Source organism: Lissotriton vulgaris, chromosome 4_1, assembly GCF_964263255.1.
Source record: "Lissotriton vulgaris chromosome 4_1, aLisVul1.2, whole genome shotgun sequence".
NCBI lineage: Eukaryota > Metazoa > Chordata > Amphibia > Caudata > Salamandridae > Lissotriton > Lissotriton vulgaris.
In genome coordinates, this window is record NC_141691.1 from 377,775,528 (window position 1) to 377,847,616 (window position 72,089).

Consider the following 72,089-nt stretch of genomic DNA (forward strand, 5'->3'; position numbering starts at 1 on the left):
TCGTTCTAATTGCAGGTTTACATTGTGACTAGGTTGAGTGACTGAGAACACAGTGCGAAGGAGAACATTATCGATGAGTGGTGGGAACACAGTGAGTGAAACACTGTGGACAAGTGCTGTGGGGCGTACCAAGGGATCATGCCTCGGTGGGCTAAGGTGGGGGCAGTGTGCAATTGGAAGTGGGCCTGTAATACCTTGAAGGATCTCGCTAGTAGTTCTACGGTCCCGTAGACTTCTACTGGGGATGCTTGTTAGGGTTTCCAAGGTCCGGAAACCTTCCTAGGTGGGCGAAAGGGTGAAAGGAACCATGGCGGTCAATAATGAGTAGGAGGGGAGGGAGGGTGTGGAGGAGAACAACGAGTGGGCTTTTTACCTGGTGGAGGTTAATTTAACCTGTAGGAGGCGTGTAGTATCTTGTTATTCCCTATGCTTTCCCTCTCTACCCCTATTGGAATGTTGATGTGATGCATCTATCAGAATGTTGGTGATCTGCCTGACAGATTACAGTTGGCTGGGCTGAGCACCATGTTGGATGCTCCTGGTGGGGTCTCTCTATACATCTTGGAATAAAGCATCACTAAATACAACATCATGTGTGGACTGCACATCATTACATTCATGGCGATGATCCAAAGAAAGAACCTACACCTGTCAAGTCTGGAAGTACTTCATGCTATTTTAAATTAAGAAAAGAAACTACAAACCAGGAAAGGACCTCCTGGAACAAGAAAAGTTACCCCAACTGCCAGCATGACCCCACCAGTGACCTACAACCGGTCGCCCACAGCAGTCTGGCAGTCGTCCTGTGTAACAGTGAGTCTACTAATTTTAAATTGGAGCTGTGCCCTGACTTTGGGTAAGACTGTTTCTTTTGACTTTGGAACTCACGCTGTATCCTCACATGAGGGTAAGCATTTTATTGGGCAATTTTGTATTTTGTCCTATTTACAAGGAGAGCCACTGTCCTATTTACAAGGAGATCCAATGTCCTATTCACAAGGAGAGACACTGTCCTTTTTACAAGGAGTGTTTCCTTTTGTGCTGTTTTGGAGCTGTACCATCAAGCTTTCCTTTGCTTGTGTCCTATTTACAAGGAGAGTTTTTTTATGCTGTGTTGGTGCTGTTGGACCTGAGCCCTCAAGTGTTAACCCAAACAGCTTTTGGCTTTTCTTATGCTGTGCCTTCACGTGAGGGTAAGCATTTATCTATCTGGAAAGATTTGTGACTGTTCTTTGCCATGAGGAAGCATTTCAATTACTGAATTATTTTAGAGTAAACAATGGATTTTTGCCTTTTCACTCGTTTGCCACCATCATTTCCAAATGCTTATATTTGTGAGGAGTTTTAGTTTAAAAAAAAAAGTATTTCTTCTATTTTTGGGTGAAAATGTGAGTTACTGGAATTCCACTGTTCAACTGTCATTTTTGACATTTAAAAACGCAGCGCGAGTGTTCACGCTCCTACCTGTTTCCTTCTCGAGAGCTCCTGTGACGTGTCTTCTTCTCCGGATCCTCCGATGTTGTTGGTGCATGGACTCGCCGTGAGCCACTCGGTAGGACGTGAGAAAACGTGCCTCCATTTTGGGATGTTCTGCCAACCAAGGCGTTTTTTCTGTTCTGACATGCTGAGATCGAATCTGTTCATTGTTTTGCCCACCACGATCCTTGTGAGAAAGAAATTAAGCTTTATTGAGTCAGCAAAAGTTAAGCTACGACGTGTTGTCCTCCATCTATCCGGCTTCGTTTGACATCAGTGTTTCTCATTTTATTGCAGCATTTAACAAGCCTCTGTTTTTTCCGATGCTGCAGACAGAGCGCTGTACGAAATCCAAGGTACTGTGTTTTTATTTTTCTTGGTGTGAGAATTGGAGGTGTACCCACAGACTGTTTTCTTTTTCAACGAGGATATGTCTTGGGGGCATGGATCGAGCTCCGGTGTTTAAGAACATTATTGTTTGCACTCTTGTACTGCACTTGTTCATGCAATTTTTTGTGTTTGCGCATTTATTTATTAATGCAGTGTTTGTGCCTTATTATAGTTCTTTGTAGGCGCAGGTCGGCAGGAAGTGTCTTTCTTCCTGTTTCTTTACTATTTTAGTGTTGTGGTTGTTCTCCTCACTGGCCACATATTTATGCCTACTCTTCTGTGCATTGTGCGCTCCGCTACTTCCCAGAAAGTTTGGGGGGGATTCGTCAAGCGAGGGCCGAGATAAAAGGGGGTCCCAAAATGTGTTTTCCCCATTTCCATAGGGCGGTTGGACTCACTTTTAGCCCGAACGGCTGAATGGATTTTCACAAAACTTGGCAAAATTGTAGGGACTGGTAGCCCGATGTGCCTTTGCTAAGTCTCAAGATATGTGCTCCAGTGGATTTTGAGTAATTTAGGTTCAAAAAAATATATATATCTATAAGCGCGCCCCGGTACGCGCACTAGGCGCGCGCCAGCGCGCTACGCGAGTTCGCGAGCGGAAAGCAGATTGCCTCTCGGGTGTCTGTCAACATTCCAAACAGTCCGGAGCAGCCTCCATCTTGTGTCTCGGTAGGATCGAGACACAAGAGGTGGCAAAAACAAAGGGGGGAAATGACCAAAAGGGGGCACGGTAGACCCCCTCTGACCCCCTAGGTTTGATGTGGGGCCCATAAAAGGGCCCCACGTGGCAAATTTTATTATTTTTTTTTTCGATTTGCGCGGGGGGAGCGCCCGGTACGCGCACCGTGGAGCGTACCGGGGAGACTACCATGGGGAAAAAAGAATGACAGAGTTTTTAAAAAATGTAGCATTTTTTTATAAATTGGAGGTAGTTCTAAAAAGAACTGTTTTTTTCTTTTTCTTTTTGTTTTATATTTTTTTATTGTTTTTTGGAACATTTTTTACTTTTTTTGGCTTTTATGAACAATTTTATATTTTTTTTGTAATTTTTATGGGGACAAACAAAAAACAGGGAATTGTAAATGGCTCAACTGGTGCAAAAAAAAACAGGAAAAAATTAAGGTTTGTTTTTGCACTTGTGGTTGTCTCCAGCACGGTTAATCAGTTTAATACTTTGCTCTCCATAGCAAATTGTAGTCCCGCAAAATTTACAAACTATTTTAAAATCTCCAGACTGGGGTTGGATATTTGGGACCATCTCCCTTGTCTCTTGACCCGATGGAGTGGGTTGTTTACTTTGGGAGGTGATTGGGGAGGGTTTCTGGTCAGTTCTCTGACCTCTGCCGCAGAATAGTTGTTTGGGTGCCGGAGTTGCATGTGGCGAATCATAGTATTGTTGCCAAAAGAATACTTTTTGGCAGGGTTCTCCCTGGAAAGTACAGTGCCACAGATCAGATATGTAACTTTTGGAGCATTAACTTTCTTTAGGCCCCTTGGGATTTTAAAAAACTCCCAGACAATGCGCTCCTTTGGCTTATAGGGGGTATTATCTTCAGGCAGGAACCGCCTCTCCTCCTCCTCCTCCTCCTCCTCCTCCTCCTCCTCTTCTTCTTCTTCACCACTGTGGTGTTGTGGTGGTCCTTGTGGTGGTGGTGGTGGTGGTGGTTGAGATGCTCCTGCTGCTGCTGCTACTGTAGCCATTTCTCAGTACAAATAGGTCTGCAAACAGGTCTTCCTCAGTCAAAGTACAAAGTGAGAATGAGGAAAAAAGGTGGGGGCTTTCATCATTTGGAAAAAAAACTGTTCTGAACCAATGAAAAGTGTTATTTTCAGGTCACATGACCCAACGCGCTTACGCTACGTGACCCGGGGCGCTTATGTAGCGTGATCGTATGCGCTCGGGTGCGCTTACGCCGTGCGTATCACGCGGACGCGGCTACGCGATACGTCACGATGATGTTTTCGTTCGCGGCAATAGCGCAAACGGGACACTCACCGGTACGCGCACCGGGAGCGCTCCAGGGCAAAAAAATAAATTAATCAATTAATAAATGAAGAATATACATAAACAAAATAGTATTACATAAATATACAATATAGGATTCATTATAAAAAATATTATACTTGATAGCAATAGAAATTTGCTAATAAAAAACATTTGAAATTCACTGAAAAAAACATAGGTTTGAGGCCCTATATATAGTTAGGAATTAGCATTTACAAAACCTATGAAATTCACAGAAAAAAAACATAGGTTTCACACCAGTTATAGTTAGGAATTAGCATTTAAAAAAACTAATAAATTCACTGAAAAAAGCATAGGTTTGACACCAGCTATAGTTAGCTGGAAATTTTACTGACATAAAACCATTGAAATTCCCACGTTATAGTTAGTTGGACTCACTATAACTTGCGCGCTTGCAATGCACTGCTGATGACATCACATATTACATCACTCATGACATGGTCAGTGACATCACTCATGACATCACTGATGACACCATCCTTGTGACAGAGTGACAGACCTCCGTTCAGTGTAATATAACCCTTGAAACACATATTCAAAAATAGAAACTAACATTTTCAAAAAAATAGATACCCATACCAGTTACAACAACCACTTCAGTAAAACCACCATCTATATACACATCCACTCATTCACCAACAGTTCTATATAGTCACTCATACATATATTCACTCATCATATGTAGTGAAACACCTATACGTCCTGTTATACACTGACAGTCATCCAAAAGTTACTCACACACATAATCACACATGCAAATAAACTATTGAACATCCATTTATTTGCATATACAGCTATACACACACTACCACCTTACTTCTAAGGAAACTTACACATACTTACTCTCTTAAACAATCACTTATAGAAACACATACTTATTTAAACAAGAACTCTTTCAATCTCTAACTCTCACATATACTCACTTATATACATCAATACTCACATATACTAGATTAAAACATATGTAGTTACTGATAAAGACACTAGAGAGACAGTCATTCATTCACTAACACACACATATACACACTCATCCACCCATACAGTCCTGCACATATGTTGTCTTCAAAAAACATACAAACAGTGAGTCAGTCATTGATGCATCTATGTGCTAAGTAACACCCCCACCAAACCATACAGACACTCATACTGTTACTAAAAAAACATCTAATAACCCATATACACACACATGTAGCTACTCACCAACCCATGCAGCCACTTATACACAAAGTGAAACACTGATACAAACATTTAAATATTTAAACAATACTCGCTAATATATGTATTCACTAAGATACACTTAATAAGCCAGTTAACCAATCAATTTTTTTTTTCAAAAACATCCATTAAGACACTTATTTAAACATTTATTCTTCCATCGACCTTTACATATACATATATAAAACATATTTATTTTTCAGAAAGACACACATTCACTGGATGGTGTCATCAGTGATGTCATGAGTGATCTCACTGACCATGCCATGAGTGATGTAATATGTGACGTCATCAGCCATAGTGAGACCAACTAACTATAACGTGGGCATTTCAATGGTTTTATGTCAGTAAAATTTCCAGATAACTATAACTGGTGTCAAACCTATGGTTTTTCTGTGAATTTATATATATTTATAACCTACTGGCAGTAACCAGTTGGTAGTTATAGTTAGAACCTAGTTTTCATAGGGAAAGCATTTTTTGATTTGCTTATAACTTTGTGGTCGTTTGACGAATTTTCCTGGAATTCTCCCAAAAAAGTCTATCCAGGTCAGCTCCTATCCTGAAAGTTTGGGGGTGATATTTCAAGTGTGAGCTGAGAAAAAAGGGGGGTCCCAAAAGTCGTTTCTCCATTGGAAATTTTGCAACGAGCTACAGCTCGAACTGCTGAATGGAATTACCCAAAATTTGGCAGAAAGGTAGACTTGGTTCCCAAAGAGACCTTTTTTTAAAGGGTGTAAGGGGCATATTATCAAGAATAGCGATAAAATTATCACCGCTTTAGCGGCAGCAAACTGCCGCTAAAACTGCGATCATGGGCTTGATTATATGCCCTTGTGAATTCCCATAGCAGCCCAGGTTAACACCAGAACCTGGGATTCTATGGGAATTCACAAGGACATATTATCAAGCCCATTATTGCCATTTTAGCGGCAGTTTGCTGCGGCTAAATCAGCGATAATTTTATCGCCTTTCTTGATAATATGCCCCTAAATCCGTTCAGTAGTTTTTGAGAAATTCAAAAAATAAGAGTGAAAAAATCATTTTCCCATAGGAAACTTTGTCCAAGGCTACAGCCGAAACTACTGAACGGAATTTGGCAGAAAGGTGGAGATTGGGTCAGAGAGCAACCTTTTTAAAGATGGTGTAAATCCGTTCAGTAGTTGCTGGGAAATTAGAACAAAAAAAGTTTCAATATCTGGGCGGAGTCGTGTGCGTGAGCTTCACTGTGATTGGCTGCTAGCACTATAAACAAGGAAGTGTTGGCAGCCATCTTGTGGCTCGGTAGAAGCGGGTCACCCACAAACTGAGAAACAAGGGTATAAAATAAGAGAAGGGGCAGGGTAGAAAAACCCTGACCCACTAGGTCTGCTCAGGGTGTCCCAGAAGGACCCCCAGGGCCGCAATAATGATTTAAATAAAAAATAATCCGCGAAAATGTGCGTTTTATTTTAATGAGGTCCTTGGGTGGGCTAGGTTCTGGGGGTATTTCTTAAAAAATAATAGCAGGGGGTTGTGGGGGTCCGCTCAGCCCCCGGGCTTCACTCATGTTGGGAGGGGGGTTGCGCTGCCCCCTCCCGGAGTCTTCTATGTACTTGTAACTTTGGTGTCGTTTGACAAATCTTTATGAAATTATCTGAAAAGCTTCTCTTATTTTGATTAGCTCCTATATTAAAACTTTGGGGGTGAGTGGTGTAGGAGGGGCTCCATACAATTTCCATACAAAACTTTTCAGGAGACTACAGGTGAAACTACTGAACAGTATTACGCCAAATTGGGCAGGGAGAAAGGTGATGGTCCAGAAAGCAATTTAGGAAAAATGGGGCCCCTGCCTTATAGGATGAACCCTGGCAAGGAATAGCATGTGGGGTAAAAGAAGAGCGCGTGTGCACCGGGTTATGTGCCTGTTTAAGAGAGGGAGAGAAAACTAACGAACTAATGACTAGAGACACTTTTTAATTGTGCTATTCTGTTATGATATTTTATTTTTTTGACATCTTTTTATGAAAATTATTTTTCTGAATTCATTGTAATTGCAATTAACTATATATAAAAATGATAATACATGTACACACAGTGAGATAATAAACAGTGAAATAGATTGTTATAAAAAACACAGAAGTGCATTCCTTTTTCAACGCGTTTCGGCGTGAGCCTTCTTCAGGAAGTCTGTATTCATGCACCAATGTCTTAAACTTTGTGGCGGATAACGCACGATGGGACTCTGGGGTCTGATGAATAATCTATGTATCTGTCCTCCGGCTGGTTGATGGAAATATTCTGTTAGTGGTAGTTGGATTTCCACTCAATAAAATCTCCTAGGTTTGTTGAAAATGTGAGAAAATGATATGAAATCCCTCTATTCGAAAAATACTGGGTTGGAGGGTGTTGTCTCATCAATCAGGGGACGCCAATGTTACTAGGGAAGGATGTAAACCGTCATGATTCCGGTGGGGACACCATCGATGCTTCTGAATTCTGTTCGTGGCCCGTGTGACCGTCAGGAATTCCGCCCGTGATGGTCCAGAAAGCATGCTTTTGTTTAAATGGTCTGAATCCATTCAGTAGTTTTTGAAAAATATCACATTTTACAGGTATCGATATTTGAGAATTCTGACGTGTGATTGGCTGAGGGGTTACAAGCACCATTTTGTGGCTTATTGGCTGTGAATGGTTGAACCAGGCAGTGTTGGCAGCCATTTTGTGAATTTACTCGGTCACCTCGCATCTTTCCGTGTAGAAGCCATCGGGTCCACAGTTTTTCCTGTGCGAGGCAAAACACTGGCATCTGTGTCTGTGTGAGATATGACTTTCATGATGCCTCTCTTCATATCATCAGGTCGCGGGTATGCCTTTAGAAGCCCGTCTGTCGGCTCGGAGCTCTGTGAGTCATTCTGTCGGTACGATCCACTACACTACCCAAAAACGACCCAAACTCCATTGCATTGTCATAAACTCTAAAAGACTACCCTCAGCAGGACCCCCAACACTACACAAACAACACTGCACTAGCTAAACCCTACAATTCTACCACCAGCACAACCTCCAATGCTACCCAAATACCATTGCATTGTCGTAAACCCTAAAACAGTACCCCTTGCAGGACCCTCTACACTAACCAAACACCACTGTAGTACCCTAAATCTTAAAGCACTACTCTCAGCACAACCCCCTACACTACACAAACACCACTGCACTGCTGTAAACCCTTAAACACTACTCCCAGCATGACTCCCTACACTAAATAAACACCACTGCACTACCCTGAACCCCAAAACAGTACTCCCAGCATGACCCCTTATACTACCCAAGCATTAGTGCATTGTTTTAAACTCTAAAACACTACCTCCAGCATGATTCTTGTAAGACGAAGTCTTCCTCGGAATCTGATGCGATGATATAAGGGCCCACCTCTCGATACCTCCAATTCTGATTGTAATTATTACACAGAATATTGAAGTGATCAAGCGGGGGGAAAAGGGGATTCGGGAAGGGAACAGCTTGGAGGGAGATCTGAAAAGGAAAAAGTTAGACACACACTAATACCTATTTACTTATATTTCAGTAAATTTTCCTTAATGCAAGCAGCAATCTAAGGATGGAGTTTTCATGTAAAACTAGATTCACTTCACAAAATTCTGTGGAATAATATCGCAATTAAACCTCTTGCAATTTGACCTTTTATACTAATTATTCTCCAAATGCTTGATATTTCTTTGCACATAAAACATCTGTACTTTTCTGATAAAACTCTCTCAGAAAAAATAGCACGATTTACATTATCTTCTGTAAATTGTTCACTGTTAGATGGTATCAAAACCTTTAAACTTGTTCACATAGCACGAAACTGTGTATTGCAAAACACTCTAATTTTGTCTTGTTATAGCTTCATAATCAAGTTACATGTAGAAAACATAAGCAAGAGATTTATCTTGTTTCTGTGCTAAAACAATAACTTTCTATTCGAAATATTATGTTGGGTTTACTTCATACCAAAAACATTGAAGATTTCTAATTCCTTAAATAACATGATATAAAAAACTGAAACAGCGTTTAAATCTTTCTTGCTCTTTAGATTCTGTAAATACAAAAAATAAAAACCTTTTTGTGCATTAAATCGCCTTCATACCTAAAGAGTACGACCTACTCTTAATTATAGGTTCATCTGCAAACTCTGGACCCCAAAGGAAGAAATTCCTCGAAGAAATCCGGTCCAAAACCACCTTCTCAAAGACTGCCGGAGAAGTTACCAACTCAAGAAGCTCCTCCGGAAAGGTCTGCTCCAGCGCGGCACACACAAATCTGCATCAAAGGGTTAAACAGCATACCAAAGCACAGAGCCTGCCTGGAATCAACCTCCTTCTCAGAAATCTCCAGAATAGTGAGCACAGATCCTTGGGTGTGGTCACGTACATCAACGTAACCACACCCGCGTAATTTCCCCTGCTTGCGGCGTTGAAATGCGACTGCATGCCAAATTGAACGCAACTCGCGGTACGCGGTTGCCAAAGTGCACGCATCTCGCGTACCCTGGCAAACCTCACTCATCTCGCGTACCCTGCCAAACCTCACTCATCTCGCAGACCATAGGGAATCAATGAAATTTTTAGGGCAAAATAAATTTCCAAAGCTTAGCCTGCCCTAGCCCTATAACAAAGCAACCACCAATGTCCAGCAGGGGAAGACCCATGAGTCTTTCCACATAAACGTTTGGGACATGGCCGAAGGCCAAATGGGGCGGGCCCTAGACCGCAAGCGCCCCTGGGCCTGACAGTATTCCCCCCTGCCTGGAGCGGTCTAGGGCCCGGCTTCGAGGGATGAAGGAGGTGGAAACGTCGCACCAAGCGAGAGGCATGAATGTTCTCTGCCGGTTCCCAAGAATCGTTCTCAGCTCCGTAACCTTTCCAGGAGACAAGATACCACAATCTGCTTCTCCTTAGTTTAGAATCCAGTATGTCCTTTACCTCGTATTCCCAGTTACCCTGAACCAAAACTGGCGTTGGCCTAGGTGCAACATATTGTCTAGCTGGTTTCAAAAGGGATGTATGGAACACTGGATGGATTCTCAAAGTTTTTGGAAGTAACAATTTGTACGTTACTGGATTGACTTGACGAAGTATTGAATATGGTCCAATAAACTTAGGATGAAACATACATTTACTTTTGAAGTTTAAGTTCTTGGTAGACAACCAAACTTTATCCCCAGCAACATATCTTGGACCAGGTCTATGATGTTTATCATACTGCTGTTTGTACTTTTCCTTACTTTGTAGTAAACGTTGGTGAGTTTGTTGGTGAACAGTTTGCATATGTTGTATAGCATCCTGTACTGCAGGTGTATCACTTACATGTTTGGGCAATACTAAAGGAATTGTGTTTGGTAAATAGCCATAGAGAGCCTCAAATGGAGATGACCCAGTTGAAGAATGCGGTGATGTGTTATAAGCCATTTCTGCAACCCAAAGCAAATCATACCAAGATCTCTTGGAGTCTTCTACGTAACATCTTAAGTATTGCTTTAATGTCTGATTTAATCGTTCAGTTTGACCATCAGTTTGGGGATGGTAACTAGTAGACATATTAGATGTGATTTGTAGACTTTGACACCATTGCTGCCAGAATTTAGATGAAAACTGAGACCCTCGATCAGACAGTAACACTGAAGGCAAACCATGTAATCGCACAATGTTTGTTAGTAGTATTTGCGCTAATTGTCCTGCTGTTGGCAATTTTTTACAAGCAATGAAATGGGCATATTTTGTTAAACTGTCCACTACTACCAAAATTACTGAATGAAGATTCACTAGTGGTAAATTTGTGATGAAATCTAAAGAAATATGTTCCCATGGTTTGATTGGTGTTGGTAAGAGTTGTAACAAACCTTTTGGTTTGCTATGATCAGTTTTAAATCTAGCGCATGTTTCACAGTTTTGAGCCATCAAAGAAACATCCTTTTTGAGAGTTGGCCACCAAAACAAGTTTTGAACCTTTTCTACAGTCTTTTTTGGACCTGGATGTCCTGCCATAGGATGGGAATGTAGCCAATTAAAGACCGTCTCTTGTAATTCCTTGGTTGGAAGGTAGACTCGTTTTCCATGAAATGGTATTCCTTCTTTGATTGTTTGGTTTTTCTTCTTGTTATTCCATTTCTCCCATTGTGATGGAGGAAAATTCTCATGTATACTGTCTAAGAATTGATCAGCGTTCAACAAACAGATCACTTTGTCAGGTTCTATTATTGCTTGTGGAGTTCCTTCACACTTATGTAATGTTGAGTCTTTCCTGGATAAAGCATCCGCCTTTTTGTTGTCTTGTCCAGGTCGATAGGTTACTATGAAATCATATTCTGCAAAGAACATCATCCATCTCATTTGTCGTGGAGTTAACATTCTGGCTGAACTCATGAATTGTAAGTTTCTGTGATCTGTATACACTGTTACTGTGAATTTTGCTCCCATAATATAATGTGTCCATTCCTTGAATGCTTCACGTATTGCAAGCAACTCTTTCTCTGCAATTATGTAATTCTGTTCAGCTGCATTCAATTTACGAGACATATAAGCGACAGGATGCATTTGACCAGTTTTGTGATGTCTCTGAGATAAAATGGCTGCAATTGCAACATCTGGGGCATCCGCTTCGATTATAAAAGGTTCATTTACATCAGGATGCATCAAAATTGGGGCTTCAGTAAAAGCTTTTTTCAAACTTTGGAATGCTTCATTTGCTTCTGTAGTCCATTCGAACTTCACCTTTTTTTCGTAACAGACGAGTTATGGGAGCTACGACTGCTGAAAAGTGATCGATAAATCGTCGATAGAAGTTTGCGAAGCCCAAAAAACATTGCACATCTCGAACAGATTTTGGGATTGGCCATTCTGCTACTGCCTTTATTTTTCTATCAGTCATTTTCATGCCTGTTGGTGTGAGCAGTACTCCAAGAAATTCGACCTCAAAGACATGAAAATCGCATTTGGATAACTTGCAATACAGATTGTGTGATTGTAATGCCTTTAAAACTTGTTTGACATGACCTTCGTGCTTTTCTTCTGAATCGGAATAAATTAAGATATCATCTATATAGACAATAACAAATAAATCTAGAAATTCCCGTAGAACATCATTGAGGAAAAACTGGAAGGCTGCTGGCGCATTACAAAGACCAAACGGCATTACCAAATATTCGAACAGTCCATATCTAGTTTTAAATGCAGTTTTCCATTCGTCTCCTTGTCTGATCCTCACCAGATGGTATGCTCCTCTTAGATCAAGCTTGGTGTAAATTACTGCTGTTTTTACTTGATCTAAAAGAACTGGGATTAATGGTAAGGGATATTTGTTTTTGATGGTGATTTTGTTTAAAGCCCTATAGTCAATGCACGTTCTTAATTCACCATTTGCTTTTGGAATAAAAAACACAGGGGAGGCAGCTGGTGACTTTGAAGGACGAATGAACCCATTTTCAAGATATTGATCCAAGTATTCTCTCAAGTGTTGATTTTCTGTTTCAGAGAGTGCATAAATCCTACAGTTCGGTACACATGAACCCGGCATGAGATCGATTTGGCAATCATAGCTGCGATGAGGAGGAAGGACTGCTGCTTTCTCTTCACTGAATACCTCCTGAAACATTTTGTAACATTTGGGTAGAATTGTCTCTTTTTCTTCTGCAGTAGCAATTTAACTGATTGTTTTTGTGAGAGTTCCCATACAAGATGATTGACAATAATCAGATTGGAATACAAGTTCTCTCTTTTGCCAGTCAATAATTGGATTATGTAGACAGAGCCATGGCATTCCTAAAATAAAGCCGTATTGAGGTGCTTGGGTTACATCAAATTGAACCTCCTCTCTATGATATCTCTTTTTTGAGTCTTCACAGCACATTATTACCTTTGAGGTTTGCATAGTGACTGGACCTCCGGACAAAACTTTTCCATCTACGGCTTGGACTATTTCAGGAGTGTCTTTTTTCTCACAGATGATACTCAATCGCTGGGCGGTTTTTAAATCGACAAAGTTTCCTGTGGCCCCAGAGTCAATTAAAACTTCCATTTGCCAGATTTTGTGAATCAGTTGTATTTGAACTGCTAATCGAAAATGTGCTTTGTAATTACTTACACAAGAGTTTATTGAAGGGTAAGCAATGGTTCCCAAGATATCCCCTTCAACCAATCCTGGGCATGTTAGTTTCCCGACTCAAAGTCTTTTGTTTCCAAAACTGACACTTTACCTGTGGTTGGAGTTTTATTCTTAGGTTTCAACATACAATCTTTCACAAAGTGTCCTTTGCGTCCACAATAGAGACACTGTCCATTTTTGCGTCTATTCTCTTTCTCGTCTTTTGACAATGGTTGTCTAAGGGTTCCAATTTCCATTGGTTCAGAGCTAGATTCAGAATGTGTGAACTGAGTTCTGGGTTTAGTTTCACTTTTCCAATTAGGTTTCTCTCCTCTTTTTTTATCACCCCTTCGTTCTGATAGTCTGTGATCCAATCTCAAAGTTAGATTAATTAAATCTGAACAAGTTGTTGGTTGTGGGTCAATTTGAGCTAACACATCTTTCAGATCGTCCTTCAACCCTTGATAGAAAAGTGCTGCTCTTTTTTCTTCAGGCCAAGAGGTTTCTGCGACCAATCTATTAAAATGTGACAAGTAGGCAATGAGATCTCGACTTCCTTGTCTTAATTGTAACAGTTCTCGATCTGCAGACAAAGTTACTGTTTGTCTGTCGAATACTTTCTCAAATTCTTCTACAAAGCGCCGCCAGTTATACAATAGAGCGCTATCTTGACGTACTAGCGGAACTGCCCAATTTGCAGCATCTCCAGACAGATAAGAAATTAGAAAAGCTATTCTGGATTGAGGGGTGGGAAATGCTGCAGGTCTACAAGAGAAATGCAATTCTATTTGTGTTAAAAATATTTGAACCTTAGAAAGGTCTCCTGAAAAACGTTCTGGCGCAGCCAGAGGAATTTGTGGTGGAACAGTTACTGATATATTTGTGGAAGCTCTAGTGTCTTGCGCCTCCTCAGGAAGGGGAGTGTTCAAAATCTGAATATTATCTACTTTATCAGACAACAATGCTGTAGCAGCCATAGTTTCATTTAAATCTCCCTGCATTTTAACTATTGCCGTAAGTATATCATCCATGGTGGCCATCATGTCAACACAGTCAGATCATGAGGAAAACAATTTGTGGGCTCACTATTCTGTCAGACGAAGTCTTCCTCGGAATCTGATGCTATGATATAAGGGCCCACCTCTCGATACCTCCAATTCTGATTGTAATTATTACACAGAATATTGAAGTGATCAAGTGGGGGGAAAAGGGGAGTTGGGAAGGGAACAGCTGGGAGGGAGATCAGAAAAGGAAAAAGTTAGACACACACTAATACCTATTTACTTATATTTCAGTAAATTTTCCTTAATGCAAGCAGCAATCTAAGCATGGAGTTTTCATGTAAAACTAGATTCAATTCTGTGGACTAATATCGCAATTAAACCTCTTGCAATTTGACCTTTTATACTAATTATTCTCCAAATGCTTGATATTTCTTTGCACATAAAACATCTGTACTTTTCTGATAAAACTCTCTCAGAAAAAATAGCACGATTTACATTATCTTCTTTAAATTGTTCACTGTTAGATAGCATCAAAACCTTTAAACTTGTTCACATAGCACGAAACTGTGTATTGCAAAACACTCTAATTTTGTCTTGTTATAGCTTCATAATCAAGTTACATGTAGAAAACATAAGCAAGAGATTTATCTTGTTTCTGTGCTAAAACAATAACTTTCTATTCGAAATATTATGTTGGGTTTACTTCATACCAAAAACATTGAAGATTTCTAATTCCTTAAATAACATGATATAAAAAACTGAAACAGCGTTTAAATCTTTCTTGCTCTTTAGATTCTGTAAATACAAAAAATAAAAACCTTTTTGTGCATTAAATCGCCTTCATACCGTAAGAGTACGACCTACTCTTAATTATAGGTTCATCTGCAAACTCTGGACCCCAAAGGAAGAAATTCCTCGAAGAAATCCGGTCCAAAACCACCTTCTCAAAGACTGCCGGAGAAGTTACCAACTCAAGAAGCTCCTCCGGAAAGGTCTGCTCCAGCGCGGCACACACGGATCTGCATCAAAGGGTTAAACAGCATACCAAAACACAGAGCCTGCCTGGAATCAACCTCCTTCTCAGAAATCTCCAGAATAGTGAGCACAGATCCTTGGGTGTGGTCACGTACATCAACGTAACCACACCCGCGTAATTTCCCCTGCTTGCGGCGTTGAAATGCGACTGCATGCCAAATTGCACGCATCTCGCGGTACGCGGTTGCCAAAGTGCACGCATCTCGCGTACCCTGGCAAACCTCACTCATCTCGCGTACCCTGCCAAACCTCACTCATCTCGCGGACCATTGGGAATCAATGGAATTTTTAGGGCAAAATACATTTCCAAAGCTTAGCCTGCCCTAGCCCTATAACAAAGCAACCACCAATGTCCAGCAGGGGAAGACCCATGAGTCTTTCCACATAAACGTTTGGGACATGGCCGAAGGCCAAATGGGGCGGGCCCTAGACCGCAGGCGCCCCTGGGCCTGACAATTCTACACTACCCAAACACCACAGCAGTACCTTAAATGCTAAAACACAACATCTAGCATGAACCCCCTACAGTACACAAACACTACTGTACTACCCTAAAGCATAAAACAGTACCAGTCCATCGGCTTGCAGATGTGCGTCTGCGAGCCATGGTGTCCCTAGCTGTACATATGCGAGCCAGTTTGTTACGTGATAGGTGTGTCTCTGCTAGCAGGGCCGTTGGCCTATTGGTGTTCCTTTGGGAGTTAGACCCAAGTTCTCCCTCTGCGACCCAGCTCGCTGGTGTGCGTTTGCGAGCTGATCGCCCGTAGCTCAAACTGTGCGAGCTGAGCCGATGGGCCACAGCTCTCCCTTCCCGAGCCTGCTCGACGGCCTGCAGGTCTCCCTGTTCTAGCCAGACCGTAGCTGTCACTCTGCTAACCGATATTGGGAATATAAGGCAGTTCTAAAAAGACCCCTTGTGTTTATTAATTGGAGCTACATATAAGTGCAGATGCACATCTTCAGATTATTCAGAAAAACTTGATTTCCCTGATCTGTGAAGTGGACTCCATCACTTCTGTAGATATCAGCCATATCAAAACGTATGTTGGTGTTTTAGATTGAACCCATTCTATGGTCTCTGAGGTATGCAGACGCAGCTTTGTTGACATTCTTCCTAGATTTCTCAATCTGAGGACAAAATTGGTTTGACCTTTCCACTTCTGTGTTTGGCATATATTGGAATATACAAAGACAACTTAAACAATCATGAACTTTTAACCTGCACATGCCGTTAAATGTTTAAGAAAATGTTTCGAAAAAATATTGTTAGGTTTACAAAAATGTATGAACTTTTAATCTGCACGTGTTGTAGAATGTTCTTCAAAGTGTTATGATAGACTAAGTTGCACTTCTGACTGCTATGTGTCCTTGAATATTAAAAACAGTGTTTATATGGAAAATAAAAATAAAAAATGGAGATAAGTTTTGCAATCTGAAAGAATCAAGGAACTATACTAATGTGTATTTTACATGTATTTATGTGTGGAGGAACAAAATTACAGACACAACATCACCAAGAAGAGGAACAAGCAGGGAATAGGGTGGTGGGGGAGATGGGCACAGTGGCACACATGCACAATTTAGTACAGCACAACTACAGACAAACCATGGCCAAAATGAAACACACCAACAAGGAGCACAAGCCACATAACATGCCAACATCACACCACTGAACAAGCATAGAAGTGCAAACCACACTGCCTGAAAGGGAGAAAGGGGAGCAAAACCTCACATGAAGGGACATCTCACACACAATGCAGCACACACACATAGGAAGCAGAATACACCAACACCCAACAGAATGTTGTCCAAACACAAACATTCGGACAATTGAACACAGGACACAAATGCTCGGAAGAAAGCTCAGACAAGGAACCTTTCATCACTACAGTAACTTCTGTAGATGCATTCATACAGGATGTGTACAAAGTCCGGTCGTGGGTGTTGTGGGATGTCTGCGACCCTGATCATCATGGATGAGATGCCCAGCATGTGGCACATGGGCGTGTTCACTGTGTGTTAGGTTGCCAAATAGCTGCTTCTCCCTCCCACGAGCCACCACACTTTTGTGCGGTGCGCTGTTGTATCCTGTGTACTCCTACGGCACACCATTGTAATGCCTATTTATTAGCGCATATCCTGCGGCATTCCAAGCACCCTGTGACACTACAGTTTCAAGGTGGTACATGCCACTTTACAACATCAACTGCTGCAGCACTTATAGCGGCTACACCAGAACACAGAGACACACTTACTGCATTTCCTGCACATGGACATGTCCGAGACACCCAGTTCCCCTTGCCGGATAGGCACACCATGCGCTAAACTGTGTACGCCGGACCAGCACACTCTGCTTGTGCATGCAGGAGGATGCGTTCGTAGCTACATGTTCAGTCTAACTACCAATGCTGAGGTGACATGGTAACGTCTGCTGAAGACAGCACACTGTGATGTTGCAGGGCCTGTGGCCATCGTGCTAACACAATTCCACACAGGCACAGTTGCTGAGATGCGGATTCCGGGGACATTGGCAGTCCTGGGGTTGTTGCGATAAGTGTTGTGACCTTCATGGGTATACATGTATCATGCTCATTGACTCTATGGCACCTGTGGGTGTTCCGGTGTGGCTCTTGCTGTGTTCCGTTTCATGTTGGAGGTAGTCATCCTGCTTAATACCAGCAGAAAGCCAGTGTAAAATCCCTTGTGCTAAAGCGGCTCATCACCGGTATTTGTTTCGCATCACAGTTTTTGCCTTTCGTTGTGAAAGTTGTGATGTGGATTTTTCGTGTACAGAAAAATAGAGAAACTGGGCAGTGTATCCCATCAAGATCCAGCACCCGAGTCACTATTCCTAATCAGTATAAATACAATGAGATTTCTTCATTGATTTTGTGTGTACACTGTAAATGCACCCACTACCACAGTACAATTCAATGCATGATTTGAGTATTTAGAATAAATTGTAAAGGTGCACGTTGTGTCTTTTTGCACGGAACGCCTACTCTGCATCTCATTATCAGCACTTCAATGCAACTAAAATTGAGATAAATCGAACTTACTATTCAGAAGCTGGTGCAAATTGCAGACATCACCAGTATTCCCATGATAACTGCCCCAAACTTTAACACCATGATGTCCCTGTGCGGTTGGACAAACAAGTATCTTAGTCATGTATAGATTTACATATAAAACATTTTATTTAAAGAAAGCAACTACAAATAAAAGTGAAGGGAGTCTGGTGCTGTGGTCGCTGCCATGGACTTGGGGTCACTGCCATTCGAGACTTAGGACTCAGTTACACATGTGGTATTGGCTTGTGTCTAACAGGGTTAGTGACATCACGTGTCGCCAGTCTTGCATATGGAAATATGCCTCCCTGATCGAAGGAAGTCTGGTGCTGTGGTCATTGCCACGGACTTGGGGTCACTCCTATTCAGGACTCAGGACACAGTAACACATGTGGGATTGGCTTGTGTTGTACAGGGTTAGTGGCATCACGTGTTGCCGTCTTACATATGGAAATATGCCTCACTGATCAAAGGGAGTCTGGTGCTGTGGTTGCTGTCATGGACTTGGGGTCACGGCCATTCAGGACTCAGAACACAGTTACACATATGGGATCAGCTTGTTTTGAACAGTGTTAGTGGCAGCACATATCCAAAATTTGAATTGCGAGCTCTGCTGCCCACAGTGTAGACTTGAATTTAGTGTTCGTTTGCACTTGAAGATGAATTTGGTGATTGTACTAAAGCTGTAACTGATATAAAAAAAGTTCTTGAAGCAAGGATACTAAAAGGATATTATATAGGTTTTCGGCCTGTGATAGTTACTTGTCTACTGGACTCTGTAATTAAAGAATCAAGACTTAAATTTAATTGTGAGCCCTGATGACTGCGGTGTAGGCCAGAGGTAGCGGTCAGCAAGGGCCCATAGCCATATGGCGTTGAGTTGAAGTGCACAGCTAGTAGCACCAGAAGCATTGGGACTGTATGAGGCTGTGATGATGCTTGGTGTGGACGGGGCCTACTGGACTGCATCATCTGTAATCGGGAGTCTATCTGAACTGTGAGCCCTGCTGACCGCAATGTAGGCCAGAGGTAGCGTTGAGCAAGGGCATTGAAAGAATCTTCATAGCAGTCACAATCTCCAAGTAATTTCATTTCAGTCTGCCAAGGTTTGCAGGGGCAATAGCGTTTACAATGCAACTTTTACCACACAGTACCTTTACCACGCAACTTTTACAACGCAAGTTGTTACAGCGACTTGCGCTTGGGGGCGCTGTAGGATAGGGAATAGTTTAATTTACTATCCAAAACCTTCCCTACTATTCACGGGGACTGGAGTTAGAATAGTAAATTAAACTATTCACTATCCAGCGCCGTCCAACGCAAGTCGTTGTAACGACTTGCGTTGTAAAACCTGCGTGGTAAAGGCATGTGTTGTAAAAGCATGCGTAGTAACAACATACATCCGTTTGAAGAGTTGCAGAAGAGGTAAATAGAAAAATGCTCTTTCATCTGGAGTATCACAACTTAGTTTCCTGTGATTAATCAGATTTCCTTTGGCATGCTTTACCAAATATCCTTCAGATCCAATTACAGCGTATTTTACTTCATTTATATTTTCCGTAAAAAAATTTTTTAAAGTATAATGTTGCAGTATTTCATATAGCCATATATTTTCCAGGTATGGACTGCTATTTTGATTGTACGTATGCAACATATTTGTTTTCAGAATATCTGTACTTTCCGGTTCATTCAGTGTCAAGTATTCAATTTCTTGTACAGATTTCAAAACTCGATTTCATGCTGCAGGAAGACCAAGAGTTATCCAGATGACCCCTCTTTACTTTGAATATAAACTTGCAGATGTCTATCGACGCGAACATTCATAGGATCTAATTTCTCAATGTGAAAGCATCTTTAAGCTGAAGCTGTACAATTTTTGATAAGTGTCTTGTTCTGTGAAATTTTTGCCCACATTTCTTTCAATTTTGTCTTCTCAGACTTGGTAATATATGACAAGACATAGCGAGAAACAGTAGTTCAGTTATGTGCAACAAATTGTATGTCCATATTTGCATTACACATCTTGTAAATCACTGCATTGTAATCATCAATGTACTTCGAGTGTTCTGTCTTTTTATATTGTAAGTATTTTGGGGTGATTTTAGAGTGATAGTATGCCTCACTGCTGACATAAAACTGTTCAGTCTTCCTTGCGATGACTATGGTGCACTCAGTTAGTGGTACCTTTGGCGCTCAGTGTACACGCTCCATGTGATGATGCGTTGTTCGGGGTGGGCACACTGGAACCAATGTCTTTTGCCTATCAAATTCTTCCTGGCTTCTGTTGAACAGGGTAAGTGGTACTATGTGTTGCGGCTTGTGTTGAACAGAGTTAATGGTAGCACGTGTCGCGCCTTGTGGTGTACAGGGTTAGTGGCATCACGTGTCGCCGGTCTTGCATATGGAAATATGCCTCACTGATCGAAGGGAGTCTATTGCTGTGGTCGCTGCTACGTACTTGGGGTCACTGCCATTCAGGACTCAGGACACACTTGCAAGTGTGGGATCTACTGTGCCGATGATGCGTCATCTGGGCAGGCCGTACTGGTAACAATGTCTGCTGCCTACTGGCCTGCGTCATCTGCAATCGTAACACGATCTGAATTGTGAGCCCTACTCACCGCAGTGGAGGCAGGAGGTCACGGTGAGAAAGGGCCGACAGGCACGTGGCGTTGACTTGAGCAATGCCTGTTGCTTACTGGACTGCATCATTTGCAATTGCGACTTGATCTGTGTTGTGACCCCTACTCACCACACTGTAGGATAGAGGCAGTGTTCAGGAAGAGCACACTGGCATGTCGTGTTGACTTAAGCAATGTTTGTTGCCTACTGGACTGTGTCATCTTGAATTGAGGCTCGATCTGAATTGTGAGCCCTACTCGCCGCAGTGTAGGCCAGAGGCAGCGGTGAGGAAGGGCACTCAGCCACGTGGCATTGACTTAAGCAATGTCTGTTGCCTACTGGACTGCGTCATCCGCAATCTGAATTGTGAGTCTTGCTGTCCGCAGTGTATATCAAAGGCAGTAGTTTTTACAGACATAAGTCAGCAGTGCTGTGCCACTAGGGGCGTATGTGGTGGAAGCCAGCGATCGGCAGAGGAGGCCGGTGATCATGACAGCAGCCTCATGGCAGGGTGAGGGGCGCCGCCCTGGCAGACGCTTTGGCTTTCCCACAAGTGAGCCACGCTTATAGTGGGAGACGACACAGCAACATGACTGAGATCTTCCCTAATGTTTGATGTAACATGGTTGGTCCACTGTCTACAACACTACAAGCACCAGTAGTATTTGTGCAAATGGAGACGTGTGTTTTGTGCATACTGAGATGTGTCTAGCACATCACCGCTACACTTTGCATTGCGCGCAATGTTGTTCGTGGGTGAATTGCTTCGTTCACTTGTAGTTTGTTCACACCTGTCCCATTATTCATCTATTGTGTGGCTGAGGGGTCATGTTCTTTAGGGAAAGTTTGCTGTCTTGTTCTGCGCTGCCTCTGTGGTAGAGAGAGGCCCTGGAGGGGGGAGGTCCTGAGGGTTGTGGCAGTGGGTGATGTGTCCTTCTTGAGTGTCGGAAAAAACTATAGGTTAAATTAACATTACAATTAGAGGTTAGCATTAAAAAAACATTCAAACTCACCGTAAAAAGCATAGGTTTCAGGCACGTTATAGATAGAAATTAGCATTTAAAAAACCTTTGAAATTCACTGAAAAAAACATAGGTTTCAGACATGTTATAGTTAGATGGACATTTCACTCGTACAAAACCATAGAAATTCCCCTGTTAAAGTTAGTTCAGCTAACTATAACTCACGCCCCTGCAATGCACTGCTGATGACGTCACATATTACATCATTCATGACATGGTCAGTGACATCACTGATGACATCATTCATGACATCTCAAATGACCTCACTGATGACTTCACCGATGACATTATCCACGTCAAAATATGATGCACCCCCAATGCCAGTTACTATATACGCACTCACTGATTTCTAGGTCTACACACATATCCGCCCATTCACCCATACAATCACTCATCGCTCCTGTGCTGAGAGGTCGCTCCACAGCCTTTTTGCCGAGACCTGGTATCGTTTTCAATCTGCATTCCACCCTAAAGTTTATTTGTTGTGTACTGCGCTGGGCGCTGCTTCGCTTTGCTTCCGCTGCAATCACTGTAACTCTAAAACACGATTACCCCCGGCGCTGTGCTCTGCCCTCCCCCCCGCTGCCATTTTGTTTATATTGTTGTTGTCCTCGTCCTCGTGAGCCCGCCCCGCCTCCCAGCTGAGCCGCCCTCCCACTGTCTGTATACAGCGCTCCCATACCTGGAAGCGCTGTGATCCCCTCATCGCTCCTGTGCTGAGAGGTCGCTCCACAGCCTTTTTGCCGAGACCTGGTATCGTTTTCAATCTGCATTCCACCCTAAAGTTTATTTGTTGTGTACTGCGCTGGGCGCTGCTTCACTTTGCTTCCGCTGCAATCACTGTAACTTTAAAACGCGATTACCCCCGGCGCTGTGCTCTGCCCTCCCCCCCACTGCCATTTTGTTTATATTGTTGTTGTCCTCGTTCTCGTGAGCCCGCCCCGCCTCCCAGCTGAGCCGCCCTCCCACTGTCTATATACAGCGCTCCCATACCTGGAAGCGCTGTGATCTCCTCATCGCTCCTGTGCTGAGAGGTCGCTCCACAGCCTTTTTGCCGAGACCTGGTATCGTTTTCAATCTGCATTGCACCCTAAAGTTTATTTGTTGTGTACTGCGCTGGGCGCTGCTTCGCTTTGCTTCCGCTGCAATCTCTGTAACTTTAAAACGCGATTACCCCCCGCGCTGTGCTCTGCCCTCCCCCCGCTGCCATTTTGTTTATATTGTTGTTGTCCTCGTGAGCCCGCCCCACCTCCCAGCTGAGCCGCCCTCGCCCCTCCCCCTTTCCACTATCCATATATGACAGATGAGCTTCCGCGCAGCGCTCACGCGCAGCGGTCGCGCCCCATGCGCGCCGAAGGTGCGCCAAAGGTGCGCCAAAGGTAAGCCTGTCTACGCCCGTCCGCGCCGGGACCGCGCCCAGCGCAGACCCCCTGATTCCCGTAATGCCCAGCCCTCTCGCATCACTTACGATGCCGCCACCCTCCTAGCCCTTAACCCCGGCCGACTCTCCAACTGCGCCCAAGCCGCCCCTGGCCACACCCATGGACCCTTCTCCTGCTCTACCTGCAAGTTCGACGGCACCAAGACCAACTCCTCATCCACGAACACAGCGCCTCAGTAACATCGGAATCCAAGGAAAAGCATTGGAATGGATCACCTCGTTCCTCTCCGGAAGAACCCAGAGAGTCCGCCTCCCACCATTCAACTCAGAGGCCACTGAAGTCATCTGCGGCGTACCCCAAGGGTCCTCACTCAGTCCTACCCTCTTCAACGTATACATGAGCCCCCTCACGGCCATCGCTCGCCAACACAACCTCAACATCATCTCCTACGCCGATGACACTCAACTGATCCTCTCACTCACCAAAGACCCTAACTCCGCCAAAACCAACCTACATGAAGGAATGAAAGAAGTTGCCGAGTGGATGAAGCACAGCCGTCTGAAACTGAACTCAGACAAAACAGAAGTCCTTATCTTAGGTACCTCCCCCTCCGCCTGGGATGACTCTTGGTGGCCAGAGGCCCTTGGAAAGGCACCCATCCCGACGGACCACGCACGGAACCTGGGCGTCATTCTGGACTCCTCACTCTCTATGAACAGACAAGTCAACGCCGTTTCATCATCTTGCTTCAACATTCTTCGCATGCTGAAAAAAACATTTCGCTGGATCCCCACCGACACCAGAAAAACGGTCACCCATGCTCTGGTTACAAGCCGCCTGGACTACGGAAACACCCTATACGCCGATATCACCGCAAAACTCCAGAAAAAACTCCAACGCATCCAGAATGCATCAGCTAGACTCATACTAGACATCCCGCGTAAAGACCACATCTCTAGCCACCTGAAAAACCTCCACTGGCTCCCCGTCAATAAGAGGATTACTTTTCGCCTCCTAACCCACGCACACAAAGCACTCTACGAACTTGGACCCGAATGCCTCAACACACGAATTTCCTTCTACACCCCCTCCCGCCAGCTACGATCCTCCAACCAAGCCTTTGCTACCATACCCCGCATCAATAAAACCACCATGGCAGGTAGATCCTTCTCCTACCTCGCAGCTAAAACCTGGAACTCACTCCCCACTCACCTTCGTCTCACTCAGAACCACCTAGCATTCAGAAAGCAACTTAAAACTTGGATATTCGACAAGTAACTCCCCACCCTTCCTCAAGCGCCTTGAGACCCTCCGGGTATGTAGTGCGCTATATAAATACTTGACTTGACTTGACTTGACTTGACTGTAGTCATTCATCAATACAAAAGTATCATAAGCACTCATACACCTATACAGACACTCACACACCACCACTCATCCATGGAGTTACTAACACACCTAGTCAGTCATGCAAAAAATCAAACACACTTCCATTTTCTCACCTATACAGTTAAACACACACCACTTCACGTATTCAAACATATAGTGACACATATTTACTCTCTTATACAATCACTGGTACAAGTACACACTCATCCATACATCCACTCTCACAATCACTGACTCTCACGGATAGTCATTAATATACTCCAACTCTTACATGGAGAATTGGAGAAGTGTGGCTCACTGGTTAGAGCAGGCAGACCCTGAAGCAGAGGTCAGACCCGGGACCAGGGTTCAATTCCCGACACGGCAGGATCTTGAGCTCAAATGTCCACGGACTCGATAATTCTCGCTTCGGTGCCTGACCTAATCATGGGGTTCACACTCTGCAACTCTGGGCATTAAGCTTGCTTAATCTCCACAATGGCCCCCCGCAGCGGGATGCCTGGCTTTCACCTAGGGGGTGCCCTGTAGGGGCTATCTCACAGGGAAAAAGCCAGGACGGGTTCCCAAGGCAAGCGCTTAGAGACCCCTGGGTTATAAGCGCTATATAAATCCAAACATACAATACAATACATACACTGCCTTTTATATATGTAGTTACTTGGACATGTACCACTGAGACATCCGTTCACTCACCCATACACACACTCAACTACCCATACAGCTGTTTCCACATGCACTCTTGATCCCATACACCTAATGAATAAACCACTTAGACATCTATGCACACAGTCACATACCTCCCACCCACCTCCACACACACTAAGTCTCCATACAAATACTCAGGCAACCAATCAATAACCCATATAGACACTCATGTAGCTACTAACCAACCCATGCAGCAGCTTACACAACAACAGACAGACTGATACAGTCATTGACACAGTTTTGTAACTAACCCATGCATTAACTAACTTATACAGTCAGTCACGCACCTACTAAATCCTTCATCCAGACAATTATACACCCACTCATTCTTCAATACACCTCGGTATATATATAAAACATATTTAAACTTTACAGAAACACACAGTCACTGGATGATGTAATCAGTGAAGTCATTTGAGATGTCAGCAGTAATGTCATCAGTGATGTCACTGACCATGTCATGAATGATGTAATATGTGACGTCATCAGCAGTAACAGGGGAATTTACATGGTTTTGTTGGTTTTGTATGAGTCAAATATCCAACTAACTATAACATGTCTGAAACCTATGGTTTTTTCAGTGAATATGTATATTCTTAAGCAGGTGAAGAATTGCGAGCTGCTGCTCCCAATAACTTTGGCGCCAGTTGATGAATCTTCGCGAAATGTTCAAACCTAGTGCGGCGTTCCGGTCAGCTGCTATCCTGGTAGTTTTGGGGTGATTTGATAAGCGTGGGCCGAGAAAAAAGGAGGGTCCCAAAACGTGTTTCCTCCATGTTATTTTCCATAGGAAACTTTAGATACGGAATTACAGCAAAGTTGGCAAAAGGTAGCCCTTGTTTCAGAAATAACTCTTTTAGTTAAATGGTGTAAATTCGTTCAGTAGTTCCTGGGAAATTTAAAAAAAAGAGGTCGGAAAATGAATTTCCCATAGGAAGATTTAGACACGGCTACAGCTCGAACTGCTGAACGGAATTACACCAAATTTGGCAAAAAGATAGTCCTTGGTTCAAAAAGTTCCCTTTTTTTTAAAAGGTTAATCCATTCAGTAGTTGCTGAGAAAATCAAAAAATAAAAATATCGATATATAGAGGCGCAGTGGATCCGCGCACCCTGTCAATCACGAGCTGCATACTAATTGGCTGTCAACACTCCAAAGCAGGAGGAGTTGGCAGCCATCTAGTACCTCGAGGCACAGAAACAGAAAAAGAAAGGCGCAAAACAAGAAAAGGGGACAGCGTAGAAACACCCTGACCCCCTAGGCCTGCTCATGGGGTCACAAAAGGACCTCCAGGGCCTAAAAAACCATTTTTTTAAAAAAAATTGGCCAAATTCACACTGGGTGCACGAATCTGGCTGAGAAAATAAATAGAAAAATATTTAAATGTAGTACCCGGGTGGGCCAGGTCCCGGGGGAAGTAAGAAAATATATGGGGAGGCCCAATGTCCCCCCACACTGCCCCAGGGACTGCCATCCCCGGGGTTTTGCAACAATATTTGTGGGGGGCACACGGCCACCCCACAGCCCCGGGGTCCACCACCCCCAGGGCTTTTATTTATTATTAGCGGGGGCACACGGCCCCCGCAGCCCCGGGGACCGCCACCCCTGGGGCTTTTTAAAAGAAATAAAAACACCTGGTGGGGGGGTTTGCTGCCCCCCACACTCCAGGGGACTGCCACCTCCCTGGGGCACTAATATTTAAATGTGGGGGTCTGTAACGGACCACTGAGCCCTTGGGAAAAACCACCCCGGGGCTTTGTCAATGTTGGGAGGGGGCCGCGTGTCCCCCCTCCTGGAGCCAGTGATGGCCCTGGGGACCGCCACCCCCCTGGGCCAGCTCCTGCAGTGTCCCGGAGTGCCCACCCCAGGACACTGCAGTTTGCTACGGCAGGACGGGAGCCGCGCGGCCCCCACCCTGTCATAGCAAACTCTGGTTTGGTTTTTGGAAGAGAGAGCAGGGAAACCTTCTCTCTATTCCAGATTGCTTTTCCACATGGGGATGGGATCCCCCTCCAAACAATAAAAAAAAGAAACACTGGCCATGCTCCAGGGGATGGGGTCCCCATGGCCAAATATGGCCTCGGGAGGGAGCCATGCGGCCCCCTTCAAATTCTTTTTCAAAATTACAAAATAGGGGTCAGGCACTTGTGGATGGGGTCCCCAGGGCCCATAAAATAGAAAAGGAAGGGCCGCACAGACCCCCTTCTTAAAATAGAAAAAAAGAATTACATGTGATTGTGCCAAAGTCCCCGCCCCCTCCAGCAACACTCTGCAAATGCACCCTGCGGCTCATTTTAAGTTGGGGAATTAATAACCATTCAATACTGGGGGGCATGGGGGCCAATTAGCTCACAAGGTACCTCCAGTAAGTGCCACAGGGCTGCGTTGCAGAGAGGTGGTCCAGGCCATGCCCCTTTTTACATCTCTCTGCAGCACAGCTCTGTGGCACTTACTGGAGGTACCTGGTGGGCTAGTTGGACCCCAGGGACCCTCAGGATTCAAGGGGACTGGAGGCCTGGATTGGCACAGTTTGAATGGATGAAATTTGAAAATTGGCATTTGATCCGGTTTGTGGATTTGGATAATAATGAGAATAAAATGTTTCAAGAAAAGTTAAAATATTGGATAAAAGTTGGGATAATCTAAAAAGGAAAGAAAAAAAGTTTTGGTGAAAACATGCACGCCAGGGGCGGCATGAAGCTGTGCGACTGGTTCTTTGGGGCTAGATGTAGTCCCATTTCATACAAGTTCATGGACTACAGCAATGCCATCTACCTGGGAGCCCCTGAAGCCACCTTCAATAAATGACAAAGGATTCAGAACGCCGCAGCCCGGCTCCTCACCAACACTCCGGCTAGATCCTCGGCCAAACCAGCTCTGAAGCACTTTCACTGGCTCCCAGTAAGAGAAAGAGTTAAATTCAAGGCTCTCTGTCTGGCCCATAAAATCCTGCAGGATAAAGGCCCCCCCATCCTTAAAAACTTTATCAGGCCTTACAAGGCTGCAAGAACCCTCCACTCTGACCACAAACACCTCATCACAGTTCACAGAGTGAAAAAGGCGCGCACAGGCGGACGACGATTCTCCGTGAACGTAGCCTGCCTTTGGAACACCCTCCCCCGTAAACTAAGGATGGAATCAGATCACCTCCGGTTCAGGAAACTACTGAAAACGCACCTCTTCCCCTGATCCCCCTTCCCCTTTTCTCCCTGACAATCCACCCTCTTGACTGTCCTGGTCTCAGCGCTGGGATGCTTCCGGGTTACTATGCGCTCTACAAAACTCTAATAATAATAATAAAATCTCCGCTTTGTTGAAATGCCAATTTTGTAATTCGAGCCCAAACACTGTGCCTATGCCCTCACCTCCTGCTGGATATTGTTTGCACACAGGATCTCCGCAGATGTCTGTCAAATTACTGGGCCCCTGGATTTTCATAATCAACGGCCTTCCTTGGCTGACAGAGTCTGGCATCGGCAGTTCAGGTTGTCCAAAATAGATTCATTCACACAATCCCACCCGGACTGCCATACTCACAGCGGGTGCATAAGAATGACAAGAACGGCAATTCAACAAAGCGGAAATTTTCACTGACCTTGTCATGAGTGATGTTATAAGTGAGGTAAAGAGCAGTGCATTGCAGGTAAGTAAGTCATAGTTAGCTCAGGTAATTATAACTGCCGAATTTCACTGGTTTTGTATGAGTGAAATCTGACCCTAACTATAATGTTTCTAAACCCTTTAGTTTTTTCAGTGAATATATGTATATTTGTAACACAGTAATGTCTATTGTGAGGAGCATCAAGCCCAAGAGGCAACAGATACTCATACCACCATACCACATCTGGCCTGAGGCAAGAGCTTGAGAAACATCAGATAGAATTCAAAGCAATATTAGAAGAAAAGATGCAACTGGAAAGTTAGTAGGATGCAACATTTTGAATACAGAGAGAACAGATGGGTAATCCTTGTATAGGAAAAAAACAGTAACCTAATGCATAAATTAATGGCTGGGGAGACAAAAAATATAATTATTCAAATAGAGGAGTTAGAAGTACAAGTACTCAAACATTTAAGCACCCTAAATAATGAAGATACATTTCCAGATTCAGATAGTATAAATGTATGGTTACCAAAGAGAAACATCCAGAAACTCTCTAAGGAGCAGTCTTTAATCATAGCTAAATAGATCACCGTAGAAGAAATCATAATACAAATAAGGGGGACTATATAAAATAATTGCACAAAAAGATAGTTTTGATTTGGAAGATACTATTCAAACTATATACTGCAACAAATCAGATAAAGGGCCCTTCAAAAAGTTAACTATATTGGCCAACTTCCTTGTAGAATTGTGATAATATGGTTTGTACTGTGAAAATGGACAAGAGGCTTGCAGACATGACCCCACAATTATTCATTCATACCGAAAAGGCATTATGATAGGAAGCCATATTCTATCTTTTGATAGGAACAATAGATTTGGTAGAGACACATAATAACCAGAAATCATTATTGTGGATACTTCAAAGCTTTCAATTGGGTGAATGGGTCTCTAGAAAGTCCTGATAGAATTTGAGCTCACTACAACTATATTAATACCTTGAAGGCCTTACTTAGAGTACACACATATTCTTGCAAATGGTACCCACACAGATAAATGTATTTTCATGAGTGCATAGTTGGTGGTAAATAACACATCCTTAAAGCTCTGTAGCACTGTTTACAGTGCTACCTACATTACAAAATACAGATTCTGTAACTTTACCAAATCAGTAATTTTATTGAATCGGTACCGATTCGGTAAAATTACCGATTTGGTAAAATTACCGAATCTGTATTTTCTGTATTTCTGTATTTTGAGATGCCCTACATCTCAGTATCCAAATACCGGTCGGTAACGGCCGAAAATCAGTATTTTCGGCCGTTACAGACCGGTATTTGATACCTGCATCTAGCCCCTGATTACCACGCATTTTAATTTAAAAATAGTCATACGTGAATCACTCATCCTCAATTAGATGAAAGATATTCACTACCATGCTGAGAAACATAGGCCAAGAGACCTTTTGTACCAATTTGAACATTTAAAATTCTATATAAAAGTCATCCTGAAGGTCTTGAGAGCTAACTTAATTACGTGGGTAAATGTAAGAAAAATACTAGGTATACATTAATATTCAAAGCTGGCTCTAATACGGAACTCGCTGAGAGCGCTAACTTGCTTGACCACTAAGGTTAGCTCTCCATTGAGAAAGGAAAGCATTAATGCATGGACAGATCAAAAAGAAGGGATTTACTTGTTTAAATGAGACACAGTTCTAGAAACAACAGCAGGAAACATCTCCGCTTCAAATACTTTTAGCTTCATTCATTATGGACATCACAAAAATGGACTGGATCAAATAATTGGGAATATGAAGAATTAATTAACGATGAGCTGATTCTGGAAATGGAGATCTCAATTTGGTACTGAGAGCTGAATAACCCCTTGAGTGCTAAGGATGAGATGGTCTAATTCCCATACCTGCCCTCATTGCAGCAAGCTCCAATTGGAGCTAGGTGCGCTGAGGATGAGACCTCTCATCCTTAGCTCTTAAGGGGCTGCAGCAGAGGATGTCAAGGTGATGGAGCCCTATCGCATATGGAAAGAGTCTTACTGCAAGTATCTTTAAGTCTGCTCTGTACCAATGTTAAGTGTGCTGCCTTAAGGAAAAATCAATTGTTCACCCTTTGAATAATCTAATGGACACTATAAAGACTGGCAACATTTCCAGGAGAAATCCCAAAATGTAAAAGATGTAATCAACCCAGTTCCGATGACAAACACATGCTTTGAAACTGCTCTGAGTTTAGGCAATTCAGGGAACAAGTAAGGAATCCTTTATCTGCCATCTTTATCCAGAAAATTAAACAAACAAAAATAATTTTTCTATGGTAAATTGTTTATCAGGCGTGAAAAGTTTTACCTATTTTTGAATTTTTGGAGAATAACAGGCAGAGTTTGCAGCTTAAAACCCAAAAATCCACATGGTACGGTAAATACTGTACACTTTTACCCTGGTAAATTTTAACAGACGTGACCTTGCAAAATGTAATTAAGAGTTAGGTATTTCATGCGCCCATTGTTTACTGTGTGTGTTAAATAACACCCAACTGGGAATTCTATCCCCTGCACAAACAGGGGTTTGCAAACACTGATAATTGGGTCCATCTGGTCTGTGATTTAGAGCTTGGCGGGCAGGGTACTCGTTCACAAATACATTGGAGTACCAAGACCCTGGCCACCAAACTCTTGGGCTGCCCACCGCATTTAGTTAACTGAAAGCTTCCTCCACCGATAAGACAGATTAGAGGCTGCTAGAGGAATATCCTTTTTTTTCTGTTACCTCTAGGTAAAAGCGAGCAGTGTGGTACAGAAAATATAATGACCCCCACACCCAGGGAGAAAACTCCCTGGGTGTGTGGGTCATTAGCTTTTATTTTTTCAGGAACAAACTCACGCTTTGGTAGTTTGTTTTTGAAAAACCAAAATAAGTTTAAAGGTTTAGTGGACTGCCATCAAAACTGACATGCAAACGGCCCCTTTCAATGTACACAGATGATACCTGGGCCATCAGTCATCTCTAAATTTGTCAGATGGTAGCCCATCAGGTGGCAGAGGTAATGTTTTCTACCACTGTGATGAACAGATGCCAAAGCTAAATCAGGCCCAATGACTTTTAGAGGGTATCATGCATCCCTTGCCAACCACTTCTAACGCCTATTAATGGAAATAATCAAAATCTTAACTTGAGCAGTTCGCATTTCTGTGCATGAGACATTGGAATGCTCAGATAATGTTCCCTGTCTTTTAAAGCATAGAATGTAATAGTCATTTAACGTGCCTCTTTTTATCTATCTGTGCCAGGTGTTCCATGAATGATATTTCATTTGTTTTGGTTTGAGACTGTGGTAATTGCTTCTACCAAATATAGCCTGTCTGCAAATTCCAGCACCAGTTTCGGCTTGCACAGTGCTGGCTAAAAGCACAAACATGGTTCGATAAACACAACATTACATTGAGTCGGACAGGACCATCTCTAATATTTTCCTGCAAAAACTGCTTGTGTGCAATTTAAAGTGGGAAAAAGCTTAACAATGTTTGCTGTCCTGTGTTTAAGAGTTCTGCTGTCTGCAGCCATGCAGTCGGAGATGTTTAGAGTTAATATATGTGCAGTAGTCAGGAAAAAGAAATGCAGTACGCTGTTGCTCAGAGGCGCAGCGCTACAAACGAGATCATGATAAGGCCCCTGACAACTTATTACCAAAAAAGGAAGGGTGTAAAGCTACAGCCTTGAATGTATGCGTTGCTCATTGTAACTGTACTCTCCAATACTTCCTAAGTCCTAACCCTGGGTATTTATCAGCAGATCTCCCTTCCAAAGGTCAAAGGTCTCTCCATCCCAGAACTGTCACAGATGCTAACTTGGTATAGGCACAACAGCAAAGGATCATGCAGTACCATGTGCAATGTTGCTGAGTGATGTAAAAGGACCAGAACTGTGCACCCACTCTCATACACCACAAGCCTAATTTCCTTAATGATGGCCTTTAAGACCGACTTGGTGCTGCCATGGTAAAGGGAGTAGATTCTACTTCGCAAGACATCAAGATAATTTTTATTATTAAGAAAGGACAGCAATATGGTGGTTCCCCCTAAACATTTTGCTTTCACTCCCATCGTTTTTGCTGATCTCATTTGTGCTGGTCTGCTAACCAGTGTTGATGTACATGTGCTCACTCCCTAAAACATGGTAGATTTGCCTTATACCCAATTGGCATATTTAATTTACTTGTAAGTCCCTGGGAAAAGTTCCCCTACCTGTGCCCAGGCCTTGTAAATTACATTCTACTAGTGGTCCTGCAACACTGATTGTGCCACTGACTTAAGTAGCACTTTAAACATATTTCAGGCATGCTGTTACAGCCTGTGAGTGCAGTTGTACAGTGGCATTTCAACCTGGCAAGAAAAAGGATGGCATGACACTTGTGCACTTCAATGTTATGCCTCTAGTAGCTTCCTCACACTTCAAAGGCACAACTGGGTATAAATACTTGACCTCAGACACCAACCCTTCAGTACACTCATAGGCCTGTGGATTCTTTGCCAGGAAGATGGACTGCTGTGCTTCTGAAAGGACTGTGACTCTGCTGCACTGCTGGTCTTAAGGAACTGCTGCCCTGCTGTGCTGACCTGCGGCCTGCTGCCCTCTTGCCTGGATCAGAAGGACTGGACCTGCATTTCTTGAACCCAGAAACCCAGAGTGACTCTGAGGGCTAGTTGACTAGCCACTTTATCTGAAGCATCAGGGACATAACAAGCTTCCAGTAACCCTGCACCTGCACCTGGACTCTGCATCTGTGAGTCTATCCTGCTAAGTAGTGCCCCCCCCCCCCCCAGTCCTCGACCCTTGGAAGTGGGCCTCATGTACTTTGGCAGCCTCTGTGGACCCAGTAGAACTAACACAGCTCCTCTATTGAGCATCACAACTCAGAGCAGAACTAATGCATCACCACTGTTGAGTGGATTGGACCCTTTGAAATGACCCGCATCGCCTCCGCAGCCTCTTTGGAACCGCCGCTTTGTGAGGCATACTTGGTGCAGGCCCTCGTACCCCTTGTCCATGGCCGTCTTGACAATGACGCTGGACTTTGCATTGCTCCCTCGTAGCTGATGCACCAGCCTTGTGACTTCGTTCTGGTCCAGTGTGACCGGATACCCCCGGTTGGTGCTTTGTGCTTCTTGGTGCTATTTTTACTACAATCTTTAAAATGTGTGAAACTTTTGTGGTGTATTTTTACTGTGTTACTTTTTTAGGTGTTGCACAAATGCTTTACACATTATTTCTAAGTTAAACCTGACTGCTCTGTGCGAACCTACCAGACGATTGAGCACAATTTAATTTCGGGTGAGGTTGTACCTCACTCTGACATGGATTGTAGTTGCTGCTTGACCAGGGCTCACACCCCAGTCAACTAACAACCCAATGCCTTTTACAAAGATAGTTTAAGTGTTGGAGCCACCAATCTATTTAGAAAAACAAATAAGAAAACAGGCCAATATAAATATTTTTTTAAGATGTACGGCCTTACTGCTTGTGCATATATTGGTTGTGTAGCAAATGTAAATACCACATAAGTGAAAAGGTACTAATTATCACTAAATTGCATTAAGACCATCAGTAAAGCATTGAAATCATGCACAGTTAAATATGCAGCAGTAAAATTAGACTTGGAAGGTCTAAACTAAACACTGTAGGAGTCCCTTAGAAAAAAAGAGTTTTTTTATTAAATTAGTCTGTAATGTAAGTGGTAAAGGGACTGATGGGAAAAAAATTCTGTGTTGGATATCTTTAGCTGATAAATCAGATCAGAATATCACAGAGGCCATTTTTTTTTTAAAAAAAAGCTCTCCAGTTATACCTAAACAATGGAAGCCTGTTCGGGAACTGAAGATGAAATAATGGTAAGTGGATATGGTAAGGCTGGTAGTGAAAGCAATTGTAACAGAAAAATTAAGGGACAAAATAGACACAATCTGGAGGAATTTTCTGAAAGGAAATGTTTGCATTCTCACATTCATGTTTGCATATTGAGAGTATCCGATTTTTTTACATCTGTCAAGACAGGCGATATGTGCTATTTCATCTGTTTGGTGGTAAGTTAAGACAATGCATGTTGCAAACATCTTATTTTCTATTATATTATGAAATCAGGTTTATGGAGGTTGAACTTACATATTTGTTATGTGGAATGTTGTCCTGGTATTGTTGCTCTGTTTTTGTGTTGCATCATTACAATATGATGCTTTAATATGGTTCTGTGATTATTCTGTTTTGTTGGTCCGAACCCAGGGTTGTTCGGTTGCTTTGTGTATAATAATGTGTTATTCTCTGTTGTTTATTTTAGATGTTATTACTAGCAAAGGGGACCCCATCTAAGGAACACTAAGGTCAGGTAGAAGAGGGTAACACAACAACGAAATTATATGAGACACACTCCCTCACGACCTATATTTCTTTAACTATTTAGAAAACATCTAGTATGTGCTAAACATTATAGTGTACTTAATTTTACACTTCAACAGAATAATTTGTTTATCATAGTTTTGTTATTCAAAAATAGTTATATCAAAATACATTTAGTTTTTTTTCATCATTTTTAGGTCTCGTTGGTGCACGCGCTTTTCCTCAGCGATTTCACCTCGCAGCCCAGCCCGGCGCCGTGCAAATCTCCTGTTCAACATTCAGCAGCCTCTCGCCACTCTCATTTGTGCACACACACACACAGCCACACTCACACATGCGCACACACACAAACACGCACACACACTGCATACACACACTGCATACACACACGCAGGCATACACACACTACATACACACAGGCGCACACACACACGCACACACACACACTGCATACACACACTGCCTACACACACCTGCTCACACACACACGCACACATGCACACAGCCACCCTCCCTCCCCCCCGACCCACTCACCTGGCTCTTTTGTCGCGACTCTCCGCCGCATCACCTGGTCTTCAAAATGTAGTGATACTATTAGTCGCACGCTCCAGTTCGTGCCCTCAGTTTAATGTCCTGTAGCCATCTTTTCGTAGAACAAATCAACGCTCTTGTTTAAACAACACATGCGCACTGAGCGTGAAAGAGCTTTGCCGCACATGTGCAGTGTGTTTGGCAGCACGCGCAGTTTACCTGTATTCCGGGTTGGTGGGGAGTGACTGACGTTTCCATTTCCAACAGCCCTTTCCCAAGTAGCGTCTAGCATCATCCGAGCTCCCGAGCTCCTTTTGTGCTCGGGTCTTTCTCTTTCTCTCGACCCCTCGTTCGCACCACAAGCACCTCGGTGAAATGCCAGGCGTCTGTCAGTGGCCCCCAAAGTGACTGCCCTCTCTGCGCCAGGAACTGTCCGTGATTTCCTTTCCTGCATAAGCTACATGCTGCCTTCTCCCGCAGTCACACCCCGCAACAAATGCATGCTTCCTCGTTAGCCCCTCTCTTTTTAATTTTGAAGAAGAGACTTGTACCTCGGTAGCCCATCTGACCGCGACCTAGTTTCTCATTTGACTTCCAGGTTTGCGTTCACTAGACATAAACTAAGCATACTTTATAAACTACAGTATTAATTGTTGTACATATTGTACCTAGGTTGTTTCTGAACGCGAACGTGTTAGAGCTTTAAGAATGAGAATACCTGTAGCGGGTAAGCTCGCAAAACCTTAATACCTAATTGCGCGCTCATGATTTTATTTTGCAATGCCTTTAACTTATATACGTTTTGTGTAGCTTCTGATTTTTTTTCGAGACCGTGCATGGTAAGACACAAACGAGTCCTAGAACCACCTTAAATTCTATTTGAAGGTTTAAAGTTAGTACGGAATATGGAACGGTATTTACGAGACGAGGAAAATACAATTATCACATAACTCTTAAATCCAATCCTCCGGAAAAACCTTTATTTGACCATAGATCGGAATTTAATTTGACACTTTTAAGAATAGCAACAGTGTAAGAATTGATAGCGATCAACTTGTATTGGGCGTCTGGAAATGTATCTCTGTTCAGCTTGGCACAGGTTCTTATATCGCATAGTTACTTTAACAGCCATACTTTGTCTCCCATCAATATGAGTATTTTTCACTCGGGAATATAAATAACGCCCTTGCTGCAAAGTTGTTTGCTCAGAAAAAAATAGTAAACATGCTCTCCATTCTGCCCCTAATATTGTTCTACATCTTGAGTAAGACGATTTATTTTTGTTGTGTATTGTACACGAAAAAATAACGATTGAGTTGGCTTGGAATCCAGTATACGTCAATGTCTATTTGTCTGGTTTACCGACCACATCTGAGTTTCTGTGTTACACCCCTGTTGCTTTGTCACAGCTTGGCTGGTATCAGAAGGCAGAGAACTCCTTTGTTTCAAATTGGTTTGTTTTAGGTCTCGCTCAACCACAACGTTAGCATCTTGCAAGCCTCATGTAATATATATAAAAAATACATAATATATGTTAAGCCCCTGTGCCTGCTCTAATAATCCCAGTTTTTCAACTGACATTCAGTTTTTGCTTCCTCCAATCAAAGCATATAGCATGGGGTAGTGTAAACCCGTTTTACCTGGCCATGTACACATCAGCCTAAAAAGAAGTGCAATCAAATGCAAAAGCCTATAAGCCAACACTTGCTTGTTTTTTTTCACTTTTCCTTTCCATTATTTCTTTGTTTTCTTTAGCCACCCATTTGTGTTTAAACTGTGTCTTCAGTTTGTATTAACTTTTTTTACATTTAAGCATTGTAAGTCACATATTTAATATGTGGATATTGTCGACGTTTGGAACTGTTGTGATTATGTTGTACAGCGTATTAGACCAGAGAAACATTATAGCCCAACTACAACAATGAAATAAACAGATAATCCCCATAAAAAACATTGCTGGTGTGGTGTAGGGCAGTGTAGTGTAGTCCAGTCCATGGAGAACCGTATAATCGTATTGGCAACATCATTGTCATAGCATGGGTGTGGTGGTATAACTTGGAAGGCCTCACTGCAGTGAGCGTTCCTTTTGTGTGTGGGCCTGTACGAGAAATTATGTATGATTTTTCTGGTGCCCGTTTTCCTTTGAGCCAGCATAATAACCCCTTCATTTCAGACTATACATTGTCTGTTCTTACACTGAACTGCGCATTCAGGGGTTATTGATGCTGTTGTTCCTAGAGAGAACTATTATCAATACTTTTCATTGTTTAGCTATTGGACACCTTAATTCTCCGAAATCGAAAGGCACAGTACACAGTACACAGTACACAGTTACATGATAACGGGTGGCTATCCTTATTGTGTCAACTATCCTTTGAGTGCAAATTTGAACTCCTGTAACAACCCAGTCTCATGAATGACAGACAGTGGGGAGTTCCAGTGAAGTGAGCCTAGCAGGTAAGAGGCTGCGAAATTGATATTGTGATTGGTGATCCAAGATTGCGGGTTTTGATGTAGCTAGAGGCAGTTTATTGATTTAGAGTACTGATATTAGTAATTAGGTTTGTGGTTAATCAATGTGCCTGGTGTTCCTAATCGGAGGTGGGGGAGTGCATGTGTTTAGAAGATTGCAAAGGAACAAAGTTTATAACCATTTCTGATTGAAATAGTCTTAGAGGCCTACCAAATTAATATTGCAGTACTAAAGACTATCTATCTATCGCACTCTATCTATCTATCGCACTCACCCTATCTATCTATCGCATCACCACAGCATTACTCAGCACCACCACAGCATCACTCAGGGGAACCACAACATCACTATGCGCTACCACAGCATCACTGAATGCCACAGTATCACTCGTCGCCACCACAACATCACTCAGGGCCACAACAACATCAATCTTTGCAACCATTCAACAACAACTGGTTCAAATATGTTATCTCAATGTTTCAAGCTTTATTACAAATGTCACAAAAAGATGTTAATATTTCACTTCTGTTCTTTGATTTTTGTCACAATAAAATACACTAAACATAATATTCACAAAAGTTATTTACAAATGTTTAAGCTATTGCCATTATAAATTACAATAACTTTTATTTAAGTGTTAATTATTAAAAATTAAAAGCCGTACAGCCCGATTCATCATCGGCATGTTTTGCAAATCTGTAATAGCGAATAATAAGGAATCGCTATTACAGACTCGCAAAACGGGATTCATGTAGGAATCGCAAAATAAATTGCGATTCCTACACATTCCTTATTTGCGATTAGCAAATTGCTAATCGCAAATAAGGAATAACTCCCCATTCATTCCGATGGGCCTAAAGGCCCATAGGAATGAATGGGGAGTATTCCTTATTGCTTATCGCAAATAAGATAGCGATTTCAAGGGTGCCAGGGGTGTCCAAAGGACACCCTGTATCACCCCTGAAATGCAAATTTAGACAGGTGTTGCGCACACACATGTCCAAAGGACATGTGTGTGTGTAACATGCAACAGAGAAAAATGCACTAAAGTGCTTTTTTCTATTTTTTCGCTATTTATCACGAAGTCAGACTTCGTGGTAAATAGCGACCAAATATTGCGAATTCGCAATTTCAAATTGGTTAATGAATTGCATTTAAGGAATCTCTAATAGAGATTCCTTAAATCCAATTCCTCGCAAATATGCGATTTCGCAAATAGCGTTTTTTGCATTTGGGATGATGAATCCCAAATGCAAAAATTGCACTTGCAAAGGGCCAGATTCTCAGAATCTGGCCCTTTGCGAGCGCAATTTAGCTTGATGAATCTGGCTGATTGTTATTTGTAATATCAACACATCTAAGTCACATAAATACAACACATATTGCATTACAAATGCTATAGGTGTCACATTTGCGAAAGTTATTGTCATTTACAATACCAATAGCTCAAACTTTCCTAATGCGAGACCTATTACATTGCAAATGCTTGTTTTATAAGACAATAAAGAAATACATTTTCATTTACATTTAGTTTATTTTTAAAACATAGTTACACACTGCCAACACATGGTAGACTGAATATACCATGTTGGTTCGGACCCCTAAATAAAGATGGTATAATACAGTTTTCTTTGTATCAATTCCCAAACTCACTCAATCACAACCATACGCATTCATACATCACCCAAAAACCAATATTCATATCTGGATCATGGGGAGAGACTTAGGACTGATTAGTCTCTGCAGCCCTGTCGGGTAAGCTGGTACAACATGGTTTGGCCAAAAGGTCAACCTCATGGTCACAGGTTCGAATCCCGGCGGGTCCACTCAGCCTTTCATCCATCTGAGGTTGATAGAACTAGAACCATTGAGTTGGGTAACAATAAACATCTGCTATTCAGTGCCAAGAGACCTCGTTGGGGTGAATGTGGGCTTTACAAAATACAAATACACATTTATGTTATGTAAATGCGTTGTATTTGTATAGCACGAACAGTAACCCGTAAGCATCCCGGCGCTTGTACTCCTACCACAAGGGAACCCCTCCTGGCTTTTCCTTGTGAGGTGTCCACTCCTGGGCATCCCATGGTGAAACCAGGCATCCCTTGTGTATCGGGGGCATTTGTGGAGACTAAGCAAGCTATTGCCCAGAGTTGCAGCGTGGGGCCCATGCTTAGATTCGGCACTGAGGCGAGAATATCCGGTCAGAGGAATTTAAGCCCAATCCCGCCAAGGCAGATATCGAACCCTGGTCCCTGGCCAGTGCTCTGCATCAAGGTCTGCCTCTCTAACCATTGAGCCACACTTCTCCTGTGACAAGCAATCATTTACTACAGTCCCAGGTGGTAAAATAGCCTTGTTCAAGTATTTTAAGACACCAGTCAGCACAAAAGTGTGAGCATTGGAAGTGCTCAGTTTATGTGCTACGTTCCACGAGTGTCTGTTTGGAGGAAACGGCTCTCCTGTCATACTATTTTGTATTAACATGGAGTGAATTGAATTGACATTTGAATTATTTTTGTAGCTATCGTTTTAATCTTGAATATATATATTACCACTGAGAATTGACCAAAAAATCTCTTTGTAGGAAACACTAGGACAACAAATTTTTTAAAAAAATTGATACTGTCATAGATTTGCCTCCAATAGATGCCTGTCAAACATTTAGTCCGAATAGTCTTAAAATGGAAGCAAAGACATGGAATGGGAACTGCAAATAATAACAATATTACCAGGAAAAACAGTCCCTGAAATCTGTCACATATAATCTATCTGATAGCCTATCAGGGCACTCCATGATGTCTTCATTTCTTTTCAGAGTCACAGATAACGAGGCGGCTGCTGCTATACTGAAAAGTACAGTGTTCTCAATTCCGGTCTGAGAATCTTTCTTTTGATAATGTGCAATATGATGTAAATTAATGTGCAAATTCAATAAAGCCCAGGTAATCAGAATTCACCTCAAACCGCTGGAAAGGTCAGATACCAGCAGGACTCCTAATGCACATCGTTTACTTCGGATAACACAATGGTTACTCCTCCGCAAATCCTTTGCAAATCCATCATTATTACTTCGCCATTTGAAATTTTTTGCAGAATGCACATTACGGCTATTTGCGCGGCCCAGTTTCTCAAATAAAGCATCGGCTTGTTTATCCACTGTGACAGAGCGCCCTGCCTCTCCATTTAGAAGTCCTCTGTGGTAATTATGGCATTGTACTTCAGAGTTCACGGATAGTATGCCATGCATTATCCCTTAAACCTTGCTGTGAAATAGACTCTGGCTGTTCACGCAGAGAGAACCCTCTGGGGAAGTTATCAGCCTCACTTAGCTCGCAGGTTTCGGTAAAGGACTCGGCCGTGAGGCAGAACTGACCCCAGTGGTTGGTTACCATTTGGTCCAAGTGGAACAAGGGACGCATGACCTATGACGCCACTGGTCATAACATTGGGAATGGCAATCTAAATTGTCCTGTGACAATTGCCTGTATGATAAGCTGAAAAAAACCAGGGCCCCGTGCTGAGAAGGAGTAAAATCAGCCATTTGCTCTAAAGACAAGTAAAAGTCTGTTCTGGTTAGAAAAATTATTTGCACAAATTTCCTTAAAAATTGACTTACGTGTCCTTTAAGCTGTAATACATTCTAAGTACCAAAGGAAGTAACAAGGACGGCGTGCTAGCCTAATAGGTGTGTTTGCGTGGCAGTTGGAGAGAGTCTGGAGAGCACGTTTTCACGACCCATGCTGCTGGTGGAGTGTTTTACCTTTAGAATATTTGAGGCATTAAGGGGCCTATTTATGGGCCCTTGCCTCACTTTTGCACCGCCGGAGCGTCACTTTTGGTGACGCACCAGCGGTGTAAAAAATGTGCCATGTTACGTCAAATTTACAAAGTGAAGCATCTACGTAGATGCGTCACTTTGTAAACCCCTGCGCCACATTATACCTGCGCCAGGTATAATGTATGCAAGGTGGGCATCAAAATGCATGAAAGGTTTGTAGAAGTGGCACAGTGAAATCTATGAGATCTCACTGCGCCACTTCCAGGACGCAAATGCGTCAATATTTTATGCCTACCTCAAGGCAGGCGTAAGACTGACGCAGGCACATTTATCTTGGGACTTGCCCATGTGCAATGACCCATTGCTGGAGCTCCAGCAATATGTAATTTTTGCGCCTACATATACGTCAGAAATACTGACGTATCTGTAACTCCTTTCGAAAAGATGCGTCATACTGTAAATATGGCGCATCATTGGTGTCGCAAGGAGGGCGCAATGAAAAGTGACGCATCGCAGTTTTCTCGCAGCGATGCGTCAATTTTCATAAATGAGGGCCTAAACTTTTATCAAAATGTGCATAGCTTTAAGCAAAATGCAAGTCTGCAACTGCTTAACAGGGGTAACGTTGTTTTTTGCATTCAGCTTTCAGCTGAGGCGAAGCGAGGGAGGGCAGGGCTGAGCTCTCCTCACGTCACAGCGGAAGGAGTTCTGGCTGCACCTAAAGTGCTAATGACGCTTTTACAGGCCCTCTAGCTCCGGCCGATGAGTCATGCGCACTTTGCATGTTCTCTACCCAGGCTACGTTACTCCTGGGTGGAGAACATGCAGAGCCTGCCATTCCCTGTCTGAGCACTGAACCATGGCTCTCATACCGATCACAACAATGTTAAGGCAGCGTTGTGATTGGTTAGGGGATTCTGGCAGGCCCAGTGTTTTTTGCCGAGTCGAGAGAAGGACGGAGAGTAAAGAGGCATCGGCCGCGATTAGCGGAGAAAAGATAAGTGCATTTTTTTTAATTATAATTTTCCTTCCCTCCCTTTGTCTCCCAGCCCACCACCCCTGGTCGGTAGCAGCTGCCACTGACATCCTTGCACCATGGTACAATGGGTGTCTGCAGGATTGTTTTTGTGCAGGAAGGGACGCCTTCCTGCACAAAAAAATCCTGAGAGGTATTTTCCTCTATGTGTGCTGCAGAATGAACAGATGAACTCAATCGGAATATAGCCTCTTCCATGCTCATGACGAGATGAGCTTGTCATGAGCCACGGTGCTCCGGTGCTCATGACGAGCTCAGCTCGTCATAACCCATGGAATGCTTACACACGGGGATAATTTCCCCGCTGTGCTGAACGTTCCACGGAGCCAATGCACCTGTGACGAGCTGAGCTCGTCATGAGCACAGGAGCACTGAATCTCATGACGAGCTGAGCTCGTCATGAGCATGCGGGAGCTGTGCGCGCCCCCCTCTCCCCCAGCACAGCGGGGGAATAATCCCCGCAGCGAAGGGGTTAAAGTGACATGCAGATTTTCATGCCACTAGCATTAAAACCTACACGTTATTCCCCAGAATCGAAAAATAGGGGCTTTATGTCCCAACCATTGAAATTACAAACTCTAGATCCGTAGTACAGACAGGACAAACTGTCCCTTTGTGTGCTCACATGCACATTTAGATAGCATGCAGTGCACAAACACATTTAAATAGCACCAGGGGCACAAACAGGGATATTGCGCTCTATTACAAATTCAAATAATGCTGCCCTCGTGGCAGCTGTGACCTCGTGATGCATGGGAGCACCACATTCAGTGAAATACAGAACGGATGATTGTAGCAGCTGCCCCATATTTCTCTATGGGGATGGTACACTATGCAATTTAAAGAGGGGGCAGGGATCCATGCAGATGGTTGCAGTGAGTGACAGGCGAGGTAGGCATGTTTGTAGACAACAGTACTTTTCAGAACATTGTTTAATGAAATAGACTAGCATTTACAACAATGTTCTTACTGTTACTTTTTCGATGATAGTCCAATGAATAGAGTAATATATTTGGAATTTGAAACGAAACAACAGAGGACATTACATTTTTTTTACCTGAATATACCGACAGTTGGATGTGAGCAATAAGCCGGATTCTTTTCAGACTGTAGGTAGTGATCTCTTCAGTGTGAATGAGGTGGAGTGCAAGTAAAGGGAGTGAAGAAGGATACTCAAGTTGAAACTGCAAGTGAAAAAGCTAGGTAAAACGTGCCTAATCCAGTACCCAAATAACATTTACGGAGAGTTACATGTTGTTTCTCATTGTGATTTTGTGGGAGGGTTGTGGATACGTGTTAGAAATGGGGGTCTCTAGTTGGCAGAGGTAGGGACATTTGTCCAAATAGGGATCCTTGCTTCTAGTCAGGGTAAGGGGGTACACACAATAGATAACCCCTGCTTATCCCCTTGGTAGCTTGGCACAAGCAGACAGGCTTATCCCAAAGGCAATGTGTAAAGTATCTGTACCAACACTCACAGTAACACAGTGATAACACCACAAATGGACACCACACCAGTTTAGAAAATTAAAGTATCTTTATCTAACGTCAACAAGACCAAAACAACAAAAATGTAACATACAAGTATTAAGAAAAAAGACTTTCAAAGTGTTTTAGCAACTGAGTCCAATAAAAATAATGGATGCGTGATTTCTTTGCAAAGTGCCTGTTTTTGCGACAAAATTAACCAAGCCAAACAGCCGCAGTGATGGGAAGCATCAAAAAACAAAGAGATGCATTGATTCCTGAGACCTTTGTGGATAAAATGCAACAGTTCAGCTGGACACAGGGGAGCGGTGCGTGGGGTCTGATCTGTAGGGGGAAGTGATGCGTCAATTCTGAGACGACTCCGATCTGCGAGAGATGCGTCAGGAAAATTTGCTGCACAGGGACAATGCGTGGAATTCCGGGATGCGTTGGCAAGGGATGCAGCAGCATCAAGCAGTGCGATGTCAGTTTCTTCAGCTGCGATCCATGGATCGATTCTTGCAGCTGCGACAGGCGCTACATTGGCTTTAGCAGCGGCTCGGCGGTGCGGGGAGATTCTTTTTTCACCAAAGCGCTGCATCAGAAAAACTGTCGCAAAAAGAGTGATGCTTCGATTTTCTTGTTGCTGCGTTGCTTTCCAGATCCCTGTAGCATAAACAACCTCCAGAGGCCACACACAGTCACAGGCACTCCTGGCAGGTCAGAACTCCCAGCAAGGAAGTTCAGCGGAGCTGGGGGTGAAGTATTTGTGTTGCTGAGGCTTCAATCAATCAATCAAGGCACTTGTAAAGCACACTACATACCCATGAGGGTCTCAAGGTGCTGATGGGAGGGGTGCTGCTACTGATCGAAAAGCCAGGTCTTGAGGAGTCTTTTGAAAGCCAGTAGGTTTCGGGTCTGAGGTAGGTTGCGGAGGGTATTCCAGATCTTGGCGGCAAGATGGGAGAAGGATCTGCCGCCAGTGGTTTCGTAGAATGCGGGGGACTGTGGCAACGGCGAGGCCGGCGGAGCGGAGCAGGCGGGTGGGGGTGTAGAAGCTGAGTCGTCTGTTGAGGTATGCTGGGTCGGTGTTGTGGAGAGCTTTGTGTGCGTGGATGAGGAGCTTGAAGGTTACTCTCTTGTTGACAGGGAGCCAGTGCAGGTCTCTCAGGTAGGGTGTGATGTGGCAGCGGAGTGGGATGTCGAGGATCAGACGTGCCGAGGCTTTTTGGATGCGTTGCAGTCATCTCAGGAGTTTGGCTGATGTTCCTGCAGAGAGAGCGTTTCGTAGTACAGCCTGCTGGTGACGAGGGCCTGGGTGACTGCTTTTCTTGTTTCGGTGGGGATTAACTTGGAGATCCTGCGGTGCATTCAGAGGGTGTTGAAGCAGGATGAGGAGACTGCGTTGACCTGCTTAGTCATGGAGAAGCTGGTCAGTGGGCGTCGGGGCTGTTCATAGCATTATCGGCCACTGTTTGTCACATGTGATCTAGGATGTGCACTCTGCCCGTGGCTGATGATTCCCCTTCGAGCCATCAGTACCCAGGCCGAAATCCCAGCACAATAATGTGCAGACACACCAGGGGCATCGTGTAACACACATTTGTTTTTTTGATGTAACGTTTTAGATGCATGGCCATCACACGTGGAAGGCTAATTTTCAGACCATGGATATTGATCAAGATGATTGTAGCATGCCGTGTGTAGTATAAGATATGTGTACACAACAAAAAAACTTTTCAAAAAAGCTCTCTAAGCAGAAGGGGTGTGTCTCATCAAACGCTGTACAGAGAATGACTAAAATGGGTGGGATCCTCCAACTGTTACAATGGGAAATGTTATGAACTAATCAAATGTTTTTTTTAAGGTCATATGGCAATTGCGTATCGAGGGCGCAAGGAAGCCGCACCCAATGCAATTTTTAGAAAATATATTTATCATAATATAAGTTTATTACAGTTGGAAATATATAAATGTTTAAAAATTTTTTGATTATCGCTTGCTCTCATATACAGTTTAAAGAAGTTATTTATATATAGAATTGAGACATAAAACAAAATGAGGGAATGGCGTACCCGGCGAGACACCATACATTTATGATGTAACACAGGGCCTGGCAGCGTGTACTCGTCGCATACGCAATGCGTAGCCGGCACAACCCCATACGTACATGACGTAACGCATGGCTTGGTACTGTGTACCCGTCAGATACCAATGCAGCCGCTGGCGTGAACTCATACGTATATGATGCTACGTGGGACGCAGTGCCACAAACCCATCGGATACGAAATGCGCATCATTTAAGAGTTTAGCAATATGGCGGATAGGATTCGCCTGGTGATGGAGCTTGGTACACTATCGGTATGGGACTGCAGTTTTCTAAAAAAAAATAAAAAAGATAAAACATTGCATAATTTTTAAAGTTAAAAAAGGAGGATAATAGAGTTCCAAAATATTACAAAAAAATAGAAAAAATATAGGTTTTATAAACATTAAAATATGAACTTAACATTTAAAAAACCTTTGAAATTCACTGAAATAGATCATAGGTTTTACAGACGCTATAGTCAGGAATTAGCATTTAAAAAAGCTTTGAAAATCAGTAAAAAACCATGGGTTTCAGGGATGTTATAGTTAGTTGGACATTTGACTCATATAAAACCAGAGAAATTCACCTGTTATAGTTAGTTGAGCTAACTATAACTCGCGCACCTGAAATGCACTGCTGATGATGTTGCATATTACATCACTCATGACATGGTCAATGACATCACTGGTGACATCAATGATGAGATCTCAAATGGCATCACTGATGACATCGCTCATGACATCATCCACGTGATAATCTGATGCACATACTGAGGCCCTAAAATAAACTTTGATACACCTATTCTAAATTGCAGACTACTATTTTGGAAACTATACACACAAGAATGCCATATACTACATAACACTCACTATTTCCTAGGTGTACACACGCACCCAGTCACTTATACATGTAGTTACTCATCAATACAGGATTATAATATGCACTCATACATCTATACATGCAGTCACACTCTGCCACTCATCCATAGAGTTACTCACACACCTAGTCAGTAATGTAAAGAATCAATCACATACCCATTTACTCCTGTATACAGTTATACACACCAACTCCATTATTCATAGACATACCACATCACTTATTAATACAGATAGTAACACATATTTACTGTCTTATACAATCACTGATAGAAGCAGACCCTTATTTATACACCCACTCTTCAAATAACTTTTTATTATATTATCCAACACTCACATATAGTGCCTTAAAACATATGTAGTTAGTTACAGATATACCACTGAGACATTCATTTACTCACCGATACACCCATACACACACTAACTCACTCATAAACCCCTTCCCAGATGCACCTAATAATCCATACAACCAGTGAATCACCCACTCAGACATCTATCCACAGTCACACACCCACCTACACAGACACTCAGGGACCCATACAGATACTCAGACAACAAATCAATAACCTACATAGACGTTCATGTAGCTATTAAGCAACCCATGCAGTTGTTTACACACCAACTGAGAGAATAATACAGACTTTCACAGTTTAGTCACTAACCCATGCATTCAGTAAGACACGTTCAATCACTAACATATACAGTCAGTCAAGCCCCTACTAAATAATGCCTTTAGGCACTTGTAAACGTATTCATTCTTCAATACACCTTGGCAAAGATATATGTGAAAAATATGTAAACTTTACAGAGCACACATTCACTGGATGATGTCATGAGTGATGTCATCAGTGATATCATTTGAGATGCCATAGGTGATGTCAACAGTGATGTCACTGACCATGTCATAAGTGATGTAATATGTGACATCATCAGCAGTGAATTGTGGGCGCGCGAGTTATAGTTAGCTCAACTAACTATATTAGGCGAATTTCTCTGGTTTTATATGAGTCAAATGTCCAACTAACTATAACAACCCTAAAACCTATGTTTTTTTGTGAATGAAAATATATATATATCATGAAGTACCACGTCTTAGTACAGGCAACAAGCAGCTCCCGCCCTGCCGCCAAAGACTTCTCGGACACGGACCAGTTCAGTGCTTAGTAATTTTGTTGAAGCAGAGTATACCGCATGACGTTTCGGCTCCGTAGAGCCTTACTCACATGATATATATATATATATATATTACCTACTGACGGTCACCAGTAGTAAGCATGGGCGGAAAATCCGTTACGCTCGCGGATTTTGCGGATTTTCGGTAAATTCGCAATCCGCGAGATTCGCGAATTTCCCGCAAAATCCGCAAATCCGCGAGCAGCGTATTTTATGGCTTGCTCGCACTGTTCGCTTGAGTTCGCGGCTTCCCAATTCAACTTCGCGCCCCGCGAATAAGCGCTAAATTGCAGAAATACGATCTTAGCAAAACTGAAACTACTTACCAGGTTCAAAAGTTCAAGCTCATCATTAGTAGCCATTTCCTGTAGTGCTTCCTGAGGGGCCCCTCCAGAGTTCAGTTGCCTACTTGCAACTATTATGTGACCCTGCTCTGACCCTCAGAATAGTTACACAAAGGTCCTGAATTACAGCTAAGGCAGACAAGCAGGAGCCAGGCTGGAAGTTCAAATCCAGTGACACATTAATCAGCCCCTAATTCATTATTGTCAGTTGGGGCAGGGCAGGTGTTGTAACTAATTTTGCAACAATGAAAGCACTTAGCAAGTGCAAAACATCACTAATCAGGAAGCACTAAGGAAGCAGGTGCCAGCTAAAAAAATATTCTGTGACACATTAATCAGCCCCAAATTAATTCAGGTCACTTGAGGCAGGGAAGGTGTGCTTTGCTTTGCCACAATAATGTACACCAGAGGGTGCTGTGATGAAACAGAGGGTGGCATGGGTGGGCCAGAGGGTGGCATGAGTAGTCAGAGAGTGGCAGTGGTGACAGAGAGTGGCAGTGATGAAGAAGAGTGTCCCAAACAGGCTGGACACGTAGAAACAACAAGTTCGCAAAACTTGCGACCCGACAGGTAAGTTTGCGTTTGCGAAATTGTACAAAACCCTCGCGAACTGGCAGAAACCCGCGCGAACACAAAAAAAATCCGCAAATTCGCGAGAATTCGCGGATTTTGCGGATTGCGAGTTCGCAAATCCGCAAAATTCGCGAACGCGAGATTCGCAAAATTCGCCCATACTTAACCAGTAGGTAGTTATAGTTAGGAAGTTAGGACCTAGTTTCCATAGGAAAATCGTATGGCCAGCTCCGATCCGCTCCTATCTTGAAAGTTTCGGGGTGATTCGGCAAGCGGGGCCAAGAAAAAAGGGGGGGTCCCAAAACATGTATTTTCCATAGGAAATTTTAGACACGGCTTCAGCCTGAATTGCTGAACAGAATTTCACCAAATTTGGCAAAAAGGTAGCCCTTGTTTCAGAAAGATCTGCTTTGTTAAATGGTGTAAATCCGTTCAGTAGTTCTTTAAATATTAATGGAAAAAAAATATATATATATGGCCGGAGCCTAACCACACATCTCATCACGAGATCTGATTGGTTGTCAGCACTTCATCCAAGAAGAGTTGGCAGCCATTTTGGGACCAATATACATGATAGCACCTCATTAAAAAGCATGGCAGTTAATAGAAGGTTTTAAGACTTTAGTTACATTATAAATCATTTGTTGATGGTACCATACTCATTTTAGGAATTGTGGTGTGTTCTAAAGTGATTTTACCATATGAAAAACCTTCTGCTGGGATATCATGAATCATGTTTGAGAGAAAACTATTTTCTCATGCTTTTCCCACAGAGGTTTGGAAGGTGATCTATAAGCTAAACTGAGAGCATATTTTCTGTAAATTCACGTTATCTTTCTCAGTCATGTGAAAATGAAGTCTGACATTCTCAGTAAAACATGTACATCTAACAAGGCCAGAGACTGTTAGTCGATTCCTTTGTGTTCTACTCCAGCTTCCCAGAGTTTTCTAAAGAACAACTAGAGCGCTAACAGTCCTACTTATGACAAACGTATTGCACACCTGAAGCCAACTTGATTGGAATAAAGTGGTAACTCTTAAAACATTTAATTTAAAAGGGAACAAATTGAGGGGGTTCATTTTGCCATAGGAAGTATGATTAGTGCTGCAGAAAGAAAAAGTAGGGCACATTTTGAGTGACTTCTCAAATCCTCTTCTATTTCATAAAAATATTCTGACATGGAGACTAAAACATGCTCTTTGAATACAAGCAGCAGACTAGCCTGGTGAGTAGTAGCTTTACTACAGTGATCTAAAGAGCAAGTAGAGTGCTAACATTCAGAATTTATGGCAAATGTGTGACACATCTGAATGCCTTCTTGATGGAACCAAAGTAAAAAACTAAAAGTATTCCCTACTGATAAGACTGCAGTAAATGAGGAAATTAGGAAACTTCATAACAAATAAGTCAACCAAGATGGCCACCAGAGACAAAAGAGCCCAAATGTAGCACAAATATCATCCAGATGTAGCCTACGTATAGCTCAATGACAGAATATCCCAGAGTGTCTTAAGAACAGCTAGAGCGCTTACTGTCTTACTTATGACAAAAGTATGGCACACCTGAAGCCATCTTGATTTGAATAAACTGGTAACACTTAAAACATTTAATATAAAAAGGAACACAATGAGGGGTTCATTTTGCCATAGAAATTATGATTTGTGCTGAATAAAGAAAAATTAGGGCACATTTTGAGTGACTTCTCAAATCCTCTCCTATTTCATAAAAAAATTCTGACATGCAGAATGAAACATGCACTTTTAATACCAGCAGCAGACTTCCATGGTGAGCAGTAGCTTTACTACAGTGATCTAATAAGCAACTAGAGTGCTAACATTCAGAATTTATGCCAATTGTGTGACATATCTGAAAACCTTCTTGATGGAATCAAAGTAAAAAGCTGAAAGCATTTCCTACTGAGGAGACTGCAGGAAATTAGGAAACTTCATAACAAAAAAGTCTCCCAAGATGGCCACCAGGGACAAAAGAGCCCAAATCATGCACACATATCACCCAGATGTAGCCTGGATGTAACCCAATGACAGAAGTATGCAAAACACTTTTTTTGTGTGTTTTTGCAGTTTTATATAGTGCAGACTTGTCAGATATTGGAATGCTTTACATGAGCATTGGTTACATCACACAAGACACATTCATTTTGGTTGTAGACATGGGGAGATTAAGTGATTTGACCAGAATCACAAAATGTCGAAACTCCAACCTGGTTCTCCAGTTGCAAAGTCTGCAGCTCTGGAAGTAACACCACATCCTCTCCCCTAAGTGCAACATTTAATCAAGTGGTCAACTGGATAAAGAAAAATAAGATAACAAATTATTTAAAAGTGATTTGTCGCTATTTGAAAACTTAGAAAATATGTCATTTTAATTTTTTAGAGCACTAACCACAATTTTGATGCAAATAAGACGCTCTGATATATGTAATTTCTAAAGGAAATGCTCTAGGTACTACAGATTTGATTACATCAAGATGAAGTCAGACTTTTGTAATAAATATAGAATGTTAGCAATCTAGTTGTTCATTAAGATACTGTTGAGAGGCAGAGGCCAGGGACACGGACTCTGAAAATTGAAGGCAGGTAGGAGGGTGCAGAGGCAACAATAAGACCACACTGGGAAGGCACAAAGGGCAGTGGCGACACAACAGACTATGGAGGGCTGTGGAAAGGGGGCAGGGGCAACAAACCAACATTACAGGACTGGCAAGAGAGGCTGTGGCAATATAATAGACCATTGTGTGCAGAAGGTAGATGCAGTGGTAGTACAACCATACATGCCAACGGACCTGATTCAGCCAGGAAATGTCCAATGGTTTTAAGCCCAAATGGACTTTATTTGATCTGTCTCCTGTCTACAATCTCCTCTTTTTCAATGTAAGTCTAAGGGGAAAATCAAAACCCCAGTTTGTTTTCAAAATCTCCCTCTTACCAAGTTCGAAATGTTAGCAAGTATGGTACATTGGATCATGGAAGGCAGGAGGAATTTGGGTAGAGACATGGACTCGGATAATAGAGGACAGGAGGGACATGGAGAGGTGCACCAAACTGACCCTACAGGGCAGGCATCAGGGTTTGCAGCAGCAAAATACACCAAACAGGGCATGCAGGATAGGAGTGCAGCACAGCAATTCATAGAAAGCAATAGGGAGGGGACAGTACCATGCACATGGACAACAGAAAACAGGGGAAAAGGCAATGGTAGCTAGCTGACCATAATGGACAGACAGGAGAGAAAGCTGCAGCATAACTGACCATAAATGGCAGGAGGGACGGATCAGGGGCATTACAACAGAACAGACAAGTCATGAGGGAGGGAATAGGGGTCTGCACTTAGAAACGGAGGGCTGGGGGCAAGGGGGCAGGGCAGGAGCAGCGTTATGACTATGGAGGTCAGGCAGGATGGGCACTAGAAGCAAGACACACCATGGAGAGCAACAGTGAGACTATAATGGCATACACACAGACTATGGAGGGAAGGTAGGAGGGGGTCAGGGGCAGCTAGCTGACCAAACAGGGAAGGTGAAAGGGGGCGTGGCACCGCAGAAGACCATGCATGGCAAGCGGGAGGGTTAGTGGCAGCACAATGGCTATGATGGGCAAGAAGGAGGGTGCATGGGCATGCACAAAGGACCATGGAGGATAGAAGGGAGGGTCAGGACCTGGGCACAGACAAGAGAGTTCAGGGGAAGGGGCCTCACAACAGACCACACGGGGCGTGCAGGAGGAGCAGTTGCAGCACAACCGACCAGGGAGGGCAGAAGGGTGTGTCAGTAAAATTGACCATGGGATAGGGGCATGGAAGTGGAGAGGACAGGGAGGAGGTGGATAGGGCAGCAAGCTAACTGTTCAGAGAAGACGGGAAGGCCAGTAGTTCATTCATTCAAGAAAACTTTATTGCGGCTATTATAGCCATAAAAGCACATTAAATTTACATCAGTTACAAATCCAAGCTAGATTAAAGTTACAAGATCATGACGTACATTGGCATCTAGGCGTAAATAAAGGATAATACCACTAATTAAAAATATAGAATCATCATTATTGGAATTTCATGGATTAAAACCTACAATAAAAATATAAATTATGTATAGAAATTCATAAAATTCAAAAAATCCTGTGATCCCCTTCTGGTCCCAGAATACATGCTACTATAACTCATTTGGGTTTACCTCTGTCAACTTCAAACTGAGATTAAGGATTCCAGGATTTAGTCATGATACCGAGTGTAAGAAAAGAGAAGATGCTACAAATTACTTGTGATCTGCTCCAATTTTAACAAATTCCTTCATGTTGACCACATAGAGAACAAGAACTTCGATATTGATAAACCTGGTCAGTGTCTGTTTTTAGGATCCTAAAAAAATCAAGATAGTTCCTAATGACCGGGTTCCTACAAAGTTGGATAATCCATTTCAGCCTAGCCTGTTTATATGCCACGCAGAAGAGCATTACATGAAGTACAGTTTATTCCTCCACATGGCAACCAGGACAAAGGCAATTGGATACTCCCGCCCACTTGTTTGTAATCGCGTATAGCGATAGTATTCCATATCTAACTTGCAGAAACAACTTCTTAGCTAGCATCAGTTGTATAGAATCCAACACCTGCTCAAATTCATAATGACACTTGAAACTCATAATTTAAACTCATAGAGTTAACCGACTGCAGGATCTTAGTCAATGTATACTCTTTTAGTGCACTTTCGAAAATTTTCTTAGAAATGGCTGGGCAGGATACTTCTGGATTAGTCCATAGGTTCTCCCTACCAATTGCCCTAAAAGAGTGCCTTACAAATGAAAGCCAGGGTATACTGCCAGCCCCTAATTATGTCATTACTGCTTTTAGTTCCTCCCTATAGCAGCCCAACTCGGGAGTACTCCACAACCGCCGCCAATAGAGCAATGGACGTGTCGAGATTAGATCCACAATGGGTAGGATATTCAGATCCATCCTTAGCGGTACTAGTGGTGTATTTTTTGGTAGGGTCAGAATTTGTCTGATAAAGTTATTTTCAGTTAATGTAAGGGCATTAGATGATCTATGCCCACACTTTTCCGCCCCATATAGGGATGCTGACCTTGCTTGAACTTTGTATATTTCAAGTGGTGGGCTTATCGTCTTTAAAACACAACTCTTCTGAACTTTTAAAATTCCCCCGGCAGCCTTAGTTAGCTTTAAAGTAGCCTTATCCATTTGAGGACATTCAAAGAGAGACCCAGATAATCAATAATAGGTACCATTTCAGGGGGTCTGTCCTCCATCATCGGGTGAGGGCAGTTAGTGGAATTAGCATTGAAGACCTTGTATTTGGTTTTGTTAATATTAACCACAAGGTTCCTCTTTTTGCAGAACTGGCTGAATTTATTTAGCACACACTGCATACCCATAGCTGACTTCGAAAGCAGCAGGGTATCATCCGCAAACATTAATGCGGTAAATCTGCAGAGTGCCAATTTCGGGGAGTCTATGTCCTTGATGGCAAGTAGATCTTCAATTAACCCATTAAGGAAGAGGGAGAAGAGGGTCGCGCAAGTCCTCAACCCTGCCTCACCCCCTTACCAACGGGAAACGGAGCCGTCAATTCCACGTTCTTGCCATACCTTACTCTGGCAAAGGTACCTTCGTGGAGTCGTTTAACTGGAAGCAGAGATATGGTGGAACTCCCATAGCCAACAAAATACTCCACAGCTGGTTACGGTCAACCATATCAAATGCTGATTTGAGGTCCACGAAGGTTAAATATAGGCTCCCACCTTCCATAAACTACATGCTTCCAGTAAATTAACTGGAGCCTAAATAACTGGTCTATAGTAGAAGTTTTGGCCCTAAAGCCTACTGGCAACGGGTCAGAATATCATGGTCTCAAATCAATTCCTGCAAACTTTCTATTAAGACCCTTGCAAAAAAAATTGAGATACATCAATGAGGCTAATTGGCCTATAATTGGCCGGTTCCATGGGGGACCCCTTTTTATAAATAGGGATGATCTCAGCCCCAGCCCACGTGCAAGGTGCTTGGAGACCCTGGAGGATTGCTTTAAAAAATAATTGAAGATAAGGAACCCACACTGCCTGTTCGTTTCTATACAGGTCTCCGGGAATCCTATCTAATCCTGGAGCTTTGTTCAATTGGAGCTTGGCTAAGGCTAATGCACATCAGCCGAGGAGCAGGATGATATACTCCATGAGGGATCGGAGGTTAGGGTACAGACCGGCGACTCAATTAGTTCAGTTGGCAAAATTGAATATAGTTCTTTAAAATATAGACGCCAGGCTTCCTCACCAATATTTGGTTAGATAATGGTCTTACCCTCTATCTTCCCTGTGTGGACCAAATTCCAAAAAACCCTCACATCTTTTGAGTCTAGGGCAATCTTAATAGCCTGCCATCTGTCTGCCTCCCATTCTGATTTTGGTTTAAAAAGGATTTTTTTTAAATCTGCCCTAGCTTCCTTAATACGTAGACAACCACCCCCCTTGAGGGATGATAACAGAGTTCGCTTTGCCACCCTACAGCCCCTGCTAAACCAGGGTTTTTTTTATCCCCATGGTGTTTACACTTGGTTGGCCTACTGCTATAAAAATAGTCCCCCAAGGTTACAACCATTTCCTAATGGATTTTCCCCAGGTCCTCACCGTGTCCAGCATTAGGAAGATTTCCGGAAACACAGCTTGCCTTTTCTAAAAAGGGGATAATAACTATTGTACATTCTTGACATTGTTTCTGGGGATTGGTTAATTGTGGCCCAGGGAATACGCCTCCCTCCATCGACTACTCTAATATAATTTCTAGGAGGATTTACAGTACCTTGATCTGTCTCGATCATACAAAAGTCTAGCAAAATGACCAGGGGATTGTGGTCACTTTCGGTGCGCTGATCGAAGCTAAAATCTACCACTTTATGCCAAATTTCAACACTAGATAAAAAATAGTCAATTACTGATGCCTGGCCTAATCTCTCAAATGTTGGATGCCCTCGATTATCTCTCGGGAATCGCCCATTGCAGGCCCTCAAGGAAAAGGTAAGTGTAAGAGAGGTCATTTGGAGGACTACTGGGGTCCACCCCTTTATCGAGTATGTATTAGGCTGTGGGATTGACCAAATTGCATCCTCATCGCTAGTAATAGGTTTCATAAAACCATTAAGGGGTTCATAATGACAATTAAAGTCCCCACCAATCAAAAAGGACACATTACCCGAGAAGGAGTTCAAAAGGCTTACCGGGGAATCTAATGTCGAGGATGTCCCACCATACTGGAGTGGCTGAGAGTAGATATTACTGATTGTCAGTTTTGGTAAATTTCTATGGGTCAAAAGGATGCAAGTTATGTCTGGAGATTAGGTGTCAACTCTTTTCACCACACATCCGAGCTGGGTTCAAGTTCAAGTTCAGTCATTTGTATAGCGCGCTGCTCACCCAGAGGGTCTCAAGGTGCTAGAGGGAGGGGTGCGTTATTTGTCGAAAAGCCAGGTTTTCAGTTCTTTTCTGAAGGAAACGTGATTCTGATTAAGGCGGAGGTGGGTAGGGAGTGAGTTCCAGGTCTTGGCAGCCAGGAAGGAGAAGGATCTGCCACCCATGGTGGATCTTCGGATGCGCGGGACTGCGGCGAGGGCTTGGTTGGATGATCTTAGTTGGCGGGTGGGATTGTAGAAGGACAGTCGAGTGTTGAGGCATTCGGCTCCTAGGTTATAAAGGGCCTTGTGTGCGTGGGTGAGAAGGCGGAAAGTAATTCTTTTGTTGACGGGAAACCAGTGGAGGTCTTTTAGGTGTCCGGTGATGTGCTCTTGACGCGGGATGTCTAATATGAGTCTCACTGACGCGTTTTGGATGCGCTGGAGTTTATTCTGTAGTTTTGTTGTAATTCCGGCGTAGAGTGTGTTGCCATAATCTAGTCGACTCGTGACCAGTGCATGGGTGACAATCTTTCTTGTCTCGAGGGGGATCCAGCGGAAGATCTTTTTGAGAATGCGAAGGACATTGAAGCAGGAGGATGAGACGGCGTTGACTTGTCTGGACATTGAGAAAGAGGAGTCTAGAATGAAGCCAAGGTTACGTGCATGGTCTGTGGGTGTGGGTGCTGTGCCCAGAGCGGAAAACCACCAGGAGTCGTCCCAAGCTGAGGGGGAGGATCCTAGGACGAGTACCTCCGTTTTGTCCGAGTTGAGTTTCAGGCGGCTCTGTTTCATCCATTCGGCTACTTCTTTCATGCCTTCGTGAAGATTGATTTGGCGGTGTTGGGGTCTTTGGTGAGGGAGAGGATTAGCTGGGTGTCGTCGGCGTAAGAGATGATGTTGAGGTTGTGTTGACGCGCGATGGAAGCGAGAGGGCTCATGTAGACGTTGAAGAGGGTGGGACTGAGTGAGGATCCTTGAGGAACGCCGCAGATGACTTCGGTGGCCTCAGAGTAGAATGGGGTAAGTCGGACTCTCTGAGTTCTCCCAGCTAGGAACGAGATAATCCAGTCCAAGGCTTTTCCTTGTATGCCGATATTGCTGAGGCGTTGTATAAGGGTGCTGTGGCAGACTGTGTCGAAAAGGGCGGATAGGTCGAGTAGGATGAGGGCCACTGTTTCTCCGTTGTCCAGGAGTGTTCGGATGTCGTCGGTCGCTGCAATGAGGGCGGTTTCGGTGCTGTGTTTGGCCCGAAATCTGGATTGAGATGGATCAAGGGAGTTGTTGGATTCTAGGAAGGCGGCGAGTTGGCTGTTGACGGCTTTCTCGATGACTTTGGCCGGGAAAGGGAGGAGGGATATGGGTCGGTAGTTTTTCAGTTCTGAAGGATCTGCTGTGGGTTTTTTCAGAAGGGCGCTGAGTTTGGCGTGTTTCCAGCTTTCTGGAAAGGTGGCAGAGTTGAAAGAGCAGTTGATGACATCGCGGAGTTGGGGTGCGATGATGGAGTTGGCCTTGTTGAAGATGTGGTGGGGACAGGGGTCGGAGGGCGAGCCAGAGTGGATTGAGTTCATGAGGTGAATGGTGTCTTCAGTGGTGATTGGGTTCCAGGCGCTGAGGTTGTTGGTTGGAGGAGTGGGATCTGAAGGGGGAGGTGCGGGTTGATCACTGGGAGTATTCTTGAAGCTGTTGTGGATGTCGGCAATTTGGTTGTAGAAGAAGGAGGATAGCGCATCGCAGAGGTCTTGGGAGGGAGTGATGTCGTTGGATGCTGCGGTGGGGTTAGTGAGTTCTTTGACGATATTGAAGAGTTCCTTGCTGTTATGAGAATTGTTGTCGAGGCGATCCTTGAATGCTGCTTTCTTGGCGGACCGAATCAGTTGGTGGTGTTTGCGTGTGGCTGTCTTGAGGGAGGCCATGTTTGTCTGATGTAGGGTTTTTTCTCCAATTCTTGTCCATGGTGCGACAAAGCTTCTTGGATTTTTTAAGTTCATCATTGAACCAGGGAGCTTTTTTGTTGGCTGATTTCAACTGGGGCTTTTTTCAGGGGAGCTAATTTGTCCACACTGTGGGAAATCCATTGCCTGAGGTTGGTGGCTGCTTGGTTTGGGTCCGTTGCTAGGGTGGGGGGGTTTTGGTTGAGTGATGTGAAGAGTTGGTCGGTGGTGACTTTGTTCCAGTTTCTTCGGGGAATGGGTTGTGGACGGTTGTGGGTCAGGGTGGTTTTGTAGCTGAAGTGAACACAGCAGTCCAATGGAGAGCTGTAGTGCGATCGAAGGAGATGTGCTTGCTGGAGGTGAAGATAGGGTCGAGTGTGTGTCCGGCTGTGTGAGTGGGGGAGTCAACAAGTTGTTTGAGTCCGAGGTTGGCCATGTTGTCCAGAAGGGTGGTGGTGTGGCTGTCGAGTGTGTTGATGAGGGGCGGGCCAGGGGAAGCCACAACAACAAAATGGAGGGTCAAAGGGAAAGCGAGACAGGGGCAGCAAATGTTCAAGGCACCGAGTGTGCAGTCAATTTTACTATCATGCAGAATAGCCTCAGCAAGGTCGCGCTATGATACAGAGCAGATAGTGCGGCACTACGCGTGGAAAACGCTCTAATTGCTGCGAAGACCGGCAAAACAGAACGATAATAATTACAGTAATACCGATACCAATTATGAATGATAACCAGTTCCAGTAAGGCGTTACAGCACAGTGCGTTGCGGGTAGCAGCACGGACAGATAGTAGTGTTCAGGAGCGTGGGGGAGCGACCGTTCTGGAGTAGGTCCCATATGCATAGACCCCCTGATGGTCTACCTCTCGGGCCCTTAACAGCTGGCTCACAGTATGTCACAAACCCTACTCTATGGACAGGGCTTAGGGCCCATGTTTCTTGAAGGAGGCAGATCCCATGGGAGTCAATAAAATCTCCCCAGTTCGGGAGGTCAAGTTTAGCTGCAAGGCCTGCAATGGTCCAGGACAACATTTTTAGGCCACCAAAGAAACCTTCCAAGCAACTCCCTACATTTACCTTGGACCCTGCAATGTCCAACATACCAGAAGGGTCAATACAGGAGCGGGGAGGGACTACAGCTTCAGGGGATAATCTGGCTTCACTGGGTGGGATATGTATATCCATTGTTAGAACACGATGATTACCTCATTATTCAAAAGGTCTTGATTCTTCCCTCTTGGCGTCCTTCCTTTATTTATATCCCTCTGCCTCTTAGATGTTATAGCTGTAGATGAAAAAATGGATGGTAGTCAATTGACCAGATCTAATACACGAAATCTATTGCTTACTGGTACACCTAATGAGTGCAGATTTCCACCCACCTCTTCTCTATGGCTCTGCCTAACATGTTGGCCTTGCCATATCCTATTGCTTCCATAGTAGCCTTGATTCATACTATGATTAGGAGGAGGATAGAAATAACTTAAGTTCAAGGGCTGAATTGTCGATTGGGAGTTATTAGAGAAACCCATACAAACATGTTCAACCACCCTACTGTCCTTAAAATGAATGACAATACAATCCCCCTCCATATCTTTAGGTCTGCGTCCCAGCCATCCCACTCTTTTGGTAAATAACATTTGACATTGCACATTTCTTGGAAGAGCTCTATTGTTGTTCAACCAGTGAATGGATTTGTTTTTTAGTTCAGTATAGGATTCGATTCCATTGTTGCCCAGTTTGGGAACCCCAGCCAAGACAACTACATAAGGTGAACTTCCGGGGGTAGGTCGATATATGGAAGGGTGGTCTTCAATTCTTCAACATTAGATTTTCTTTTTGGCATTCTGTCTACAGACCTAGAGAGTTCTTCAATTTTTGTTAACCTTTTCTCTATTAACAGCAATCTTCCCCCGAGGGGCTGCAATGATGATAGTATAAGAGCACCCAGTTTCAACAAAAATGATTCTTCTGCCATGGATGATGTATGGGCAATATTCGCCACATCAGGGGCAATTATTGCAGGTGTAATCTCCTGCGGGCCTTGGCGGCTTTAGGCTCCACAATGACAGAATCCTTATTAATATTAAGCTTTGGTATCTTAGGCTTTCTTCCAATCAGAGCAGCTCCTTCCCGCTTCCTTTTGAGGATAGCCCCCTCGGAGTGCCCCTGTGACTGTGAAGAGGTACTGGGGACTTAAGAATTACATACTACCATACTACTGCCGTTGTGACAACTCTCCAGTCAAAGGTACATTGCCCATGTCTTAAGTGGCTGAGTGTTGGTCCCACTCGGACGCCCAACAGCGGTGACCCTTTGCTGATGCCGCTCAGGTGTACGAGCATTTGACAAAGGCCCTATCGAGGATCTTTTGGTAAAGACTGGGTCCTGAGAGAGCCGTCGCTCTGTTAGGGCTACCTCATGCTCCAAAACAGACGTTGCCCTCATGAAAAATTGATCTAGTGTCCCAGCTACATACCACCGTCATCGCTATCTTTCCACTTCCTTCACGCCCAGCCATTATCAAGACCAAATGCAATTGACTTAATAAGTACTTACGGGACGGTGGGGCAACCTTCAATGTAATAAATGTTAGATGTTAGCGGGGGGCCCAGTCCGGTACCCTCCGGCCTACAACGGGCTTAAACGGTCCTGCGAAGCAGGGGCCACAAGCCTTGAAGTAGCACTGTGGGCGGTGGGCAGTTCCCAGCACAGGTGGAGAGCGTTAGTGGGCTCCTGGTAGTTGTGGTCCCCGCCGGGCTCTACCGGCAACAAAAAGCACAAAGTCTGGCTGCGAGCGGCTCCCGCGAAGCAGGGGCCGCGAGCCGTGAAGTAGCGCTGTGGGCGGTGGGTGGTTGCCAGCACAAGTGGAGAGTGTTAGTGGGATCCTGGTAGTTGTGGTTCCTGGGCTCTACAGGCAACAACAAGCACAAAGTCCGGCTGTGAGTGGCTCCCGCGAAGCGGGGTCCGCAATCCGTAAAGTAGCGCTGTGGGCGGTTCCCAGCACAGGTGGAGAGCGTTAGTGGGCTCCTGGTAGTTGTGGTCCCCAGGCTCTACAGGCAACAACAAGCACAAAGTCTGGCTGCAAGCGGCTCCCCGAAACAGGGGCCACGAGCTGTGAAGTAGCGCTGTGGGCAGTGGGCGGTTCCCAGCACAAATGGAGAGCATTAGTGGGCTCCTGGTAGTTGTGGTCCCCAGGCTCTACAAGCAACAATACTGAATAAAGAACAGAGCACGTACCCCGCCAATTGGTCTAATGGTCCCAAAGCTGGGATCCCGATATATGAGGGGTGATAAATCTAGGAGTTGGCACTGCACCGGACAAAATATATACAATCCAAATATATGCAAGGGAGAGAATTTTTTCCAAAAATATATGTATTTTTATTTGTTTATCTATACACCTTTAGAATTGATATAGAGAAAAAATGATTTTTTTAACGTACATAAATAACACATAATATTGCACAACAGACATAAAAAGTTGCAAAGGGATAAAAATGACAAAGGTACATTTTCACTACAAGGCCTACCCAGCAACAATCCACACTTCATTCATACTTTCATTCTCTCAGATTCTCACCAAATAATTCTACCTAAAGTTCTATCACTCCACTCACATTCTTCGATACATTCCTGACGGATTTACACTACACAGACCCAGTGTTCAATCTTCCTGTCATTCCCGGTGGGTATAAAGCATATATTTGGATTGTATATATTTTGTCCGGTGCAGTGCCAACTCCAATATTTATCACCCCTCATATATCGGGATCCCAGCTTTGGGACCATTAGACCAATTGGCGGGGTACGTGCTCTGTTCTTTATTCAGTTTCTTTTCCCCCTACGACCTGCCTGCATCCTTAAAGAAACCCATTGGGGAACCCCCTTCTTTCACTTTTTTCTACAAGCAACAATAAGCACAAAGTCCGGCTGCGAGCGGCTCCTGGAAACAGGGGCCACAAGCCGTGAACCAACGCTGTGGGCGGTTCCCAGCACAGGTGGAGAGTGTTAGTGGGCTTCTGGTAGTTGTGGTCCCCGGGCTCTACAGGCAACAACAAGCAAAAAGTCCGGCCATGAGCCGTGAAGTAGCGCTGTGGATGGTGGGCGGTTCCCAGCACAGGTGGAGAGCGTTAGTGGGCTCCTGGTAGTTGTGGTCCCCAGGCTCTACAAGCAACAACAAGCACAAAGTCCAGCTGCGAGCGGCTCCTGGAAACAGGGGCCACGAGCCGTGAAGCAACGCTGTGGGCAGTGGGTGGTTCCCAGCACAGGTGTAGAGCTTTAGTGGGCTCCTCTTAGTTGTGGTCCTCGGGCTCTACAGGCAACAACAAGCACAAAGTCTGGCTGCAAGCGGCTCTGGCGAAGCGGGGGCAGCGAGCCGTGAAGTAGCGCTGTGGGCGGTGGGCGATTCCCAGCACAGGTGGAGAGTGTTAGTGGGCTTCTGGTAGTTGTGGTCCCCGGGCTCTACAGGCAACAACAAGCACAAAGTCCGGCCACGAGCCGTGAAGTAGCGCTGTGGGCGGTTCCCAGCACAGGTGGAGAGCGTTAATGGGCTCCTGGTAGTTGTGGTCCCCGGGCTCTACAAGCAACAACAAGCACAAAGTCCGGCTGTGAGCGGCTCCTGGAAACAGGGGCCACGAGCCGTGAAGCAACGCTGTGGGTAGTGGGCCGTTCCCAGCACAGGTGTAGAGCTTTAGTGGGCTCCTGGTAGTTGTGGTCCTCAGGCTCTACAGGCAACAACAAGCACAAAGTCCGGCTGCAAGCTGCTCCGGCGAAGCTGGGTCCGCGAGCCGTGAAGTAGCGCTGTGGGCAGTGGGCGGTTCCCAGCACAGGTGGAGAGCGTTATTGGGCTCCTGGTAGTTGTGGTCCCCGGGCTCTACAGGCCAGTAGTAGAACAACTGCCACACAGGGATGTAATAAGAGAGCAGGGACATGGACTTGGACAATGGATAGCTAGGAGGAGGGAAGGCAGGAGCAGCGAGTCCGCCTCCCCCCGTTCCGGTCAGCAGCTACAGAAGTCATTTGTGGTGTCCCACAAGGATCCTCGCTCAGTCCCACCCTCTTTAATATCTACATGAGCCCCCTCGCAGTCATCGCACGCAAACACAACCTCAACATCATATCCTACGCTGACGACACACAGCTGATATTCTCCCTCACCAACAACCCCGCCACCGCCAGAGCCAGCCTCCAGGAAGGAATGAAGGACGTCACGGAATGGATGAAGCTCAGCCGCCTGAAGCTGAACTCTGACAAAACGGAAGTCCTCAATCTCGGACCCTCGCCCTCTGCCTGGGACGACTCCTGGTGGCCACCTACCCTGGGCACCGCACCCAAGCCAACGGACAACGCACGCAACCTGGGCTTCATCCTGGACTCTTCCCTCAGGATGACCAAGCAAGTCAACGCCGTCTCATTGTCCTGTTTTAACACCCAGTGCATGCTCTGAAAAATCTTCCGATGGATCGCCACCGCAACCAGGAAGGCGGTCACCCAGGCCCTTGTCATCAGCCGCCTGGACTACAGAAACACCCTCTACACCCGGACCACAGCCAAGCTCCAGAAAAGACTACAGAGCATCCAGAATGCCTCAGCAAGACTCATCTTGGACATCCCCCGCCACAGCCACATCTCTGCCCACCTGAAGAACCTGCACTGGCTTCCCGTCAGCAAGAGGATCACATTCCGACTCCTCACCCACGCACACAAAGCTCTCCACGACGCGGGCCCCAGGTACCTCAACAACTGCCTCCACTCCGCCAGCCTCGCCCTCGCCACCGGATTTGCAAAACCAACGTCGGAGGAAGATCCTTCTCCTACCTGGCAGCCAAGACATGGAACTCCCTCCCCACCCACCTCTGGCTGACACAGGACCATCTCGCCTTCAGGAAGCAACTCAAGACCTGGTTGTTCGAGCAGTAGCACCCCCCCTCAGTGCCTTGAGACACTGACGGGTGAGTAGCGCGCTCTACAAATTCCTTGATTGATTGATTGGGGGCAGCACAATGCCAGGCCCTGCTTCCAGCCCCACACCATCCATTGTGATATGCATCCTACTTAAGGTTAAAAAAAAACTAGAAATTTGCTGAAAAAAGCAACGATTACAGGGACGGTGTAGTTAGACTCAGATTTCACTCATACACAACCAGTGACATTCAGCAGTTATAGTTGCCTGAGCTAACTATACCTTACGCCCCCGCAATGTACTGCTAATGACCTCAGACATTACATCATTCATGACATGGTCAGTTACATCACTCAGGACATCACTCATGCTATCTCAAATTAGCTGTGAATGGAATGGAACCATAATCGCTAGAACTTTATTTAAGGATAGTGTGTGTATATTAACACCCCTTTTTTTTCTTTTCTTTCGTGTAAGAACCATAATAATACGCAACGTGCCCGGATTAAAATGGCCGATAGCCTTTCACTTTAAAGTAATGTGTGGTCCATTGTTTATGTTGATGTTTGCAATCCTAAATATGTTTGTTATGAATAAGCCACGTTGATGAACATACAGGTATGGAAGTCACGGGGCAAGATAGGCTGAAATGACATTGTGTGCATATCAATACTTGTTTTCTTTTCTTTATTGTATCAATTCCTGAATTTTCACATTGTGACCAGGCCGATATGGCCGCCAACTTTTTGATTAAAGTAATATGTAGTTCTTTGTTAATGTTGGCAACTGGAGGCATTTGTACATTTAAATAAGGATGCTACAATGACGTCTTGTATCGTGATCAAGGTTCGGACAAGCCGAAACGCGTGGATCACGTCCTTTGCAGAATAAATTCTTCCAAACTACAACCTGAGTGCTGATTCCTTCCTTGTAAGAGTGAGAGGAGATTAAATACATATATATAAAATTCACAGAAAAAAACACAAGTTTCAGGGACATTATAGTTAGAAATTAGCATTTAAAAAAACCTCAGAAATTCACTGAAAAAAACACAGGTTTCATGAATGTCATAGTTAGTTGGACATTTCACTCGTACAAAACAAGAGAAATTCGGCAGTTATAGTTAGTTGTGCTCACTATTACTCGTGCCCCCGCAATGCACTGCTGTTGACGTCACATATTACATCACTCATGACATGGTCAGTGACATCACTGATGACATCATCCACATGATCATCTGATGCACCTAATCACACCTTAAAATACAGACTACCATTCTCGAAACCATAGACACACCAATACTAGTACAGCTACAATATTCTGTGCACTATTCATGCAGACCTCTAATCAGCTATAAAGCATTGATACAGTCTTTTAAATACTCAGTTAGTACCTACGAATCCTTCTCTCTGTCCCATTCACTTGTCCATACACGCATCCAGCACTATGTACGTATCCTATCACTCTGCCAATACTTAAGCACTAATACATTTAGCATGCACTCTCTTTACAGCACTGAAATTACTCCAGTTATTAGTCATATACTTACACAAGTGCAGGTACAATATTTTGTACACTATGCATGCAGACCTCTAACCAGCTACATACTGCACACTTCTAAATACCTAGTTAGTACCTATGCAGTCTAGGAATCCTTCTGTCTGTCCCATGCACTTCTCCATTTACCCATCCAACACTATCTACGTATACTATCACTCCACCAATACCTAAGCACTTATAAATTCAGCATGCACTTTCTTTGCAACACTGAAATTACTCCAGTTATTAGTTGTATACTTAAGGAATGGCGTACTCACTAACACAAGCTCACTCACTTGACGGGCTCTAGCACTACCGCGAACGCGCTGCTGCTGGCGCTTTTGTTTTTAACAATTTCCCGATTTTGTATCGGATTTGAATATTCTTTGTAGCACTTTTCCCCTGCTTTTAGCTGGGTTTCGCCCCCTCCCTCATACTGCATTTAAATTGGCTCCTCCACCGCCGTTTGGCGGGCCTGGGTCCCGAGGGTGGTCCAGTGTGGGCGCCATTTTGCTTTGGGCTCAGTGTAGAGATACGGGCGCCATTTTGGAGCATCCTCGCGCTCGCGTTGGGATTGGTGGCCCTATTTAAGGCGGATCTTTCCATCTAGGCTGCCTTGACAGGCTCTAGCACTACCGCGCACACGCTGCTGCTGGCGCTTTTGTTTTTAACAATTTCCCGATTTTGTATCTGATTTAAATATTCTTTGTAGCACTTTTCCCCTGCTTTTAGCTGGGTTTCGCCCCCTCCCTCATACTGCATTTAAATTGGCTCCTCCACCGCCGTTTGGCGGGCCTGGATCCCAAAGGTGGTCCAGTGTGGGCGCCATTTTGCTTTGGGCTCAGTGTAGAGATACGGGCGCCATTTTGGAGCGTCCTCGCGCTCGCGCTGGGATTGGTGGCCCTATTTAAAGCTTTCCTCTCCCGCGCAGTGGGACGCGCAGGTGGGACGCCGTCGCTTAGCCGGAGTCGTGCCAGAGTCCTGCCCGTCTGCGCTCGTCCGCGATGAGGAAGCGCGAGACGTGGCAGGTCCTGGTCCCTTTCGTTGTGACTCTCATCAGTCCATCCGCGGGATGTTGTCTTACACACGGTCAGAGCTGCTGGTTATAGGGCACAGGGACAGGGTATGTTTATGTGAGCCTGTTGACCCATTAGCGGGCCCATATAGTTGTGCCTGTAAGGGTTGGTCACTCGAGAGCCCTACTAAGATCCGCTCCCTGGAAGACGCTACCCCAATCACACGCAAGATCGATGCGGCTCGGGCCTCCGGATCTGGTGCTTAAATGTAAGATCTCTGGTCAAACATCACCAGTCTATACATAATTTGATTGAAAAAGAAGATCCCGATCTTTTTTTACTTACTGAAACCTGGCTTCAGGATTCAGATGCTGCTATTTTGAATCTTGCCTTTCCTCAGAACTATACGGTCTTTACGTCCAACAGGGCCACAAGAGGAGGTGGTATCGCCATGGCAGTTAAATCCTGCTTTCCTGCTGAATGGAAACTTTTGGGGCTGCCCGCCTGTGAAAGTGCTATCTTCAAAGTTGCTTTTAGCCATCACTTTATGTTCAGCAGTATGCTCATCTACCGCCCTCCCGGCAATGACTCAGTCTTCAAATCTGCGCTGGCCGACATGGTTAGCCCTATAGCGCTCGGTTGTGCGAACTTTAACATCATGGGGGACCTTAATATCCATTTTGACAATAGGTCATCCACAACCGTGAACACTCTGCTGGCGGATCTTGAAGCTCTTCAACTCATCCAGCTTGTTACTCTTCCTACCCACTCAGGGGGCCATATTCTGGACCCCTTCTTTTCCACGCTTGAGGGGGTGAAGATGTCAGACCCGATGCAGATGGGATGGACGGATCATCTGCTAGTGGAAGCCTTTTGTCCTGTCCACGATAAGCCTTTTAAATCGGTTGACAGGCCTACTCTAAAAAGGCTTTGGCACAAGCTCGAACTTGAAGAGTTTTACAGTTTACTGGAACAGAAACCTTTGAGCGCCTTTGTGAATGTGGACCAGGGCTACCAACAGTTCTGCACTTGGATTTCTGATGCTCTTGACTCCCTTATACCCTTGCGCTGGTCGAAAGGCCGGGCGAAAACATCCAGCCCATGGTATAACGAGTCCCTTGCCGAGCTGAAAAAATCTTGCCGGAAAACAGAGAGGGAATGGAGAAGATCATACGATCCTGCTCTGAAAACCCGGTACTTTGCTGATCTGAAGCTCTATCACAGGGCCATCTGCAGAACACGGGCCGCATTCTATGCTCAGGAATTTTCGGCCAGTACCAATCCATCTAAACTGATCTTTAAGGTCCTGAAGGACCTTATGAAAAAAAGAGCTACCTCGAAGGTGATTTGCACAGACTCCCACTGTGAGAATCTGGCCACTTTCTTCCTGGAGAAAGTGCAAAAAATTTACAGAGGATTTGATCCATGCCGGCCGAATCCAGAGGTAATTGACCCCGACTCTTTGGGGTATGAGACCTTGACTACCCTACCAGACTTGTCCACTGACACCTTTGACAAACTTAGCCTCAGTGTTAAATCAGGTTCTCCTCTGGACCCGCTGAAGCCAGCTCTTATCAGCACACTTTCTCCGCTGTGCCGAGCTCCCATATTGAATCTCATCAATATATCACTGTCCAATGGAACGGTTCCCACCGCCTGGAAACAGGCAGTAGTCACTCCAATCTTAAAAAAGGGCAACTCTGACCCCCTGCTGCCAGAAAATTACCGCCCTATATCCCTATTGCCTTGGATAGCTAAAGTAACGGAAGCCCATGTCAACTCAGTTCTGTCTGAGCACTTAGCTCGCAATCAGATACTGGATCCCAGTCAGAATGGCTTCCGGCCAGGACACAGTACCGAGACGGCATTACTTTACATCATTGAACATCTTCGCCAGGTACTTGACTCCGGACGTACAGCAGCGCTCCTGCTATTAGATCTAAGCGCTGCTTTCGATACTGTGTCCCATCACATACTGATCCAACGCTTAGAGGAAGCTGGAGTCACAGACATCGCTCTCCAGTGGTTTCGATCCTTTTTGTCAGATTGAACCTTTAAAGTGGCAATACCACCAGGCCAATCCACCATCCATCCCTTGGAGCTGGGAGTCCCACAGGGCTCCTCGTTGAGCCCCACAATGTTCAACCTCTATGTGAAACCGCTAGCTGCAGTCGTCAAACAGTGGGGTTTGACGATGACCTCATATGCTGACGACACGCAGCTGGCGGTAACACTTAGTGGAGACCCTGAGGTGGAGGCTCCCAGATTCCGTGCGGGTCTTGTGGCAGTAGCAAGCTGGCTTCGCACCAACTGCCTACAGTTGAATGCCACCAAAACTGAGGTGTTGGTGTTGGGGAAACACTCTGAGCTATGGGGAAACCAGTGGTGGCCACCAGAGCTGGGCGTTACTCCGATCCCAGCCTCCGGAGTGAAAAATCTAGGCATTTGGCTGGACCCCGCGCTCACTTTCATGGACCACACTAAGAAGGTGGCTGCCACGTGCTATGGCATCCTGCGGGGCATAAGGCCGGTTTTAAAGTACTTTGATCCCCCCACCAGGCAGCTTGTGGTCCAGGCATCGATTTTATCCCGGCTGGACTACGGAAGTTCGCTGATGTTAGGAGTGAACCAGGCGGAGGCCTCCAGGCTCCAAAGGGTGCAAAATGCCGCGGTGCGGGCCATTGTGGGCCTCCCCAGACATTGCTCTGTGTCAGGTACCATCTCGGCCCTACACTGGCTTCTGGTCAGACAGCGGATCAAGTTTAAAGCGCTGTGTCTGGCCTTTAAAATTCTGAAACTTTCTTCACCGCTGGCACTTGCCAATTTACTCACTCCTTACATCCCTCTGAGATCATTGAGATCAGAGGCTCTTCATTTGGCAGTTTGCCCCCGTTTTAAATTAAGTAGAATGGGTGGCCGTTCTTTCCGGGTGCTCGCAGCAGGGCTGTGGAACTCGCTCCCGGTGCACATCCGAGCTCTCAATGACTTGTTCACCTTTAGGCGGGCGATTAAAACTTTCCTATTTTCCGCCTCTGAGTAGTCGTCCCTTTTCTTTTATTGTGTGTTATGTTATAGTGCCTGTCAAAGCGCCAGGACGCCCCTTTGCTGGGGCAGCTGTGGGCTATAAAAATATAAATAACATAACATAACATAACAAGTGCAGGTACAATAGTTTGTACACTATGCATGCACACCTTTAACCAGCTACAAACTATTGATATGTTCTTCTAAATACCCAGTTAGTACCTATGCAGTGTAGGAATCCTCCTGTCTGTCCCATGCATTTCTTCAATCACCCATCCAGCACTATCTATTAATCCTAATACTCCACCAATACCTAAGCACTTATAAGTTCACTATACACTCTGTTTGTAATACTGTAATTATTCTAGTTACTAGTCATGAACTTATGGAATGGCCTAGCTACTAACACAAGTACAGCTATAATATTTTGTGCACTATCCAAGCAGACCTCTAACTAGCTACATACTATTGATACACTCTTCTAAATACCCATTTACTGGTCATGAAGTGTAGGAATCATCCAGTCTGTCCCATGCGCTTGTTTAATCACTTATCTACCACTATCTACTTATCCTATCACTCCACCAATACGTAAGCACTTATAAATTAAGTGTTCACTCTGTTTGCAGCACTGTAATCATTCCAGTTACTAGTGGTATTCTTATAAAATGACCTAGGCACCAACACCAGTACACATAAAATATTCTGTGCATAATCCCTATAAATCTCTAAGCAGATACATAATATTGGTCCACTCCATTAAATACTGAAGTAGTACCCATGCAGAGTAGGATACCTCCTGTCAGTCTCATGCAATTCTTCAATCACCCATCCAGCACTATGTTCTTATAGTATCAGCCTGCCAATACCTAAGCACTTGTGGGGCAGATTTACAAGCACCCTGAGCCACCAGTATGTCACTTTTTGTAACGTAGTGATGGCGCCAGGCACTACTTCATATTTACAAGGAGAGGAAAAGCCACCCTGTGTGTTTTTTCCTCTCCTTGTAAATACAACTCCATCATACACAAAACTTTGCGTTGAAGGAGCGTTCCATAGGTGTTGCTGTGGGTGTTCCCACGCAACAAACATAGAACAAGACACATCTCCAGATTTTAGAGAAATCATAAATCTGGAGATGTGTGTGAATGCTGCGCCATCCTAGAGTTGGTGTAGCAATGCGCAATGAGTAGAATTGTTTTCAGTTCTCCTCATTTTTTCCTCTTTATATGCATGCTGCATTCCACTGCATACGTTGAAAGAGGAAAATGCCTTTACTGATTGTTTTTGTGCAGGAAGGTGTCCCTTCACAAATGACCTTGCAATTATAGTTCTTTCTTTAACCAGATAAGGTAGTTCTGATAAGAACTTGTTTTCTTCTTTTGTATTTTTTTTTTAAAAATGTGAACAAATAAAACAGGAAACTTTTGGAATTACTTATCATTCCAAA